This window comes from Neomonachus schauinslandi, chromosome 4, assembly GCF_002201575.2.
Source record: "Neomonachus schauinslandi chromosome 4, ASM220157v2, whole genome shotgun sequence".
Lineage (NCBI taxonomy): Eukaryota > Metazoa > Chordata > Mammalia > Carnivora > Phocidae > Neomonachus > Neomonachus schauinslandi.
In genome coordinates, this window is record NC_058406.1 from 66,631,372 (window position 1) to 66,703,460 (window position 72,089).

Sequence of the window (72,089 nt, forward strand, 5' to 3'; positions counted from 1 at the left end):
TTAAAACTGGGAAGTTTGCATATCTCAGATACCCTTTCCATAATGGAAATTGGAGTAAAGTTAGTATAAGCAAATGACAGATTATACCCATAAAATGTCTGAAAAATCTAGTTCTGTTTTGTTTTAGTAATTATGCCCGAAACCAAATTTAGAGGACAAATTCAGGAGAAAAACAGAAAGCTTCATAGAAGAATAAATATACAATATGCCCTGAATGATATGACAAACTATAATATCCAAATGTTCCTCAATAAAACAGTGTTAGTTCAGCTTAGGCTAAGAAATTGAGTCTAAAGAAGAAAAGCAAGGAATTGAAATGGGGAAAAATATGCTTGAAGAATGAAAATAAGGTTACCTACCTTAGTGGCATTCAGTAATTAGAAACTAGGGAAAAAAGAAAAATCATTAGGGAATTCTCAAGACCAGAAGAATTTAGAGGGGGAAATATAAAGGTCTATAAGAAGAGGTTACTTGAAAAGGCATAATTACCTCAAATAAAAAGCCTGGAGTGTCCATATTGCTCCTGTTTTAAAATTTTAAGTAATTTCAGAAATCTGTTTATGATAAAAGTTTTCTGTCACATATTAAAATGGTATACTTTGAAGTGTATTTGAAATTGAAGCAGAATAAAAACATGAACATCAAAATGTTCCTTTATATGGTCTAAATGGTATTTCCGTGCCTTGCTTTAAATGCAATGTTTTTATTTTTAAAAAGATGTTTCTAGGATGCCTCGAGAGCAATGAACGCAAGTCTCCTAGGGAAATGATAATTTCTTAGACAGCATTCCTGTAGAGTACACACAGGTATCAACAAGTACCAAAGAGTCTTGTGACCTTTCAGCAGTAGAAGGTTGCTGAGAAACACTGCCCTTGCCTCCATGATGAATACACAAACATTTAGGAAATAGAGAATCAGATCCACTCAAGTAAACATTGATTAGCAGTCCAGCCTGATTCACCTATCAATGAATCATGTATAAATGATGAATCAAGTGAGCGACTGAAGATCAAAGACCATCAGCACATAAAAGTAAAGACTCAGAGTTAACCTCCACGTGAGATTAGACATCTACTGAGCCAGCACCTCTGCCGTCCGTACAACACCCTCCTCATGCTACGTGTGCATGTGCAGCCTCAATAGTTTTCTAATGCCTTCTATATTTAAACCACTGTGCTAACTTTCTTAGGAAAACATGCCAAAATCTTTCCTTTGAACATCCTCAATGGGAGGAGACTGTAATTTCTGAGAGGACTTTGGTTTCGAAAACAGATAAGAGTTACTTATACCCTTGTTCAGTGAATCAGATGAAAAAACAAACCAAATGATTCATGTGTAACCAAAACCCATATGTGCACATCCTTGTCTTGAACTTCACTGTACTTTATTGGCGTCATCTGTTTATAACGCTGATCTTCACTCTAGACCATGAGCTTCTCAAGGTCAGGAATCAAGCTATTGCAATCACTCTGTATCAATTTCTAGCACATGGCTCATTGGTTGAAAAGAACTGATCTGGGGCATCTGCTTGGCTCAGTGGGTTAAGCGCCTGCCGTCAGCTCAGGTCATGATCCTAGAGTCCTAGGATCTGGAACCACATCAGGCTCCCTGCTCAGTGGAGTCTACTTCTCCTTCTGCCCTTCACCCTGCTTGTGCTCGCACTCTCTCTCAAATAAATAAAATCTTAAAAAAAAAAAAAAAGAACTGATCTTTTTGTATGGTTCAAAAATTGCCTCTGAAGGCAATCCAAAAGAGAATAATAAAACATGAACATCTTTGTAATAAGTATTAACTATTTGGATGAAAAAAAAAACTATACATGTTTTGAAATTTTAAAAGTGAAATCCAGTTATTTATAGTATTTATAGATCAATGCAGAATATCTACTTCAAATTGATAAAACTTCAATAAAGTGTATAGTGCTGATGCAAATTATTTAAAATGCTATCAAGTTATATATCATTATTTCTTTTTTTTCCCCAAGTGCCATGTATAACTCTGAATTCATTTCTCACTTCCAGAGTTGTAGAAATCTTCCTTCATTGCCTTTTGTTCCTTTAGACAGCACAGAGATATGTTTCTCATGCTTTGCCTGAGTTAGAAAACCTACCTCATGTTTGGCAGATTTACAAATGATAAATTTCTAATTTCATTTCTAATTCTCATTTAATTTTTAATTCTAGTTTGTGATTATTGATTCAACAGGGGGAAAGTAACTTCGTCAAAATGTACACCTGTTTGAAAGTATCTTAAGACTTTTGGGGCACCTGAGTGGCTCAGTTGGTTAAGCATCCAACTCTTGATTTTGGTTGAGCTCATGATCTCAGGGTGGTGAGATGGAACCCCACATGGAGCTCTGTGCCCAGCCTGGAGTCTGCATGGGTCTTTCTCTCTCCCCCTCTCCCTTTACCCCTTTCCTGCTCTCTCTCAAATAAATAAATAAATCTTAAAAAAAAAAATAGTGTCTTAAGACTTTAGAAAGGAGGGGTGCCTGGGTGACATAGTCAGTTAAACGTCGGACTCTTGCTTTTAGCTCAGGTCCTGATCTCAGGGTTATGAGATCAATCCCCTGGAGGGGTTCCACGCTGAGCCCGAAGTCTGCTCAAGTTTCTACATTTCCCTCTGCCCCTTGCCCCCACCCACTCGTGTGCACTCTCTCTCTCTAAAATAAATAAAGAAATCTTAAAAAAAAAAAAAAGACTTTAGAAAGGAAGCAGGATGTGATAAGTTTACCAGATAGAAGTAACGGGGAGGGCTAACAGTTATATCAATTTAAACCTGAATAAATAAATAAATGCAAAATAAAAGGGGCTTAATCACATCTGAAGTTCTAGCAATATAAGTCCATTTAAAGATATATTAGAAAATAGGGAATATTGCTGAGGTAAAAAGGAGCTGAAGTTGTATATTCCATAACACTGTCAATTCCTATGATCATTTAGGGTTATACTCCAGAGTTGAGGCAGAGGTTTTCTGAATAAACATTTACTTGAAAAATGGACAGGCTGTAAGAGATACAGAAAAATGTACACAAGTGTCAGTCTAAAGTATATTTCCCTCACAAATACTTAGAAATTCTGGGGTTTTTTTAGCTACACATGGTAATATCTTTTATTCAATTCAGTGAAATATTTCGGTAAAGAGTCCATGCGTTCTGTTTGTTTCCAGGATATAAAACCTCCAATCTCCAGTGGTATTCCTTCCATCTTTTCCAATAATATTTTATTATCTTTACCTAATAGGTTGAAAACTCTCATGACTTTGCATAGGTGGTTTGAACTAATTAAAAAAAAAGGGAAGAAAAAGATAAATGTGGAACATACATAAAAGGCACTTTTACATAAATGTCATTGTAAAATGACCAAAGTGAAGAACAGTTTAAATTCTACTCACTTTTTCTTATCAATTTTCAAGTAGATTTGTGTATCTTTCATAAGTTCAAAACTCAGTTAAATGTAAAGAACTTTATTCTGATAATGACAGTCTATTGACCGAGAGCACATGGGAATGAGAAATGTAATACAACCTAGAAATACTTAGATTGTTGCTAGAGAAAAATGGGCTGTAAATGAGGGCTTCTTGGGCCCAGACGTGCTATAGTATGAATGTGTTTCTAATCATTGAAAATCATCACTGTGCGATATTCAGACTAAGAATGCTTCGTTTCTAAACTTGGAAAAACTGATTTCATGTGAATAAAATCGTCCTCAAAATTGGATATAATGTTCAATAATCTGAGTTCAGAAAGACATTTTAAACAGCAAGGCATTTAATATTGCCATCCAGATACTGTTCTGATGTGCTGAGTGCAGTGGATAGAGTGCGCTGCTGACGTAGTTCCGAAATTTGCTGATGTAGGAACTGATGAATAGACTTCCTTTCTGAATTTCTTCCTCATCCAGAAACAGAACAGGAAGGTCATTTGGGGGGGGGGGGAGGCACAAGAGAAGAGTATGTGAATAGTATAAAATGACTTATTTGGATTATGATCTCTTCTGACATTGAATATGTAATGCATATTTTTTAATCTAGAAAGAAATATAAAATATATGTAAGTGATAAAACCTGCAAAAAAGAAATAAAAATTCATTTTAAACAATAGATCTATATATATAAGCCTAGTGCTAGTGAGAAATACCAACATCTAAATGTTATATGCTCTAATCATTACAAGAGGCAAAATCATCAACATCAAGGAGATCTATAAACTATATTTCAGGAGCAAGCAAACAAACAAAATCCTAAAAAAGTAAATGCAATAGATTGAGAGCTAAGCAGATGCAATATCAGGTTGCCCAGCATGTCACAATTACAAGACAGTATATCACAGTAACCAAAAGCTAAACTACTAGCGAAAGAATATTTGCTGTCCATCAAGCATAGGCTGAGAAATAAATATTTCTCTCCATATATCACTGGCTACCTGCCTATCTTTAATTTCAGGCCTTTGAAATTTTATCTCATGAAATATTAAGATATGCTTGTGCTCTCCTATTTTTAGTCCTGTTTCTCCAAAGCGTTCTATTTGTATAATACATCAAAAAACAGAAGACAGTGGCTGTATGTTTCTTCCCTTTGTTGGGATATGTGGAAGGAAGGGAGTGGAGGTTATTTTGGGTGTGAGTTTGTCTCTGGTCAGCTGAAACACATCAGTGAAGTAATTTCTATTTAAGTCTTGGCTTTGCCACTCAGTTTATAACACGCCAGAACTATCCCACAGAAATCAGGACACAAATCAGTAATGGTTGCCAGAGAAAACATACAGAATCAGAAGAATTACATTTATAAGGTGGAGGAAGTGGTCAGTGGTCATTCACAGCACAAGCCAGCAGGCTCATCAGAAGTGAGGGTCAGTAGATGCTACATACTTGTTAAAAAATCTCATAACTGTGTAAAAGACAGGGGAAGCTGGGTTGTTCTCCATCTCATTCTTGATGGGGAGAAAATAAGAGGAATTATTGGGTGAGAAGGACAAGACTGAGGTGCTTTCTGAAACAATTTTACATTAATAGCTCTCTTCACTTTTAAATGAGCTGAATACCAAGAGAGTGTCAACATTCCCAAACTCACGTCTCCTTCATGTTTTGACAATGTTCACTGACCTAATAGCATCAAGTTTTGCAAACTCTCTTGCCTAAATGGCAATTCTGCATATTAAGTTAGCTCTGTTTTGCTAGGGGTGTCAGAATCTTGCTGATTTTCACTCACTGAAGTGGAAGACTTGCTTCTATCAATCAGCAACATCCTTAGCAATTTATCCATTCCATGTAAACTGAAGCAAGATACGGTGTCCCATTTTTAAAATTTCATCCATACTCATCAGAGAGGGGCTCCTCTTCTGAAGGTGGATGATTTATTTGGAAATGGCTTTTCCCTGGGCAAGATCACATGCCCATGGGAAAACCAAATCCATAAAGTAACTTTCCCATCATCTGCAGTGTGTTTCATGGGAATAAATAATATGGTCACACAATTTTACTGGTGGAGGAAACCTTAAATATCACCTATGACATTCATTTCATGTCACTGCAGAGGAAACAGAGGCCCAGAGAAATTAAGTAACTTTCCTAAGAGAGAGTAAATCACACTTTGGTGGCGGGGTATGAGCGGGCACAGAAGTCTTCATTCTTAATCTGGAATTCTAGTCTGAATTCCTATAAATGTTACCCTAAAAAGTGTACATCATGACTTCTTTTTTTTACAAATTTGCTCTCTTCTTGCTCTCTCTCACTTTCTCTCCAGTTCTTCAGTTTTACTTTTTCTTCACCTCAAGAAATTTAGAATCAACAATTCTTTTCCTGGAATACTTTGTTTTAATACAAAGTATTAAAGTTACTTTTTTTTTTCAATGCCTGAGCTCAAGGCCATTAATAACAAAAGTGTTCAGAACTACACATCCCATATAATGAAGGTGCTAACCTGCATTACCATTTTTTACTTAACAAAATTAATCTGCCCATGTAAACCCTGGGTAGGCAAGTTTGCACTCAGAACACATCAGAGAAACACATTTGTGACATAGATAACTATTAACTCCTTTTAAGCTTTCAAATGCCTCCGAATGTCGGAGCAAAGGATCTAAAAACTGCAGATCGTATTCAAATGAATCAGGATAGAGCAGATGGTTGAAGAAGGCACACAAGCAAGAAGGAAATCTCCTGTTCTCCCTTTCTGATTGCTTTGCCCACAGAGGAATAAGGATTCAAAGAAAATCAGGAATCATGGCGGATGTTATTAGCATATTCCCAATAAGGGAGCTTACATAAAAATTCCCAGAGAAAAGGAATGACTGCTTGAAGATCAATGTGCAGAGAGCACATTTCCAGCTGCCTGCCTTCTTCCAAAATGTGAACTATTTAAGACTTTTAAAAATTAAAGTTTGTAAAAGGTATGGGCAAATACTGAAGGTTGTTTAAATTAATAATGATGATGATTATAAGCAAAATAAAGCAAGTATATTTGCAAGTTGGTCAATGCAATGATTAGAATGCTTTAGTACCTTATCCTTCACATTTCTTGATTAAATTCCATTTGGGCTGCAGCAAAGTCCAAAGACTTATTAAAATATTGAATATCCCTTTTCTTCTCACCCCTGTGTAATGGAGGATTAAACGAACTACAGTGAAGCACCTTCATTGCTTTATCGTGAATCCATGTGGTAAAATGTGTTTTTCCCCCTCTTGATTGATGAGCAGAAATCATTAAAACAACACATCTATTCTAAATAAAAACTTGCATGAAACAATTTTAAAAGGGGAAAAATTCTAATTCAGGTAACTATGGATCTAATGTGTCAATATTCAGAAAAAAAAACCTTTTGGGAGATGTGCTTTTAATGAAATGCTAAGGAAGAAAACAATAGGTGCTTATTTAGAGTTCTATGCTACACACCTGATCAGAGTTTGTCATTGGTATACATCCCTTGTTGCGTTCTTGTACCGTCCATAGATTTTTAGTTACTGAAGGGATACAAACAGCCATTTTTTGTCAAGCTGAATATTTAACCCTCAAACATGAGACTAAAGTTTTTCCCCTTTATAGGAGGAACAGTGGTCACACAATATATAAACACCTTAATCAATAATAAATCTCCTCGTAAATTAACCATGAGACACCATATTGGCAGGTCTTCTTGTTAACTAGAGTAATGTTATCATTGATTGGACCAGTAGGAGGCAGATGGTTAAATAACACAATAGGAAATGTCACAATAGTTTTAATTTTATTATTGAAACTCAAACTTTCAATGGCGGTAGACAGATTGCCTTCATTTTTCATCCATAAAACAGCCATCTTGAACATTTCATCAAAAAGAACTTTTCTTACACTGGCATTGCAACCAATAAAACCTTTTATGCATGGCAAGTTGGCAGAAACTATTAATAAAATGTCTGTCAACTGCACATCTCTCTTTTTTCTCTTGAGCAAAAAAGGGGGGAAATCATTAATTACAGTTTCTGTCACACACAAAAGACGCAATGATTGTTCTGGTTTCTTAACAGCCTGAATTCACCTAGTGACCACCTCTTCTGTTGCATTTGAAGGGGGTTAGGTCCTTATCCATCTAAACAAAAAGCTACAGAGCCATCGTAACACATTGCCTGTGTCTGCCTGGGCAACAAATGTGGTATTTTAGGTTGACTCTGAAAGAAGATTATGAATATGGATAGAATGCAAATACTTCATCTATCTTAATCAGAATACAGGAATTCAAGCTGTTGAGGGAAAAAAAAGACCTTAGAATTCCCATACAAGGAAAGAAATTTTATAGTGCTTATTGAATTTAGAAGACAGAGATTAGAAATGAACTTAATGAATCCGTTCATCAGAAGGCAAGCAACAGACTTAGCAACAAGTGTAGCTCAATTACCCTGATGACAAATAAATATAATGAACTTTCAGAGAGGGAAACAACTGTTTAGCACAATTAAAAAAGAAAACGATTTTTTTCCCGCTTTGGCGAATTTGCTCTGTCCTGCCTTTCTACCTGACACAAAGTTTTTTTTCTTCTATTCACTATTTTTAAAACCCTCTCCATCCTCCTAAAATGATCTTTTCTCACACAAGTTTTGCAGCATGTCGGTAGAAAAGAGAAAGCACAACTATGCAATTTCTGTAACAAATATAGAGAACAAAAGGGCCAGGAATGACTTGCATAGGTTCTTCCTGAATTTGCAACAAGGTTTTAGTAATAACACGGTGTAGAAAGCTGCCAGTTTTCTTTATTATTTCAATTTATCTGCTCCAAGTAAGTCAACAAAAAGGTCTAGGTAACCAGGTTCAACCTGTCTGGGTTCCCCATTTCCTTCACATTTAGTGGATACATTTGCTCCAGGCACTGGAGTATTGAAATGCAAGAGCTTTTTCTTTTTCTTTCTTTCTTTTTTTTTTTTTATTTAAAGAAACTTTTCGGTTTAGTGCTCTTCTTAATATGAACAATAATAATTATCGGTCCACAATGCTATAGGTTTTTAAAATATACACTATAATTATTTTATGAATTATGAATCAGTCTAAAGTTTGATGACAACTTTATGTTGTAACAGATCTGTATTCAATTTCCAGCTCGATTTGTTATTAGCTGTGCAACTTTAAGCAAGTTGTTTAACCTTTCTGGGCCTCAGTCTCCTCATCTGAAAAGGAGGAAAATACCAGTCCATTTTCATTTGATCCAAAGCCAACAATGAAAAGATGTGAACTAAGTTTAACAATAACAAGATTAGTGCATACACTGAATCTTTTCTCATTTTTGACTACTGACGGAATAGGTATGGTAAAAATTCAATAAGAATTTTACAGAATAAAAGTAGGGACTACGTAACTTGAAGGGGATATTGTGAGCAGCTATTACACTGGGAGACTGAAGACCACAGAGGATGATGATATTGGTAATGTTCAAGGATGTGTTGTTTCATTTCTATTAGAAAAAAAAAACAGCTGCAAAAACCTGTCCAGTATCAGAAATGATATTATCTTGTTTATAAAATTTGAATCCAAGGTAGGAGGTGACCATGCTGTTTCTTACTCTATGTAACATATGCGTAGGTACATATGATATATATTTATACACACACACACACACACACACACACGCAGTGTATGTCATCCCTATAATCTTTTTTCAAAAACCTCTGTTGAATAGAACTTTTTTACCACTGGTTAAAAATGTCATATCACAAGAATCTGGCAAACATTCAGAACCATTTAATCTTTCATCAAGGTTTAATCAGAAGAGGTTTATATCTCTTTTGTGCATTGTCAAGTGCCCACCACAATTTGTCTCCCCCATACTGGACTGACAGACTGAGCGAATAAGCAAAGAGCCGGAACATTCGAATATAATTGCAGTGTCAGCACTGTTAACTGTATTTATGAGAAGAGAGTTAACACTATGACATTAATAATTTCATCAGATTACACATGTTTGCTTGACAAACAAGCAAGCTATTCTCTTTAAATTATCTGTGACTAGTGCCATTTTCAGCTGGAGAACAGCCATGAATTCCAGCTTAAAAAGAAAAATAAACTCACCAAAACACCATTCAGCTTATTTTGTTATGTTTTGGGAGAGGGAAAAAAATTAAGTCTTTAAATATTTGCATTGAGCCAGACTTCATAAATCCTGGTTTCCTGTCAATAAGAATGAAAAAAATGGCTAGGAGCGTACAATAAAAAGGAAGGGCCAGGAAGTATAATAATTGTGTCTAGCTCTACTGTAGTTCAAAAATAGCTTCAGGCAGAGACACGAAGTCTTTTAGTTTGCCTTGACTTTTTAAACCACTAGATGCTCACCTGCAGTGGTTTCTGTGATTTGTGGCAGCTTACCAAAGGCACAGGATAATAAAGACAGTTTGTTACCCTCTAGTTTTGGAGGGGTATAACCCATGAAGCTTGTACAGCAATCTCTTACCTACATATTTCACTCCATAAGGGGAAACAATAAGAGAGAACATGACATGTATTAGAGAAGTAAATTACAATGTTATACTCTTTGGTCCAATAAACCATTGTGGGCTGTCATGCTCCTGACTACTGAAGTGTTGTTTTATGCTACAGCTTAATCAGCTGGGTCTAGGCTGTGCTTTCATATGCCAGCGACTTAGGCAGCATAAATGCTATGATTCACACACATGATCACAGGAGCCTATGTGGTGAGGTCCGCATGACCTGCCATGAAATTATTGGCCTGGTGATGAATTTCCTTGCACTTCGTTTAGAAGAGGGAATGGACTTGAACCCAATTGTTAAAATTATCACAAAACGTCAAGCTACCTGTTTGTCTTATTTAATAGGAGCATCTTGCTGGTGTTGGTTCTAACAAAGGTAATGTTTCATCATTGGAGCCTAGAATCTATGCCCTTGTGAGAACCTCGCAGGCAGAAAGCATCCGTATTTATGAAGGTTGTGTGAGGCAGCGTAATGTTGACCCGAATGCAAAAAGTTAAAAAGAGGGATATTGATTGCATCACTAGTGAGCCCCCAAACAAAACCCACCGTTTCTACAAATACACACAAAATCAAGCGTCGAAAGAAAGTGTTTGGACTACCTTTTTTATAATTACGATAGTAGTTTTATATTCACTTTCATTATTCTTATGCCAGTAAGTATTGATAACATACCAAAAACAAGTAACATGATAGTAATCAATTACACACACATACACATAATCCCTGGTACAACACATAGAGTATTACTATGCTGTCTTGAACAAAACTAATAGATCTGGTGAGAAAGATGGAATAATATATTTTTGGACTGAAAAATAATCTCAATTCAGTATCGGCAACTTAGAAATCATATCTAGAGTTTTATACAAAATGAAGAAAAATATTTATGAAACATAAAGGCGAAGCAAGGTTTCCCACTAAAATGGCCATTATCAAACAACAACAACTGAAAACAAGTGGTGGCGAAGATGTGGAGAAATTGAATCCCTATACATTGTTGAAGGGAATGCACAATGGCGTAGCCACTGCAGAAATAGTATGGTGGTCCTCAAAAAACTAAACACAGAACTACTATATGATCTAGCAATTCCACGTCTCAGTATATATGCAAGAGAATTGAGAGCAGGAACTTGGAGAGGTATTTGTACACCAATGTTCATTGTAGCATTATTCACCATAACCCAAAGATGGAAACAAATGTCCATCTACAGAGAAATGGACAAACAAAATGTGGCATATACATAAAATGAAGTATTATTCAGCCTTCCAAAAGAATAAAATTCTGACACAAGCTACAACATGGACAAACCTTGAAGACTTTCTGCAAAGTGAAGTAAGCCAGACACAAAAGGACAAATATTGTATGATCCCACGTATATGAGATAACTAGAATAATCAATTCATAAAGACAGAAAGTAGAATAGTGGTTATCAGGGGCTGGGAAGGTGGGAAGGGGGATGAATGAGGAATTATAGTTTAATGAGTACAGAGTTTCAGTTTGGGTTGATGAAAAAAATTCTGGAGACAGGTTGGTGGCGATAGCCGGCAAAACAATGAATGTACTTAATTTCACTGTACACTTAAAAATGGCTAGAGTGGGGCGCCTGGGTGGCTCAGTTGGTTAAGCGACTGCCTTCGGCTCAGGTCATGATCCTGGAGTCCCAGGATCGAGTCCCGCATCGGGCTCCCTGCTCGGCAGGGAGTCTGCTTCTCCCTCTGACCCTCCCCCCTCTCATGTGCTCTCTGTCTCTCTCATTCTCTCTGTCTCAAATAAATAAATAAAAATCTTTAAAAAAAAAATTGAAAAAAAAAATGGCTAGAGTGGTAAATTTCATGTTACACATATATATTTCACCAAAATAAAAAAGTAAGTTTCTTAAAAAAAATAGAGCCCCTACCCCCCAAAACTAGTTCATATTCAGAACTAATAATTTAACTCTATCAGAAGGGAACTAATATAAACGTACTAACTTCAATTATAGTAAAATCTCAAAGTGGTGGATCTTCAACTGATGGTAATATGTTCAAGCTAGATCAAAAATTCCTAGGTATTGGAGTCATACCCTTTGTCCTAGAAACTAGAGATGCTCATTAGTACCCGCAGGATTAGTCTCTGAGGCAAAGTTCACTGCTGCTTCAATGTTAATTGTTCAAGGGTAGATTTGATGCCCATATTAGAGAAATGCCAATATGAAAGTATATGTATTTATAAAATTTATTCAGTTCACTTCTTTACACAAATGCAGCATTTTAGCCCTCAAATTATGAGTAAATTTCTATGGGTTTTACCAAAGACATCTGATGATTTGTCTACAAGTCCCTCCTAATAACTTATTTGTATACTTTTCTGCAATATTTCTGCTATATTATTTTTATTAACTGTCTGGTTCAGCTCCTGTGTGTGTTGAGAGTGCAATGTAAGTTATTTCTGCTGCTATAACTTGACATCTGGCTTCAGTAATAGTTACGCTCTGTTCTGAGAGTGTATTGTATGCCTTATCGTGTTTGTATTTGGGTTCACTCATCTAGGTACAGAGCGTGTCTCTGTTTCAACATGAACATCAATTACAACAATGGGATCCTGAAGCCTGGGATTGAGAAACCCTGACTTCTCATTTTATTTTATTTCTACTTTCTTACATCTATCTCAGTTTCTGTTCATTAATATGGGATCAATATCATTATGCCATTTTCATTAAAATCATTTAGAAAGCACAATATTATGCACAAGATGGGCCTTAATATTGTGCTAAAGATCATTACAGGTAGAATGGGTCCTTTCCTTCTGCCTGGGGGAATTTCTGTTCCTATTCTGAGAGATGCAGACTGATGAGCATGCAGAATTATAGGAAATGCAGAAAACAGTAGGTCCCAGTAACCAAGACTGTGGCATTTGTATCAAATACAGTTTAAGAGTAAACTTCTTTTAGTGTGAAATGCAAGAATATAATGAGTCTGGAAAGAGCAAGACCCCAGTGGCAGCATCTTTCTAATCAGCCCAAGAAAGGCTGCTTCATAAAATATTAAGAACTTGAAGGGAAGAGGTAGATTTACTCTGGTAAAATGTTCATTTAAAATTCTGTGAGGTCAATAAATTACCACTTAAGATGACATTTCCCAAAATGTGTTCAAAAGAATACTTGTTCTAAGTGGGGAAAAAAAGAGTCCTAGGGTCCAATTGACTTGTACTTTCTATCTCTGTTAGAGATTGACAATGAACATTGAGCTATCAAAGGCCTATTAAGTCCTGCAATAAAGAAGATGGTTGTGTTTTGTTTAATCTAGTGTTTCCCAAACTTCTTTGACCTTCAACCATTCCTTCTCTTCTCCCGTCCCCTATTCATCAAAGATAAAATAATTTAGAAAGCTGAAAAGTTTACCTTATGGACTTGGGGATACATCCCATTTCCCATTTCCCTGTTAGAAATATTTCCTAGTTCATAGAGGGCCTACGCCAGTCAGGCAGTGTTCTAGGCTCTGGGGATACAGCAGTGAACAAAAAACAAAGACTTTGCTTTGGCCAATTATATTATTAGGAGAAGACAGACACTGAACAAAACAAGTACTATATATAATGTGTCAGAAAGAGTTAAGTGCAATTGAAAAAAAAATTCAGATAGCAAGGGGAAAGGGTTGCTTTTTTAGAGAAAGTGGTCAAGGTTGAGATGACAGGAGGCACAGGTGAGAGGTGCTGATTTGATCAGTTGCTGGGGGACCAATGGCAGAAGCCGAGGAATATGAGAACTAAATACTCCCCTCAAGAGGGAGCCCCTCCATACTTTCTCTTCAACAGAAAGAGGCTTAATATTGATAGGAAAGTTCTACACGGACACACTAGCATTAAGCAATTCTATTAAGGGACCGATTTTACCAACGTGGTTGGGTAAATGGCTTATCTTCTAGTGGGTAAATTAACTATTTGGGGCTTCTAGGGCATTGTTCAGTGGCTAATTAATTTACAAATTGTTTGTTCCTTGGCTTCTAATTAGTAACATTCTCCTCAGTGACTGCGTGTTCTGGAAGTGTGCTTCTTTCAAGTCCTCCCTTTCACATTGTACAATGGCCATTCATCTTGCTCCTCACCAAGGAGGTAGCACATCGGAGCAACTGGTCATACATTATTTGTCATAACCAGAAAGGCAGCTATCAAGTTGCTGAGCTGTGTTGAGTAGAACAATGACAGGGTACTGACATGTTTGCTGCCTGAGTTGATTCTTGAGACCAAAAGAAGGGGTTCCATTTACTGTTGTTGTGATCAAGATTGAATGACTCCTTCAAAGATAAAAATAATTTAGAAAGCTGGAAAGTTTACCTTATGGTACTTGGGGACACATCCCATTTTCCATTTCCCTGGTAGAAATATTTCCTAGTTTCAGAGACAGCTACATAGTTTGTGGAGTTCTGTGCAAAATTAAAATGTGGGCATATTGTTCAAAAAGCAGGGGAAAGTGGTATTAAAGGTCCTAAAATACATAGATTTCTTTTCCTTTCCTCCATAGCCTCATTCTTGTGACTTACGTTCGTGTTTATTTGCTATTTCACGCCATTCTAAGTAAATTTTAAATTAGCATGAATTTTACCATTCAATTTTATATTGCACAATGCCCATTTTAAATGCAAATATAAGAGCATTTAAGTCACATGGAAACACTGAAATCACAATTCCTATTTTGTAACTTAGATATGTATATGCATTTTATTCTTACCAGAACAGTGGAAGCTAACTCAATTGTTTTCATTTCACTCCTGGATACATGCACACTCTATAGTCACTCTGTATCTTACTGAAGAGTAGGAAGAGTTGAATAGGAAAAGAACTATGTGTTGCCCTATATTTTAGTTCTGTTCTCTGTCGTCATCATCACCACCACCTCATGTGACCCCTTACCTTGTGCTCACTTTGAAACTCACTGAACTCCCACACATTATGGGTGCACTGGAATTCAGTGCCCACTGGGGCACCACAAATGCTCTACATGCATGGGAGATCAGGAACACCATACACATGTACTGCATACATCTCCTCTGGTTTTGTCCATGCTCCGTCATTGTGGTGGAGTTCACTTCACACAACACAAGTTCAAAGATAAAATTATTAAGACTTTCATACATCAAACTAAAAAGTTTCTGCACAGCTAAAGAAACAATTCACAGAATGAAGAGGCAGTGGGAGAAAATGTTTGTAAACCATATGTCAGTAAGGGTTTAATATCCAAAATATATAAGGAACTCATGCAACTCAATAACCATTCTCATCATCATCATCTGAGTGAAAGATATGCAACTTGACTAGACATTTTTCCAAAGAAGACACAAATGCCAAGAGCACATGAAAAGATGTTCAACATCACCAATGATCAGGGAAATGTAAATCAAAACTGAGATTTTGATTGAGATATCACCTCACACCTGTTAGAATTCTAGGCAGTTATCAAAAACAAGACATAACAAGTGTTCACGAAGTTGTAAGAAAAGGGAACCCCGGTGCACTGTCCGTAGGAATCTGAATTTGTATGTATATTATGTAACACAGTATGGAGTTTCCTCAAAAAAGTAAAAATAGAGCTGCCATATGAGCCAGCAATTCTACTTCTGGGCATATATCTGAAGAAAATGAAATCACTATCACAAAAAAAAAAATCTGCACCCCTATGTCCATGGCAACATTATTCATAAGAGCCAAGACATGGAAACAACCTAAATGACCATGGAAAAAGAAAATGCGGTATCTGTATATATGACAGATAGATATCATATCTATATACGTATATAGATATATATGGAATACGTATTGGAATCTTACTCACCGGCCATAAAAAAGAAGACAATCCTGACATTGGCAACAACATGGATGGACCTTGAAGGCATGATGCTAAGGGAAATAAGTCAGGCAGAGAAGGACAAATACTGTATGTTATCACATATATAGGGAATCCAAAAAAAAAAAATAGCCAAGCTCATAGAAACAGAAAATAAAATGGGCTGAATGGTCTGGGGGTGTGGAGAAAATGGGTGGATTTTGGACAAGGGTACAAACTCCCCCTGAGAAGATGAATGAGCTCCAGGGATCTAATACTCAGTGTGGTGACTATAGTTAAGAATCCTCTATTATGTACTTGAAAGTTTAAGAGGGTAGGTCTTAAATGTTCTTACCACACACTAATAAAACACAATTATGCGAGGTGATGGATGTATTAACTAACCTTATTGTGATAAACATTCCACAATAACATATCAGATTATCACATTGTACATCTTAAACTTACACAATGTTCTATGTCAATTATATCTCAGGAAAAATGGAGTGGGGAATGAAGTTTACAGAAAGAGACTAAAAAGAAAGCCTAATTAATGGGAAATATGTCCTGATAAATCAAATTGATTCCAATCTTAATAATCAATTTAAATAATGGAATTGGTTAATAGCATCAAATTTGGGTTAAAGAAAGGGAGAAGAAACAAGTTGTTTCAGTACAAGACATTCACTGGCTGATGCCATATTGTATCATCTGATTATACCATTCATAATAAAGCATAGTCCACAATTATAAGAAAAAATTAGGAATTTCAAGACTGCGACAGCAGAGCATTAAATGCTGAGGACATGTGTCCAGGTCCTATACCCTGGAAGCAGGCCCTGCCAAGTTTATCCAGCGCAAAGTGGGGACCACAGATGAGGGTACAGACATCTCACAAAAATGTTACAAACTCTGTTCCTTCATTTATTTTCCAGATCTACCTCTGACATAACCTTTAGAAGGTGAAACATTCACCAAGAATATATATTAAATATTAGTTTGAAAATAGCTTCAGGACTTAGTTTGAACAACTAAGCTCAAAATGCTCCCAGCCCATGTGCCCTTTTTCTGGAGGCTCAGTTCAAGAAGTTTTTGATCCACTAATGGAACGATTCTTCCACCTTTTAATGTATGCAGTATCATAGCTCCTCTTTCCCTCTTCTCCAGCTAAAATCACATTGTGATTAAAGTCGCCCTTTGCTTCCTCCTTTCTTTCAACCACTGCCACATTCCTTGGGTATCAAATCCCTGTCTTTCAGAATGATTAAAATCTAGAGTAATGGAGGCCCGCAAGTGCCAAAATGAATCGGAGATCGATGCGCAAAAACACACAAAGCCAACAAGCCTGCTCGTAATTCTGACACCCCATTAACTGCATCTTAAGGTCTGGCGGCCTATGCTTCTCTTGGGGACAACATAGCCCTCGTTCAGCTCAAGGTGTATTGTCTTCCTTTCGTGGGAAATCACTTAGAAAAAAATACATCAGTGACATGGCAGGAAAAAAAAAAAAAAAGATGCCGCCTCTCTTAGGAACAAACAAAAAGCTGCTTCCCGGCTCCTTCTTCCCCACTCCCATCTGCCGTCCGACACTGTATTGACCTTCTGCCCCATTCACATACATGCTTTGTCACCAAAGAAGAAGAGACAGCATTTTGACAGTTTCCTACACATTTACTGTAAACGTAGGGCCTGCCTGCATTGTGGTAGAAATCATATTACCAGATTCCCAACAAGAAGCCTTACGAGGTTAAAAACTGTTTAAAAAAAAAAAAAAAAAAAAGAATGAAAGAGGATTCCTTTGCACGGAGCCCGAGGACCGAGTTCACGTAACAAAGCCCTATTTTCCATCTTTTATGTAAAGCAAATGGATTAAGAACAGGCACGAAGCTGAACTGCCGCCCCGACTCACTGTACCAGGCAGGCTCTCTATGGGATTGTTTGCACCAGCCATTTCTTGTGTGCAAACAGGAGGAACTTGTCCAGGCAGCAGCCACTCTGAACGGTAAGCGAGCAGTTAGCGAAATACGTGCCCGGGACCGCTTTCTTAATCCTCGCGAGTCGGCCCGAGCGAGGCAGTGCCAGGGTGACTGCAGATGAGTGAGACCCCGAGTCTTTCTTGGCACAGACGCTCAAGTCCAGAAAAGAAAGTTCGTGGAGCTTTGTGAGATATTCAGCTTCTGTTCACTCAACAACCACCACCGTGAGGAGCAAACGTGTAACGGCTGATGGTAATAAACAGGCTGGTACTACCCACTGATGAGAGTGTCGTGAGGCCTCTTTGGAAATCAAAGGCGTTATCCTGCTAATGAGCTAAATTAGACTGAACTAGCATTCATGTTAATAATTATTACTTACAGAGCTAGCTGTGTTCGGCGTGATAACAATAATGTGAAGGCTGAATGTAATACTATTTCTCAGGTGCATATCCTCCGGTTGAAAGCAGATTCGACAAGGACCCGCGCCGCCCGGGTTTGCAGACTGGAGGGAATTTGTTTTCAGAGTATGGACGGTAGTTTAGGTCCCAGGTGAGCAACGAAAAGAGGGCTGAAAAACAGAATTCCTTATTAAAACCAGAAGTGTTAACCTGACAAACACACTCATTCAAACTCTTTAATACTATATACGAAATACATATGGTACTCATTTTCCGTTAAAATGAGCCATAATAAAAAACAATTTTATATTCTCAAGGCTAGAACCAGAGAAGATATGCATTGGTGATAATATTGATTTTTTTTTTAAGTTCTACTGAAAGGCTATTACTAGACATAGGTTATAGTTACAGTGAAAACCAAGAGCTGCTTTTAATCCGCTGGGGGTGGGGGGGAAGTTATGTTGGCTCCTTTTTGTCACTGTCAAGGTGTAGAAAGAATGAAAAATACTTTGGTGGGTTTCATTATTAGTACACATGAACAGTTTGAACTCTCCATTATTGGATTGTCTTTTTTCATAGTCAGTGCCTTTTTCAGGCTCCTTTTAAAAAAACTGTTTGACAAGGAAAAAATAGCTTTCTGGGTTTGATATGTGAGTACATACAAGTTTTCACAAGAAAGTAAATGAAGAGCATGCCCTGCGAGCTTAATCATTTTAACTCGGAACACAATAAAAGCTTCACATCTTAACCAAATCTCAGTGCTTCATGTGAGTAGTAAACAAAGACTGGATGGAGCTATTTCCTGATCTTGGACAAAACAAAACAAAAAATTAATAAATAAAATAGATCCCTACCCTTCAAAGTAAACATTCTATTAAATCTAAAATAACATGAAATTCTCAGGTAGCTGCAGCCAAAATAAATGGTCATTGGCAAGCAAAATGCTACCGGTACCCTTTTGACTAACGGCACAACTGAAGAAGACCACAGACTTTTCAACACACAGATGACTAGGGACTTCACCTCTCAGTCCTCTAAAAGCATTGCTGTTGGGCGCCTGGGTGGCTCAGATGGTTGGGCGTCTGCCTTTGGCTCGGGTCGTGATCCCGGGGTCCTGGGATCGAGTCCCGCATCGGGCTCTCCGCTCAGCGGGGAGCCTGCTTCTCCCTCTGACCCTCTCCCCTCTCATGCTGTTTCTCTCTCGCTTACTCTCTAAAAAATAAATAAAATCTTAAAAAAAAAAACTTAAAAGCATTGCTGTTATTAAGTATAGGTACCCTGCACCTTTCACTGGCTTTGCGTAGGGAAAAGGGATTTTTTTTAAATTATTAATTCTTGATATTTCCATCAGAGTTTAATTGTTTGATACAATTGTACTTTCCACATGTTTCTTCTGTGCTGCTTTGCCTTTTAAGGCAGGCAAGGTGAAGCAAAAAGAAAAACATATTTCATGTGAATACTTAACTTTGACACTATTTGGACCAAATTATAGAGAAAACAATGTTCTGGAAATGATTACTTTTTGTTACACTTATGAAGTGTCAGGATAAGCCTTAGTGAATCAAGCAAGCACATTTTTCAAGTTATTTCAGTAAAGGATGGGGAGCTGTAAAAACAACTTCTTAAATCTCAACACTTTGGGATAGCTTTGTCCATGTTTGTTGTAGAGGAATGCTATCTCTTTAATATGGAGGTGTTTGTCCATGATGCACGTCTGTGTGAACTTAGCATGGGTTTTACCTCATCGTGCTAAATGAGCAAACCAAGTGATTTTAAACACGTGAGCCTCCTACGTTTTAATAAGTGAGTCTCCAGCCTGCTGTGGGTAGTCAACAGTTTATAGTGTGATGTTTCACATCAGTTTTAAAAAGATTAGAGAATGGGTTACTTGAAGAGTTTGTTTCCTTGTAATCAACTGTAAAGAGACCAAGGTCATGTAACAGATTTCTTCTTCTTTCTGTCTTAGCCAGGAAGACTATGTGAATGCAAATTGCTTTATTGGTGAAGGGAATTAAGATTATGAAAAGCCAGGCTTAAAGAAGTGCAAAATCAGGGCTGTGTCGGAGCAGGGACAACATAATTGTGGTATGGTTTCCCATATGGGACTAAATTATCTAGATTTTAGTAATGTCAGCAGTTCTGTGGAGTTGCTGGAGTGCGGCCAATGTGCCATATTTGCTTCATTTTTTAAGATGGTTCTGATTCTATACAATTTTAAATATGCACAAAGCTAAAATTGTTTGGGTATTTTGGTGGCACTTCTCAGATACATGTCTATGCCTGTCAGGAATTTTATTTGATTATGAAACAGGAAGTGACACTAACGTGGCTTTATTTTTCTAAACAAAATGCCATTTATTATCATTTCTATCTAGGCTATAAAATCTTCCCAGTAGAGGAAAAAAAATACCCACTTCTGTGAGTACACATCAAGGTTGTCTTCCTTTACAGTGTACCATTCAGTGATACTGTTTTGTAGCAACTCAATAAAGCTGATAGTTTTTCTGGGTAATTACCCACAGCCCCCTGCAGGACAAATTAGCATTCATGACCTGAATAATGCTTACTAGAAAGAGTTCAATGGAATTTACTTAATCAGAATCATTGCTTTCCCTTGGCTATTTTTTTTTTTACCTTGTCCCCAGTGCCTGGTAACAGCAAATATCTCTCAAGCCAGTGTTTGATACCCGATAGAGGAAAAAGAAAAAGCATGAATCTTTAAGTTTGACATGTAATTGTGGTCTTGGAAAAAAAATGTATATTTTTATGTGAAAAATTAAAATATCTACCTTCCTTAAAATTTTCTATTTTCTCTTTTTAATGCTTACTGGTTTTGGAAAGAGGGAGGAGGTTTTTCATTTTCTAATTATTCCTCAACAATTTCTCCATTTGTTGAGGACAAACCTACACAATTGGTCATGATTCTGAAGTGGATGCTTATAATAGCTCTGTATTCCTGGACATCAAAAATCAGACAATTTCCCAACAGACTATGGGTGTTGTTTTTGATGATTTAATTTTTGCTCATTTTTGATTATTCCATTTTTGAAATCCCAGACAATATGGTTATTAGAATATTCAAAGAAATGAGAAGGAAGAAGTCACACTCACTGAGCTTCTACTATGTACAAAACACTGCCAGGTAAACTGTTCATTCTATTTCTTATTCTTGAAACAGTGCCGTGAAGGAAACACTAGTAGGTCCATATTTAAAAGAAGGAAAATGAGCTTCATAATTTAAGGTACTTCTTCCAGTTTTTACATAGAGTTACCAAAATGTGATCCAAAAGCTTCCTGAATCAAAAGCTTCCACTTTTTTTGTTTTGTTTTTGTGTTTATGTGTAACGATTTTGCATTTTTAGAAAGGCAAGCAAAAGGCAGCCTTAAACCAATTCCATGTACTGAATCTCTAACTTGGAGAAGATTTCTAACCTGAAGAATGAGATTTCTAAAATGCAGTTGCACGTCAGTGTCTTTGAAGGACAACCACAGTCCAATAAGGGTAGAGTGGTCCATAGCAGTGGAACCGTCCTGCAAAGGTTATGTTAACCTACTTCTTCTCGCTGTTACCTTTTGTGAATCCCCTGTCCCAGCAGAGTCACAGAAAGGTGTGAACACCTGGAACACAGTTCCTCCATGGAACTTCACTGAGGGTTGGAAAGCAATGCAGTTAAATCAAGCGAAAGGTTTCGGGTCGGAGATAAGATCCCAAATAACAAAGCAAAATCAGGGTGGTCGTCAGTGTTTCTCTGTACTTAACGTGGTGGAGACACAAGAATTTCTGTAGGATTGGGGAAACTTGTCAGGAGGCTCAGTTTGTGTAACAACCTTGAAGTTTTTACTTACGTGGTATGGTTGTTTGGGTTTGCATATTATGTTTGTTTATTGTTTATTTATTGTATGTTTATTGGAGGTGACTTGAGGGGAAGCTGATGGAGATGATATGAGTTAGTTAGAGTTCCAGAAAGAAACTTCTTGGCTCCACCACTGATTAGGTTCCATACTTCCAGGCTACTAAAGCCGTTCACAAGAACTGCAAAGGGAGGGTTCACTCATTCAGGCCCCTGTGCCACACAGTGCTGAACTGAATTTGGTACCTAATTAAGTTTCCTGGGGTGCAAAATGGTTATCCCATTTCTACATCTAAATAAATCAAAATGTTTTTTCAACTTTGGGGGTTTCAGAAAACCCGCAACACATTTCTGCACAGATTTTCCTTCCAAACACTAGAATATCACAAGGAAAATTCAATCCATATGTTTCAGATTCACTTAGAGTTGTATCAAAATCTTGTGTTGCAATTGACATTTGATGTTCATGAAGCTTTCTGAATGCTTTTTATTTGCCTTTAACTCAAGAACAGAAAGTTGATTTGTCAAGCTCATATGTACCAAAACCCCAAAATATTAGATTTGGGTGGACGACAACAAACTTTTAAAATTCGGCACCGGGCATAAAATTTAATAAAGCATTTGTCTTGCCATGTCTCCAGTGTTGGGGACTAGCAGACACACCTATCCCTGGCCATATGCAGTCTATAGATATACTTTTGATATTGACCTGGTGAAATGAAGTGGGACAAGGAAAAGAAACAAGGTCAAATATATCTTTTTTTTATTTTGGTATTCCTTCCTGATTTAAATATTAACAGTATATTATCTGTAATGGGAGGCAAACGATATATGCAGTGACAGCCTTTTCCTAATTTTCTTCTGTCCTTCCAACAATCTCCCCTCAGTCTCTGATTGGCACTCGAGCTCTTCATCTCTGGCCCAGATGTGGGAGATGCTAGAGTTTCTGGTCAGTGGTGTTCCTCCCTTCACCAGACAGATAAAAATGGGAGGAAGACAGGGGCGCCTGGGTGGTTCAGTTGGTTAAGCGACTGCCTTCAGCTCAGGTCATGATCCTGGAGTCCCGGGATCGAGTCCCACATCGGGCTCCCTGCTCAGCAAGGAATCTGACCCTCCCCCCTTTCATGTGCGCTCTCTCTCTCTCTCTCATTCTCGCTCTCTCAAATAAATAAATAAATAAAATCTTAAAAAAAATGGGAGGAAGACAGGCAGGAGTAAAAATAAATAATTTAAACTGCAGCATTAGTGTCTTAGGGAAGGTAGTATAAAAGAATCTGCATTTGTGGCTGATAGTGCTATTTTAAGGGCTTCTAAAATGATTGCTTCCCTTTATTCATGGCTCATAATGTGGTTCTGCCTCTGCTTAGAACATGACAATGGTGCCTTCCAACCAGAAGCCATTCGGAAAGAGGCATTCTGTTTCTAAGGAGCCAAGCACCTCAGGAAAAGAAAAAAAAAAAAAGTTTTCTGTTAGCAGAAAATGAATCACCATCTTCTGGCGTTTGTTTATGGCCGTGTCTACAGACAGTGTAGGAGTGGGCCATTCGCTTTGCTATGTGATCTGCATGTGCGCCATCTTTCATAGTTTTCACTATTTTTACTTATAAAGTGTCCTCTCTTAGAACAAAACTGATATGGAGAAAAATAATTTTTCAGTGTAGAAAAATAAAATGTATGCAGCCAAAGAAAATAAAAAATTCCCGAAACCTCTCTTCCCCAAATAACTGTTGTTTACATTTGCCATATATATGTCCTATCGTATTTTCTATACACAAACATGCATGCATTCTGTTTTTTACAGAAATGATATCATATAGCGCATACCGCCTTATTCACTGGCTGTACAGGGTAATAGATGATTATGCTATATTTTAAATGTCTCCCTGGTATTCCACTGTTGGAATGAACTATTTAATCATCCAACTATCCAAATATAATTATTCAAATTTAATGATTCAAAATATTAGTTTTCAGGTTGTTCCAATATATTGGCTACTGGTCACATAAATAGCACAACAAATATCATCTTTACTTAAAATCTTTGCTCGTGTCAATAATTATTTCCTTAGGATAAATGTCCAGAATTGAAATGATTATTCAAAATGTTAAGGCTTATGAAGCATATTTACAAAAATAGCATGCACTTTTAATTTTTTTTCTTTCAAAATGACAATGGATGTAGGGGCCTGTCTCCATGACTTCATCTGCTCCTTGTCAGGATCAATCACCCACCTTTGCAAGATGGCCAAGAGGTTGGAAGGTAGGAGGTGGTGGGTGGCCATGAAAGTCCAAAGGGGCTAACACAGTGTTGTTCCGACACTCCTTGTTGATATTCAGATTCCTGTATTTCCTTTCTTCATCTTCCTGCATTATTACTTTCCTTTACCTTACTCAAGACCATTATCACTCCTTCTAAGTATTACCTGACCTTTAGGGTCTATTTTAAGCCTCCCCATGAGCCCCATGTGTTGTCCATGAATACAGACCATTTTTATAGTGAACCTTGATGGTTCGATAAAATAATAGTTAATTGTAAGGAATGTTTTCAGTGTTCATAAAAATTCCTTTTTTTAATTTTTTAAAATTTTTTAAATGATTTTATATATTTGAGATAGAGAGAAAGAGAGCATGAGGGCAGGGAGGGGCAGAGGGAGAGGCAGAGGGAGACGCAGAGGGAGAAACAGATTCCCCACTTAGCAGGAAGCCCCATGCGGGGCTCGATCCCAGGACCCTGAGATCATGACCTGAGCATGACCTGAGCCGAAGTCAGACGCTTAAGTGACTGAGCCACCCAGGCGCCCTCATAAAAATTCTTTTAAGTCCAGCATTGACCAGCTCCATGTAGGGCGTAATCCTCTGTGACATCACTGTGGAGTGAATAGGAATGAAGTGATCAGCGAATGCGATCACTCTATCCCTGCCTAGGAGACGGGACAGGAGAGCCAGTGGAGACATATATATACCTTTCAGAAAAAGACCCAGGGTTTACACTGTGTGACTTTAAGCAAAAGGCGCAAGCTGTCTGAGCTTCAGCATCCTCTGTCAGAAGCTAATAATACAATCTTCATATCATTATGTAAGAAGTCCGTGGTGCTAGCAAAACACCTTGTGTGCAGTGAGTGCTTAATCAATAGTAGAGCCTTTAGATATATTTAGACAGGCAAGGTGCAAGGTAGTCATCGAAGGCCATTTTAAATGCCTTTAGCCCATTTCAGCCAGAGGTCATATTGATTAAGAATTGTGCTCTGCCACAAGGAATAGAAAAAGAGTAACTTAAATAAATAAGGGACTTATTCTTTCCCATATAATCCCATACTTGGAGGTAGGCCTTGTTGGTGTTGATTAGTGGCTTAAGGATGTCAGAACCAAGCTGTTTGGGATTAATTTAGCCTTTTCCCTCAGCCATAACATATGGTTGCTGCTGCCGCTTTAATCCCACGTCCTCGTTTCTGAAAAGGAGAAGGAAGAAGTGACCAGGAGGGAGGTGAAGAATCCACATGAGAAATCCAGGGCAGACTGTGACTATCTCATGGGCCACTGCCACTCCTCACTGCAAGGGAGGCTTGGAGAACTGCCATTTGCTTTCCTAAAGAAAACCAGAGTAACTGTCTGCCTGCCAGAGATGTCTCTTCCCCTCCCCCCACCCCATCGGTTTTGGGGGGGGGGCTTTTTTGTTTTGTTTTGTTTTGTTTTTACCATATCTCTTTCTTTTACTTGCTTCCTGTCTGAGACAGTGTAGGCTCAGTTGCATGAGTTGAAAGGTATTGCAAATCCCACCCAGTAATCTTTCCTCACCCACCAGTTTCTGTTAATGCCCTAACTTTTATCATCTGTGAATTAAACTATCACCCCTGTATGTTCAAATGCATTTGTCAGCACATTGCTTTATTTCTGTTATTAATACCTTACATAGTCAATAAGTTCATTGATGAGACCCCTTCAAAGAGGAAACTAATAGAAACTGGGTTTTTAGCTAGAAGAATGGAAAGCTTACTTCTGAGCAACAAGCATGAGCCAGGCAGGCGCAGAGCAGGGAAGAGAGCAGGACGGGAGATGTGAAGACACAGAGGGAATGGAGCTGCTATAAAACATTAGATAAGCTCATCAAAGACAAGCGCCACCTTCTCCACAATTGGTCCTAAGGATAGATTGATTGTTCTTTTCTCTTTAGTCCTCAACACCTGCGAATACGTGTGATCACACACAAAAGAAAAGCAGCCCAGCCTACATCAGGTATCCCCTGAGCCCCCGCTTCAAGTTCATGTGGCTGCACTCAGAACTCTCTGTCCAGGGGAAGGGGAAGTGTGGGCTACGCAGGTGGCTACTTAGGTCAAAGTCTTCTGATTTGATGTTAAGGTATTAGGAAAGAGGCATTCATCTCAGCATTTTTTAAAAACACACAGAAACAGTGTAGCATTGTGGTTCAGCCTAGGCTTTCTGGAATCAAACTGCCTGGGTTCAAATTTATAGCAACTGTGGGAAAGGTATTTAACATTTTTGCACCTCAGTTTCTTCATCAAAATGGTCATAATAATGGTATTTATCGCCTCAGGGTACTTTGAGGATTAAATGAGGTAATAGCATTGAAGTCCTGAGAACTATGTCTGGAAGGCAGAAGTATGTGCTTTATTAAGTTGAAAGCATTCTTCTTTCTTTTTAAATCTCTGACTTTTTCCACAGATACTAATAGTCATCTCTATATCTAGATTCCTTTACAATTTCTGAAGTGTTGCCTTATATATTTAGTCCTTGATGTGTAGGTAGGCTGTTTCTATCATCCCCATTTTACAGGTGAGTGAAAGGAGTCACAGAGATTATGCTCATGGCCAAGCTCACACAGATGGTGAATAGGCAGAAATCTCAACCCAGAAATGTGAAGACAAGTTTAATGAACTTTCTGTTATGCCACACTGATTTCTATTTGGGAAGAAGAAAAAAAAAAGGTTTGAAACCATGGCAAAATGAACACATCTCAGGATTGATTCTGTTTGAAGGTATTAATGATTCCCAGAAGTTGAATCTTCCTATATGTGTAGCCCAGTATTCTTGCCAAGAAAGTATAAGGAGTATTTGACTTCCTGATTTCTATGTAATTTTTGTGGTATTCCAGAAGGGCCATAATTTATTCCACTAATATTGAATGACCCAGTAATTACACTTCTAGTAGTATACCCAAGAAAAGAATGCTAAATGGGGGGAGGGGTAGTTGTACAAAGGATGTTAATTTTTATTTTTTTATTTTTATTTTTTAAAGATTTTATTTATTTATTTGACAGAGAGAGACACAGTGAGAGCCGGAACACAAGCAGGGGGAGTGGGAGAGGGAGAAGCAGGCTTCCCGCTGAGCAGGGAGCCTGACATGAGGCTCGATCCCAGGACTCTGGGATCATGACCTGAGCCGAAGGCAGACACTTAATGACTGAGCCACCCAGGCGCCCCAAAGGATGTTAATTTTTAGAGTTACATATAATAACCAAAAAAGCAAAAACTAACCCTAAATATCCTTGGCATAGGATCAGATACATCAACTCAAGGAAATAATAATAGTCACGATAACTAGCATATATTAAGCATCCAGTATGAGCAAAGCATTCTACTAGCTCCTTTCAAATAGCATCTCTTTTGATTTCCTAGGAGTTGGGCATCATTGTCACCCCATTGCATAGATAATGCTACAAAGTCAAGGTCATATTTCAAGTGTGACAGATGAAGCTAATGACTCATCCTTCAACCATTCTGTATCTTTATTGCTGATGGAGGTCTGATTTTGTTTGAGAAGAAAGGTAAATAGCCCCAACAGATGAATCGAGAATAATCTAAACTGATTAGAGTAGTCCCAACCTCCTAACCTCCTTTGCAAGTAGTTAAGTCTAGGGTGGGCATATGATATAATTCTGGTCAATGAGATTTAAGAATTTGCTGGGGGCTTCTTGAAAATAGCTTCCTACAACCTTTTTTTACCCCTCTTTTCTGCTTCTTTTCTTCTTGCCTTTATACATTTTTATGTAAGTAGATGATGCTAGAGTCTGAAACAACCATTTGGGGATCATGAAGGGATTAGAGGAAAAAAATGAGAATAACGAAGTAAACAAGGAAAATAATCTAGGTTCTTGCCAATTGCAGTGAGCTGCCAAGCCACACTGGTATTGCCTGCCTTTGAGGAATTTTGTTGGTTTTGTTTTCTTTTGTTGTTATGGGAACAATACACATCCTTTTGGTATAAACCACTCTTCATCTATTATTTGGCACTGAAAGAATTTATCAGTTAGATTTAGATAAAGCTGTGAGTGACTTAGAACTTGTCCAACTTAACTGGGACTTAAACATGTATAAAAGTCTCTATCAGAAAAACCCATGGTGGTAGGCAGTCTGGGGTAAATATGGCATTCCGCAAAGTCCTCAGAAACCCAAGCTTTTCTAGCTTTGCTCTTGCCACTGGGGTCAAGATGGCTGCTTGAGCTCCAGCCTTCATACATGCATTCCAGCTAGCAGAAAAGAGGAAGGGGCAAGAAAGAGCATGCTCATCCTTGCTTTTAAGACAAAGTCTTACTTTTAAGATAAAGCCAGGAAATTTCATACACCATTTCACTTACATCGTATTGGATAGAACCGCTAGCTATAAGAAGGCAAGAACATATCATCTTCATCCTGGGAGGTCATATACTCAGCTAAAAATCAGCAATTCAATCAGTAGGGATAAGGTGAAGAACATATAGAGGAAGACACATATGGCTGATGAACCCACATCTGTCTAACTCCTAAACCATGCTATATATTACTGTCTCCCGTAGCTGATTAGACTATATAATGATGGGAGAAGTCTGTTATTTTATATGCTTTCCTTTTAAACTATTTTACCATTCAAATGTACTATAAAAAGGAAAATGCAGGATATGTTAATACGTTATGCAGGATAAAGTTTTATGTAGAATATATATGCGTAAAACTATTCTATCAAAATACTTGAAAGAGAGGTTGTGTTGGAATTTAGGAACATGAATGAATCAGGGATTTGTTCCTATACTTCTCTATTTTTAAGGCTTCTTTAATAAGCAAGTAATTATTTCATAATAAAAAGATCTTAACTCATGTATATATATACCATATTAAAATCATATGAACCACACAGAGAACGTTTTTATATATAGCCACTAAGCAGAGTGTATAAGTGATGAATTTTATGAAGAAGAAAAATGATAAATAGCATGTCATTTGATGCTTCATAATTTTTGGTTTGTAACTTTCTGGGTCACTGATTTCTCAAAGAGTTTTCATTCTTTCCGCACATTAGTTAGGTGATTGAGGAAGGTGTCAGGCTACTGAGACATGGGAAAAGATGATGTGGAAGAATTAAATTCTTCTTTTCTTTTGGCTGAGTATACAAAATGTGCAGTGTGATTTAGTAGTCCTTCCCCTGTGTGGGTTCACCTCTGTCTGCTGTAGGCAGTGTTGAGAAGACATTGTCATCGGCATCTAAATGAGATACATCCTTTTTTTTTTTTTTAATAGACTATGTGCTGATTTAATAAAATCAACACTAAGGTTTGGTGGAATGGTAAGGACCAAGAAACTTGAGAAAAGGTTAGAAAAAATTGCTGGTTCATTGTGATTAAGGAGTACGTTGAAATAGGGGAAGGAAGAAACATTATTGGAGGAGCCCTGGGACTATGATAAGTCAGCTCACGAGATCTTCATCTCCATTCAGTTCGTGCACGTGCGGTGTTGCCTAAGTGGTAGCAGGGGTGGCCAGCAGGCCATATCAAGAAGGAAGAGAATCCCCAGACTGACCTGTAATAAAAGTGATACGCACCTTTAAAATGATAGGTATGTGTAGTTTAAGCAGTGCTTTTCTTGTCTTCTGTGTTTGCTTGCTTGCTGACTTTTTGAGGAAAAAAGGCACAAAATCATAACATTTAAAATGATTAAATCAGTGAGTTAACATGTAATTATAAGATATAATCGATATTTTGCCTTGTAAGTTGTAAGAATGATAAAGCTAATTCATGCGTGGTTTGTATCCATTTTCCAGTCCAAAAAACTGAGTATAGAAACCTGACTCTTATCCAACGAGAAGTCTATGGCTCATTTCTAGTCATTTATTTACAATCAAAGGCTCAATAGAAATTTCATCTCAATATGTTCTGGGGAAGATGTCCTACTTTTCAATTTTCCAACTATGTCATTCAAAACCTGTAAATTGTAGTACAATAAAAGTTTGGCTTCTCAATAGCAATAGAAAAAAAATCCAAAATATCTGGGAAAAAATTTAACCAAAAAAATGAGCAAACATCGCATGATGAAACTTTAAAAGCTACAGAAGAACAGAAATGACTTGAGTAGATAGAGAAGCATACAATCTGATGTTCTTTGATAAGACACACATCATGAAGATGTCCATTATCCTAAGTTTACCTATAAATATTGATCCTAATATAAAATATCAATCCATGTATCTTTGAAACAAGATAAGCAGATGCCAGAGTTCATGTGAAAAAATACACAAATAGAGCCATGAGAAGTCTTTTCTAAAAAATATTTATGTATATATCTATGTATGTAAGCTCTACACCCAACGTGGGGCTTGAACTCACCAACTCAGGGCTCTACCGACTGAGCCACATGAAAAGTCTTAAAAAGAAAAGTCATGAGAGGGAACTCCATGAACTCCAGTTATTAAAAGGCCTTGTAATGCTTTAATAACTAAAGCAGTATAATATTGGCATGCACATGTATACACACACAAATACATGAACATATGCAAACATAAATAGAACAGTTTTAAAAGTCCAGAAAGATACAAAAGTATAGAAGAATTTAATATGTAAAGATGGCATATCAGACCAGTGGAAAAAAGAGTGATTATTTAGTAAAGGATATTGAAAAAGTAGGATGGTTGTATGAAAAAATAATAATTTGGATACATAACTTATCTTCACCATATATCAAGATTTAAGGGGCGCATAGGTCGCTCAGGCAGTTAAGCATCCAACTCTTGACTTCAGCTCAGGTCATGATCTCAGGATTGTGAGATCAAACCCTGCATCAGACTCCACACCCAGTTTAGGATTCTCTCTCTCCCTCTCTCTCTGCCCCTCCCCCCACCTCAGTGTTCTCTCTCTCTCTAAAAAAAAAAAGAAAAGAAAAAAAAAGATTTAAAAATTGTCCAATAACTCATGGGTAAAGGAAATGTACTGAAACTTCATAGAAAAGCAAGCACTTTTAAATAAAATGAAAGATGATCAGTATCACTCATAACCTGGGAAATAAAAATCAAAGTCATCTTGAGATTTTTTTTCCACATATAACATTAGCAAAGATCCAAAAGTTTGATAATACTGAAACTGAAATTACACATCTAGGAATTAATTTGAGAACGTATTTTAGACTATATATATACATGTGCAAAACCACACATATAAAATGTCATAATGGGAACTTTGGGCGTGTGTAAAAGCAAAAAATAGGAAATAACCTAAATAGACCCACATCAATAGGAGACAGCCATGCAATTTAATACTTACGCAATTATAAAAAGAATAAGGAAGGTGTTATCAAACTCAACACCCAAAGAACAAATGATCCAGTCAAGAAATGGGCAGAAGACATGAACAGACATTCTTCTAAAGAAGACATCCAAATGGCCAACAGACACATGAAAAAGTGCTCAACATTGCTCGGCATCAGGGAAATCCAAATCAAAACCTCAATGAGATACCACCTCACACCAGTCAGAATGGCTAAAATTAACAAGTCAGGAAACGACAGATGTTGGCGGGGATGCGGAGAAAGGGGAACCCTCCTACACTGTTGGTGGGAATTCAGGCTGGTGCAGCCACTCTGGAAAACAGTATGGAGGTTCCTCAAAAAGTTGAAAATAGAGCTACCATATGACCCAGCAATTGCACTACTGGGTATTTACCCCAAAGATACAAAAGTAGGGACCCAAAGGGGTACGTGCACCCCAGTGTTTATAGCAGCAATGTCCACAATAGCCAAACTATGGAAAGAGCCAAGATGTCCATCTACAGATGAATGGATAAAGAAGATGTGGTATATATACACAATAGAATATTCTCAGCCATCAAAAGGAATGAAATCTTGCCATTTGCAACGACATGGTTGGAACTGGAAGGTATTATGCTGAGCGAAATAAGTCAATCAGAGAAAGATACGTATCATATGATCTCACTGATATGAGGCGTTCTTAATCTCAGGAAACAAACTGAGGGTTGCTGGAGTGGTGGGGGGTGGGAGGGATGGGGTGGCTGGGTAATCAATATTGGGGAGGGTATGTGCTATGGTGAGTGCTGTGAATTGTGTAAGACATTAGAGGTACACAGACCTGTACCTCTAAAACAAATAATACAGTATATGTTAAAAAAAAAAGAAGAAGATATTAGGAAGGCAAAAATGAAGGGGGGGGAATCAGAGGGGGAGACGAACCATGAGAGACTATGGACCCTGAGAGACAAACTGAGGGTTCTAGAGGGGAGGGGGTGGGGGGATGGGTTAGCCTGGTGATGGGTATTAAAGAGGGCACGTACTTCATGGAGCACTGGGTGTTATATGCAAACAACGAATCATGAAACACTACATCAAAAACTAATGATGTAATGTATGGTGATTAGCATAAATAATAAAATTTTAAAAATGTAAAAAAAAAGAATAAGGAAGGTCTTCATATATAAATGTAAAACATTTATCAATATGTATTAACAACAACAAAAGGTGAAAAACAGTATGTATAGTGTGTTACCATTTATGTTTTGAAAATGAAGGGATGGGCTGTATACACTTGCATAGAATATTTTTGTGTAGATACACAACACAGATACAGAAACTGACAACATTGTTCATCTCCAGGGAAGGAAACTCGGTGGCTAGGACACAGAGGTGATAGACTTCTCACAACTTTTGTATCTTTTGAGTCAGAATCTTTTGAGTGTATTAATATTCAAAAAATATATTGTAATATAATAAACTTTAAACACCTTAGCCTGTGACTAACAGTTATACCCCATAACACAGGGTGACTGGTTGCAAGCACATATTTTCTAATTAAAGGGAGAATGGCTCAGCGGTGTGTTGGAGCCAGCTCCCTTCAAATAGGTATGCTTGAAATCTACATACCAATTAGAGAGGCAGGGTTTAAAAAGCACCCAGAAAGAACCTAATACTCTACGCCTGGAAAAATGCCAAAATGGACATCCTAAGTATACTTTCTGACATAATTTATAAAATGTCTTCCCAACTCAGTGTTTCAGTGGCATGGTGTTGGTAGCTTAAAATCGGCTCTGATGGAAGCATTTACCCCAAGGAAATCAGCAAACACTAGAAATCAGGGCGTTATGAGCACCGGGGACAGGGAGAACCAGTGGTTAGACACTTCCCAGCACAGCTTCGACTCAAATGTTCTAACTCTTGCCATGATTTTCTTTGAGACTTTCTAATCACTTGACATTCTTTCCTGATAACTGGGTTGATATTTACTTGATGATGAAGCTGATAAGGAAATATAAGCATGGAGTGCTAATAATTAGAAGTAAATCCTCACCTTGATGCACATGCAGGGGCACTCACTGAGAAGAATGAAAGCATGGAGATACTATTCGTTGTGCCTTCCCAGTTTAAATGTACAGAGAATTTTCTATGTCTCATTTTTAAACAAGTATATAAAAACTAAAAAGATAAAATTAAGCAGATTTGCAAGCTTATTTTGTTTCTTTCTATCATATAGTTCATCTCATTTAATATTTGCTTGTTTTATCAATAATTGAAAGCAACTTTACAACACATAGGCATGCAGAATAACTTTTGACCCTATGGGAATTAATGTCTAGTGACAGTGGTCCAGAAATGATACAAGTTACGATAATAAAAACCCTGCTCAGCTATTTTGCACTTTATGTACTGTAGATATTTTCCCCCACAAGAATGCCCCCCTTCATATGGAATTTGTACAACTAATTTATCTAGATGTAACAGCTTGATAAGTAGCAAACTACTTGTAAATAGATAGATGGCCATAAAATAAAATTAACCCTTTTAAAATAAATGTGATGAAAGAGAAAGCAAAATGTCATATGCGTCTTCAAAGGAAAATTACCTTGATGTGTAAAAAAAAGGAAATGTAATGTTTAACATCATTCTGTGTTAAACTTTTATAAGCTCCAATTAGGACTCCCTTCTACTGAGGTTTTTCTCTGAAGTAAATATATGTTCAAGAGGGAAAAAGATTTTGTTTGGGGCGAATGTTTATATTTTTCTTGCTTCAAAAACAGCTCCTGCTGATGTAAATATGCCTACCTTGACATTACCTGCATCAGCACTGCCCAAAGGGCAGTTTATTTCAAATATACAAACTCTCCATATTTGAGAAATAAAAATTAAATCGGACCTTTTTTCTATTTGTTTGTTACTAAAATTCTGCAATAAGTTCGCCTAAGGACAAAGCTAATACAAGTCCACCTATTTATACAGCTTAATGCACATATTTACCTTATTTGAAAGAGTCGTATTGACCACTTTGAGACACCTCTGACAGACATTTCTCTGGCTATCGGGTTAAAGGATATGTTTGGGGGTATAAATAATCAAAAGCCAATGGTCTTTCAATCACTTCCAGCTGTAAAAGTTGCAAAAGCAAAACCAAAAACCCATATACAAAAATCAAAATGTTTTTAGGCAAGAAATTCAAATTGAGCACTTAACCTGTCAGGTACTGTGAGCATCACCAAAAACTCAGCTACCAGGGATCTATCTGCCCTTTAGGAACATTAGAAGACAAAGTAGGTCATTTATCAGCTGCATGAAGCTGAGTAAGTCATATGGCCTCCTAAACCTCAGTTTCCTCGTCTCAAAGTGGTGTTAATGGGATAAAATAAGCAACGTGTGTTTTGTACCAAAATTAGTGATGCTGTGAGTACTGTGGGGCTTAGAAAGGGGACAACTGAGATTCGTTAGAAAAGAAACAGAGCCTTGTTGTTCCCAGTAGTCGAAGCCCTCGGCATAGTGCCTGGCATATAGTGAGCGCTCAGACCACTATCGCAGGATCCAAGCCATCAGCCATTCATTGTTGGTTGATGTAGAAAGAAAATCTATGGGGGCACCTGGGTGGCTCAGTTGTTAAGCGTCTGCCTTCGGCTCAGGTCGTGATCCCAGGACCCTGGGATCGAGCCCCACATCGGGCTCCCGGCTCCGCGGGAAGCCTGCTTCTCCCTCTCCCACCCCCCCTGCTTGTGTTCCCTCTCTTGCTGTGTCTCTCTCTGTCAAATAAATAAATAAAATCTTTTTAAAAAATAAAAATAAAGAAAATCTATGGATAAAATAGAATTTTAACTCCATCTTAAAGGATGGGCAGGATCTGTATTGATGAGAATAGGAATGGATATCGTAAATGGGGAAAATAGCAGAAGCCAAATTCAGGAGAGAAAATGAGGAGAGTGTGTTACAAGGACAATGAGTAAGATTTCCAGACTAGAATAAAGAGCATGTGGAGCTAAATGTAAACGTTGTTAGGAAAGGTGAAAAGAGATTTATGAAGAGCGTTAAAAACCAAGCAGAGGAGTGTGGGCTTTATTGGGTAAGTAAATGAGCAGTGGGGGAAAGACGAGATGAAAACTGCTGTTTTAGGGAGTTAACCTAGCAGTGGGGGGGGGGAAGGGGGGGAGGAATCCAGGAAGGAAGTTGGAGCTGCTGGCCCACCAGGGGAGGTTGGAGCAGCAAAACAGCTGGTGTGGAGGTGAAGGGCAGTGGAAATGACAAGGGAGGAAGAGATCTGGAAGAGATGCTAAAGTAAGAATCCAGAACATCTAGTGACTTGTAATATGAAGCATGAGGATGAGAGGCCAGGAAGACAGGATGCAACTGGTGCTACTAATGGACCATAGCAAGAACAGACAGCCTGTCTCAGATGGGTCCTGTGGCACTCCTCGGAGAATAACTGCATTATTTGTTACAATGAATCATCCAATATATATATTGGGCACAATTATGTATTTATTGGATGATTACTCTTTGTCCAGCCTGTACGAGGTGCTATGGGGAATATCAAGGAAGTAAGTCAATGACATGGATGTCCTCAAGATACTCATAAAGATGAATAGTAAGAATATTAAGAGCTGTGTGTATTGAGCACATAGTATGGACTAGCTACATTAAACAGATATTTATTTATTTATTTATTTATTTATTTATTTATTTATTTGACAGAGAGACACAGCAAGAGAGGGAACACAAGCAGGGGGAGTGGGAGAGGGAGAAGCAGGCTCCCCGCTGAGCAGGGAGCCCGATGCGGGGCTCGATCCCAGGACCCTGAGATCATGACCTGAGCCGAAGGCAGACACTTAACGACTGAGCCACCCAGGCGCCACCAGACTGTCTTATTTAATCCTCACAACCACTTTAAGAGGAGGTACTACAATTTACCCTCAATATACTTACACAAGGGAGCACCTGACTGGCTTTGTCAGTAGAGCATAAGACTCTTGATTTCAGGGTTGTGAGTTGAGCCCCATGTTGGGTGTAGAAAGTACTTAAAGAAAAAAAAAAAAATATATATATATATATACACTTACACAGAAACTGTCTTACAGTGGTGGGTTAACTTGCCCAATGTAACAAAGCTGGAAGGTAAGAGAGTCAGGAATAAAATCCCATCAGTGTGACCCCAAAGCTCACAATCTCATTGTGTATAGAAGTCGGTAATGGATGACAAAAGACTGGATATGACTGAGGAACACCTGAATCATGAATTTTGTTTCAGGGCAAGAAGGAGAGAGACAGGGCTTACAAGAGAAGTTATGTAAGCGACCGCACAGAAAGGAATGAAAAGTGGAAAGATTGGCCTGACTGTTGCATGAGAGTGAGTAATGAAGGGGAGACCTGGAAGGTGTAAATTGGGGCCACAGGACGGTTGCAGGGCTAACTGCCTGGAGCAGAGCTGTGGCTCAGTACACCCTGGAATCCACCAACTCATAACTACTCACTGATCACCAGTCATCTTTCCAATAGAGGCAGGCCCAGGAGTTCAGGACGAACAGGGCTCTCCTCTCCCATTTCCTGGGCTTCCGCTTTTCCTGCACATCAGTGCGGGCTCAAGATGCAGTCCATCCTTATTTCAGATCAATCCAAGCTGCTCCTTTCTCTGGATGGCACCAACCCAAAAACATCCCTGCGACTTTCTTCCTCACACTCAACCTCATTGCATTCAGCCTTATTACACTGGGACAAAACCTCCAGAGGAGAGGTGTTTTCAGTATATGGAATGGATGGGAGAGGAAAAAGAAGCGAGTGGCATAAGTGCCTAGCACTCTATCTGAGGCATACCTGGTATGCGATAAATATTTGTGGAAATAAGAAGAAAACTGAGGGGCGCCTGAGTGGCTCAGTCGGTTAAGCGTCTGCCTTCGGCTCAGGTCATGATCCCAGGGTCCCGGGATCAAGTCCCACATCAGGCTCCCTGCTCGGCAGGAAGCCCGCTTCTCCCTCTCCCACTCCCCCTGCTTGTGTTCCTGCTCTCGCTATCTCTCTGTCAAATAAATAAATAAAATCTTAAAAAAAAAAAAAAAAGAAAACTGAAAGAAAGGTTTTCTGATAATCAGAGTTTGAGGAGACAAGGACTTGTGCTAGCAGAAAAGGGGAATTAGGATTGAATCAAAAGACATTTCAGAGGGAAAATTCAACACAAGAGACTAGATGTGTAAAGGAAAGAAAAAGGTCATGGCTGGTAGGAAGGTTTTGAACTTGTGTATTTGAGAGGAGGTGATGTAACAAACAGAAATTTCAAGAATTAAAAGTTTCTTTAGGGTAGGTTTATCTCTGTGGTTCTGTGTTGTAATCTAGAACTGGCAGCATACTTAATACATACTGGACAGGCAATAAATAATTAGGGCATTGAATAAATAATACACAATACTAGTTTTTAGAAGAAAATTACTCTCATATTCTGATGCTGTGAGTCTCACTTCAGAGCAATGACATTTACTGCCAGGAATCTATGTCTTAATGAACCACTGTTATGGAAGGGACTTTTTATATCCTTTCATAAGTTAGAGCAGAAAAAAGCAAAATAATAATAAGAATCATTGTTATTAAAAAGTATAAATTATTATTATTATTATTATTATTATTATTATTATTATTATTATTCAAGTACCACTGCCCTAAGGTCTAGCACAAATGCTTAGTGATATTGTTGATTTAAGGTTAGGATGAGAATCCTAACTCGAATGAAGGGCCTGGGTTAGGTGTTGTCTGTATTCCTGAAACCAGCTAACTCCAAGATAGATTTGTCAGGAAGGTCAATGGACCCCTCACTTGCATGAGCTCCTATATCTAATTTTTTTAGTTTCTTAAATTTTTATAGGCTACAGATCCCACCATACCTGGACCCATCTTTGAACCACAGCCCCATATTAGGTTCAGCTGGTGCAAGAAACTATTTGAATATCTCTGTTGCCATTTCATCATCCGAGATAACTGAAGTTTACACCGTAGACTTTGGGTTGACTTAGAACTGAGTTTGAATTCCAGTTATGCCATTTATGAGCTCCATGGCTTTGGTCCACTATTTCTAATTTCCTCATCTGCAAATGGGAATACTAATAACTACCCTTCAGGGTTATTATAAAGCTTAAATGTGCATAAGAGTTCAATAAATTGCAGTTCTATTATTATTACTAATTAGTCCAGTGATTCTTATCCTCATTTTTCCCATTTCCCATTTAAAATTTTATACATAATTGACATTTTGTTATAAATCCTTAGAAGCCCATTAAATAAGATTACCATAACTTTTCCTTTACTTTTCAAGTTCTCCTACTAGGAAAGTTTCTGGATATGTTGACTTGCAAGCGTTATGTATCTAATTCAGAATGCATATTTCCTTTTCTTAAATTTTTGCAATCTCAACATCCATTGAGCCTAAATCTAAGCTTAAGCACTAAACTTTTATGAATAATAATTTGGCCTGCAGATTTTACCCTCTCATCAAGTTATTCCAAGGAATTTTCAGGCTGAACAAAAACTAAAATCACAAAATAATTTAGTGGTCATTCTTACCATCTGGAAACCCAAAAAAGCCATGTGAAATCTATGAATAAAAGAGTATAATTTGTATCACAATAATCACCAACTGAAGAGTGATTAGAATTATTTGCATAATCATCTTTTAAAGAAATGTGGACTACTCACACACTTTTTTAAAAAGATTTATTTATTTGAGAGAGAAAAAAAGTGTGAGCGGGCATGCATGAGTGTGCAGAGGGGCGGAGGGAGAGAGAATCTTCAGATAAGAGAAGTGAAGTTTAGAGATTAAATAGCTCGTCCAAGTTAGACTGAATTAGTGTCTGAGGCCGATACCTAGGGAGGTCTTCTGATTCTTGAACTCATGAGTTTCTGGCTACACCCCACTGACCCCACTTCTTTAAATCTAGGATTCTAAGTCATGTCCCATCTTAGAAATACTATACATGGTTTATGCCTGAGAATATTTGGTGTCTGGTAAGAACAGAAAAATGCCACTGTTCTTTAAAGTTTTTTCAAAGGTTACAGAATCAAATGCAAGTTATTTTTAAAGATTCTTTATTATTTCTTATATTGGGTGAAAGCTGTGATTTTTTAAAAATTTCATGACAAGAGTATACATTTGAGAAGCTTTTCCCTTTTTTCTCTTAACCCACAATCAGGACTTGCTGGTTCTAAGCTTTTTGGCATCTCTGGATGAATCTTAGTGATTTGAAATCGCCACTACTGAGCTGTTGCTTAGTACTTGAGTTCAAGTCTGCTCTAAGTGTGTAGAGCATAGAAAGAGTTATTTTCTGAGGACTGGGACTCTAAGCTTCGAGAATTGTTGAAGGGTTTTGTTTTCCCAGAGCTGTCAAGTTTCTTTGAAAGAACTGAAAAGAAGCAACAAAGGAAAATGTGAGAGTGATTTTAAAATATTTTAAATATCTCTTTGGTTTTCCAATCTTTTTCAAATTAAAGATCTGTTATTAACCATTCCGTAGCTAAATGTCTCTATCTTTGGAATATTGCTCTGTAATAATGTACCCTTCTTTACTGTACATGTGTGTGAGTGTAAGAGAGTGTGTGTTCTGTCCTGTCCTGTCCTTTCCTCTCTTTTTTTTCTTTCAGCCTTTTCTCTGAATGGTAAAGTTTTATCAGAGACCAAAAATTTATCTTTTCAAAGAATTGAATTTGTAGTAAAAATGGTTTGATCCAGACACAAAGATGGAGATGCCATGAAAATATATGTAACATTGGAAGAAGAAGAAGAAGAAACAGACAGCAGACCAAAATGGTACAGCAGACCATGTTTAAGTGATTTACTTGGGGTTATGTGTTTTTAAAAGCAATATATAAATGCATACCAGGGTTTTGGCAGATGAAATTGTGCTGTGTTTACTTCAAGGCACTCGACGATGATAAACAGTTATTTAGTACAAGTAGTATGCCTATGGTGCAAAGAACACTGAATTAGATACAGTTCCTGCAAAGTAGGTTAAAATCTAGAAACAAATTGGAGAGGCAGAGTATAAAATACCCAGAAAAAGCCTAACATTCTACACATGTAAAAACATCATCAGGGGCATTCTAAGTGTACTTTCAGACCTAATTTGTTAAATCCCTTAACTGTACATACAGACATTGTAAATAGAGTCATATTTACACAGATCCGATACGTGCACAGATGTAAGCACATGGATCTCAGATGTGCAACTTAAGGATGATAACGTTTAGCTGTTAACTACAGGCATCCACCTGATAATTGCTCTTTCCTGCTCATCTACCTTACATTTTTAATTCTTTCTAAATTCTTTTTTAAATTACAAGTTTGCATTAACATGCAAACATTTGTTGTTTCTGAATAATGTATGTCAAGCAGATATTTGAGTGAAATTTCCTCTAAATAATTTTAAAATTTTGTATTTCATCCCTGTAGTTGCTGTTTTCTTACATTATGAAAATGGTCTACTTTTTTTTAATTGGCAAAATGGAAAATTGAAGAGCTGTTGAGAAAAAAAAAAACAAATTCTCCATGTGAACAATCGTTTCACATTGATGTCTTGAAACAAGAAAGATTTCTGCTATTTATTTACCAGAGATGAGTACAGATAATTTCATTGTACATCGATTTTCTCTACGGAGGGAGGAAGTGTGGTCAGCTAAAACAAAGCACTGAAATGGGGAATCGGCAACCACGACTTCTATTCTCATCTCTATCTTTGGAATTTGCTCTCTTAGAAACTCACTTGATTACCAAGATGCCAGTTTTTTTCGTTTCTTTCTTTGTTTCCTTTGGTTGTTGTCTGCGTGTGTGTTTTTAATGGACAAGATCAGACTTATAAATAGAATTCTTTGAGTTCTTTTGTTGGAATATTTTAGTTGGTCTGTTCTATAATCAATATAATGATAAAATGGGAGCCAATACAACTGTACATCATTCAGGAATATAATCATTCAACATTCATGTAACCAAACATTTAGTGAGTGCCTACTGAATGCAAGGCACTGAGCTAGGCACTGCATAAACATATTTGGTCCTTAAATCACAACATAATTATGAAACTGTCATTATGTGAAAATATAAACTTCCCAGTAGGCCAATACCATATGAATTAAGGATAATTACACCCAAAAAAGATCACTGTTCACTTTAAATACAAAGGAAATTTATTTGTAAAAAATACTTGTTAAACACATAAAAAATTTCAAGTCCCTTAACCTGCTTTTATTCTGTTTTCAAATTACTGTTTTTAAATTTGTGAGATTTATCTATTGTATACATTTGGAAACCTGGCATGGTATTGTATCTATTTGGGGATTTTGGATGCTTATTTATGTATTTACATATGTATATAAATAGAATAAAAACATCATGCTTATGCCTGAAACACATGTCTGTACCTTTTTAAATTATGAATTATAACTCACAGGAACACTATCTCTAATTAAGATTATTTTATCCTTATAAGAAGTGAGCCTGTTCTTTTACCTATTCTCAACTTTTTTATGCCAGTTCCGTATTCTTGGTTACAGTAAAATAAAACATAAATTAATTAATTAAACATCATTTTCCAAGTTGTTGGTATTATATTTATGCTGGCTTTTAATTTATCATTGAAAGTGTTTCTGGGATTGGATATTTAACAAGAAATTCCGGGGCTTGTGCTACATTTTACTTACATTTTGCTCTTCATGTCTATATTAGATGAAAATCTACTTAAGCTGTTACAACAACAAAAAAACCAAAACACAGAGCCTCAAACAATATAAAAGTTTGTTCTCTCTCACAGAACAGTTTAGATAGGCAGCAAATGGCCGCTCTGTATCACAATTTCCGGGGACACAGCCTCTCTCTAATTGCTCTGTCATCCTCAACTGTGACTTCTGTCTCCTGACCCAATATGGCTACTGCTGCCCCAGCTCTCATGTCTGCCTTCAGCCAGCAGGAAAAGAGAAAAGGGTAGAGGAATTCATGCTTTCCTTGGAGGACATGATCTGAAATTTTCACACATAACTTCTGAAATGATTCATAGCAGATGTTCAGGCACAAGCACTAGAAGACACTAAGAAGTAGTGAGATGTTTGAACCTGTACATACAATGTCTGTGAATACAGTAGCCAGAAATGCAGCCTCACGACATGATACTGAGTTATGTAGAGGCAGCATTCCAGTGGGTGATTTTCTAAGACGGTGTGCAATTCTTAGTAAAGTTTGCAATAAGATAACACAAAAGCTCTCCTCAATTTACCATGTCTTTGCTTTTCTGAAAAAAATTATAAGGGATGTAGATCAGTTCTTCCTGTATGGGGCTTTCCTCTGCGTTGCAGGACGTCTACCATCCCTGAGGCCCTGACCTCAGAATTCCCTCCTCTATTTATTGTAACCACCCAAAAGAGCTCCACAAATTTCTAAAATGTCTCCAACAGACAGTACAACTCATATACACAGCTCTAAAACTACAAGCTGTGTTGGCACCTGGTCTAACTTCCCACATACCACAGATAAAAATTTTAGCACATATTTTGCAATGGTCTAATGAAGGGTCATCAAATTTCTAACCATTATTATCATTGCCACCCCTCACCCAATGTTGCACAATCAAGAATTTTTTTTAGGACAGCATGCCACTTATAGGTACCAAATCATGTACTTGTTATAGAGAGGAGCCCTAAACTGGACAGATGTTTATTTCCCTCTCACGGACAAGTTTTCCCAGGTATTCCAGGACTAATAAGGTGGATTGATAATTTGGAGATCCAGGATGCCGCTCTGTTTTTGCTCTGCCATTCTCAACATATATGATTTTCATTTCATGGATCCAATGTGGCTGCTTTAGCTCTAGCCATTACATTTGTATTCCAACAGTGAAAAGGGAAAGGATAAAGGAAAAAAGCATAATCCTTCTCTTCAAAGGCAAATCCCCAAAGCCACACAGACAACTTCTGCTTTCTCCAAAACTCAGTATTTTTATTTTTGAGATTCTAAAATTATAGGTTGTTGGTAACTCTAAGCATCTAATAGATACTGTTCTACCAGACAGGTGGCCTGGTGAAATGAACCCCAAATTAGATACTCTAATTCTGGCCGTTCTGCCATCAGCTTTGAGGTCCCAGGCAGATCATTTCACTTCTGTGATTCTGTTTCTCTAACTGCAAAATGAGAAAAGGGGAGTTGAATAGGTTATTTTCAAATTTCCAAAATCCAGAGTATACTATAATGCTTAGGACATCTTATAACTAAACTCAATCTTAAAATTCCACCCCCCCCCCCAAATTTTCCAGTCCATTCATTGTAGGTTATTGATTTGTATTTTCAAAAGCCATGCCAGTTTTACAAAGTACGTTCGGAAACTAGAAGTTTTGTTTTTTTTTAAATGGCCACAGCCCAAGTCCATTTTGATTGGTCAGTGGTGTGCTGGAGCAGCTACTAAATATACTTTAATGTCATCTCAGCTTTGTACCAGATTGTTGCCATTCATCTCCAATAGGGGGCTGTTTTGTTTTTTTAAACCTGTTCCCAAACTCAATCTCTTCTCTCCTCAACTATAATCCTAGTTGGAATGGCCACTGTCTCTTTTCTGTATTACTGCATTAATCTCTTATTCGATTTCCCGCTCCTACTCTTGGATCTTCTTAATTCACACTGCACAAAGTGACCAAATAAACCCATTTTTCCCACCTCTCACCCTGCCTCTGGCAACTACGAATCCATTCTAGTTATCTATTGGCTTGTTTCGTCCCTGCTGTGGTTTTGTTGAAGTATACTGGACACACAATGCTACATTAGTTTCACGTGTACAGCATAGTGATTCCGCAAACTTATTTCTTATCCTCACCACAACTGTAGCTACCATCTGTCACCATGCAATGCTATTATAATATTATTGACAATATTCCCTATGCTGTAATTTTTATCTCAGTGACTTATTCGTTCCATAACTGGAAGCCTGTATCTCCCACTTCCCTTTGCCCATTTTGCCCATTCCCCCACATATATTCTTTTTTTTAGATTCCACATATGAGAGAGAGCATACAGTATTTGTCTTTCCCTGTCTGACTTATTTCACTTAGCATAATAACCTTGAGGTTCATCCACATTGTCACAAATGGCAAGATTGCATTCTTTTTTTATGGCTGAGTAATATTCCGTTGTGTGTGCGTATCATATCTTCTTTATCCATTCATCCATCAACAGATGTTTAGGTTTTTCTATATCTTGGCTATTGTAAATACTACTGCAATGAACATGGGGGTGCATATATCTTTTTGAGTTCGTGTTTTCATTTTCTTTGGATAAATACCCAGAAGTGGAATTGCTAGATTATATGGTAATTTGGATTTTTAATTTTGGGGGGAACCTCCATACTATTTTCTCTGGTGGCAGCACCAATTCATATTCCCACCAAAAAGTGTTCCCTTTTCTCCATATCCTCATCAACGCTCGTATTTCTCGTCTTTTTGATAATAGCCATTCTAGCCATCCTAACAGGTATGAGGCGATTTATATCACTGTGGTTTTGATTTGCATTTCCTGATGATTAATGATGTTAAGCATCTTTTCATGGCCCTGTTAGCCATCTGTATGTCTTGTTTGGAAAAACGTCTATTCAGATCTGCCCATTTTTAAATTGGATTGCATGGTTTCTTGCTTTTGAGTTTATGAGTTCTTTATATATTTCAGCTATTAACCCTTATTAGATATATGTTTGGAAGATATTTTCTCCCACTTAGTAGGTTGGCTTTTCATTGTGTTGATAGTTGCCTTTGTTATGCAGTAGCTTTTCAGTTTAATGAAGTCCCCCTTGTTTATTTTTGCTTTTGTTCTTTTTGTTTTTGGTATCAAATTCAAAAAATCATTGCCAAGACCTATATCAAGGAGCTTATCACCTATGTTTTCTTCTAGGAGTTTTGTGATTTCAGAACTTATATTCAAGTCTTAATCCACATTGAGTCCATTTTTGTTCAGGGTGTAAGATAAAGCCTACTTTCATTCTTTTGCATGTTGCTGTCCCATTTTCCCAACACCATTTATTGAAGAGACTGTCCTTTCCCCACTGTATATTCTGCCTCCCTTGTAGTAAATTAACTGACCATGTATGTATGGGTTTATTTCTGGGAGTAAGACAGAATTTAATGAAAAAAAAAACTTACTCTGTCTTTGTTGTACTTCCTTTAAACAAGTATGTATTGACCACTTACCATATGCCAGACACTGAATTACACACTGGAGATATAATGGTAAGCAAGATTGGCACAATCTCTTCCCTTACACAGATAAATAGACAGAAAACAATTGTAGTTGGGCGCCTGGGTGGCTCAGTTGGTTAAGCGACTGCCTTCGGCTCAGGTCATGATCCTGGAGTCCTGGGATCGAGTCCCGCATCGGGCTCCCTGCTCAGCGGGGGGTCTGCTTCTCCTGCTTCTCCCTCTGACCCTCCCCCATCTCATGCGCTCTCTCTCTCTCTCTCTTTCTCTCTCCCCCTCTCATTCTCTCTCTCAAATAAATAAATAAATAAAATCTTAAAAAAAAAAAAGAAAACAATTGTAGTTTATAGCAAGTACAATGAAAGAAATGGTTAAATGTCTAAACATGAGACTAACAGAGGTGACCAACTTTACATAGGGCAATCACAAAAGACCAAACAGAGAACTTAGATGAGAATGAGCTGGCTATGCAAATCATGGGGTTAAGGAGAGCATTCCAGGCAAAGAGAACAACCTTTGCTAAGGTCGCAAGACCTGGGAGGAGGGAGTGGGGCTGTGGAAAGAAGGACCAGTGGGGCCAGAGACTAATGAGGGGAGAGGGAGAGGGCAAGTGACCGAAGAATGGAAAAATAAATAGGGACCAGATCATACCGACACTGATAGGCCCTAGTAAGAAATTTGGATGTATTCCAGTTTACTTCCAAGGAAAAGTTAAGACATTGAAGGGGTTCAAACAAGGGAATTATATGAATCAATTTCCTTTTCTTTTCTTTTTTTAAAGATTTAATTTATTTATTTGACAGAGAGTGAGAGCACAAGCAGGGGGAGTGGCAGGAAGAGGGAGCCTGATGCGGGACCAGATCCCAGGACCCTGGGATCATGACCTGAGCCGAAGGCAGTCCCTTAACCAACTGTGCCACCCAGGCACCCCTCAACTGTCAATTTAACATCACTTTGCTTTTGGTGGAACAGAAACAAAAGAGAAAGCAGAGAAATCAGTAATCCAGGGAGAAACGGTAGCAATTAAGACAGAGAGGTGGCAATAAGAGAGGAAAAAAAAACCTTTAGAAAGTTTAATTTAAATGTTTAATTATACCTAATACTACATGCAATCAACCAAAAAATAATCACATTTTGAGGACCCACCATATGTCTAGCATGGAAGTGTAAAGATATACGATGTATTGTTCCTGCCCTCTGAGAACTTATAATTTATTAGGGGGGAAATTAACATATTAAAAAACCTCTATCTGACACCTTATAAAAGGTTATTTCTTTAGATTAACAGGGCAAATGTGTAGAAATCTGAAGATAATGTTTTGTGTTCGGTCATTGCTATTGCTTGTAGTATTTGTAGCCTGAATTTCCTGTGCCAGTAACCAGAATGCGAGCAATGTCCAAGGAGGCTATTTTGCTATTTCCACTTACCGTATTTTTCCTCATTTAGGCCAGGTTCTGGACATGGGGTAGGCCCCAGATTGCAGCAGGTGGTGGAAAGATTAAAAGAACATTCAATTTAGACTTTACCAGGATATGCCAAGCTCTCCCTCACCCCTGCCTATGGAGATCCTGAACTCCGGCTTCTTCGCAAGATCCACTTTTTGCAAACACTTCTGCCTAAATAGGAGACTGATGGCCAACATAAACTATTTGCTTTCTAGAAATTATACAAAACTGTTTTAATTGAAATAAGCTAAGATGATCAAATGTAGCAAATGATCTCATTTAAAATAATCAGTGAGCGGTGTTAGGCATATCTTTCAGAGCAATACCTTGAAATAAACCAAGTAATTTGCCTCAGACTTAAAGGTCCTAGACGGAAAGGACTATACTTTTGCTGCTTGAATTACTCTTTAAGGCAAATTTTCAAAAATGACTGACACTGGAGAAATTCTTGTGATAGCCTCACGCCAGCGGTGTGGGAAACTACCCGACTTTTGCATTCCTCACGGTAATCCCAGTTCTCATCCTCTGAGTCTGTCAGGAACTGGAATAAGAGAAAGAAAAAGAAGCCAGAGGTCTAACACTTGTGACCATTATCATTCCCAGAGTGCCTTTTGCAGGAGTAGGGAATGGTAATTCTGATATCCTGGAAACATTTGAAACTGAGTAATAACACTTTGCCTACTTAAATGCCCCCTGTAGTTTCAATTAGCTGGGCATGCTTCTGAACATTCTTTTGCTGTTAGGTGAGGCATGGTTATGGCCAGCATGTATTGCTTCAGCAGTGAATAAAAGGGTGTTCTCATCTAGAACCAACTTCTCAAACCTATGCAAGGGCAAGAATATAATTTAAACATTTAGGTCCTCATTTGCAAGATATTTTCAGAATAGTAGGGTCAATAATACTTGTATAACGTTTCTACTCCTGGAAGAGGTATAAAATCCAAGAATATAGTGGCCTATTATTTTGACTATCAATTCAGTAAGTGGAATCACGGCATTATTGCTATTGAATGCCTAGTTAATAACCACATGGTAATACTCCAAAGCTCAAAAAGAAATATGAAAGATATTCATATCAATGGATTAGTCAGATTTTAGAGTAGATATCTCTCAGAAAATAATACCAGTTATAGAAATCATATTTTTCTAGCTCAACATTTCTCTCACAGAAAATTGGTATCCTTAGGGATCTTCGTAGATGTCCATCACAACAGTTAATGTTACCTAACAAGTTTGAGATGTGCTGGGTTAAATCAAGTTAAAAACGCTTTATTTTGTTTCACAATGCTTTAATAATGTGTTAAGGCTTATTTTGACCTCCAAGAAAAGAGAGAGAGTAGGTAGGACTATCTTTCCGCAGTTCATGTGATTATAGAACCCTGGAACGTATGTTACCATATCTGTTATGTATTTGCACTACTTATTCTCTCTGCTTGGAAGGGTCTCTCCTTGAGGACCACTGCGTTTGCTCTCTCATTTTCTTCCAGTCATATCCTCAAAGGCTACCTTCTCAACGGGACCGAGTCTCACTCACCTATTTAAAATACCAACATCTGCCCGCACCCACTTAGGCATCCTGATTCCCCTTATCCTGCTTTACCTTTTACCCATTGTACTTATCATCTACATAAGTAAGTAATTTATTATGTTTATTTTCTGACTCCTTCCATTAGACAGGAATTTTTACTTTTATTTTTACTTTTATTTTACTATTTATTTTTATTTTTACTTTTATTTTTCTAGAACAGGGACTCGCATATACTAGGTTCTCAGTAAATATTTGCTGAATGAAGGAAAAAAAAAAGAATGTTTTCCATATGTTTTTAAAATCAAGATGTGTCATATAAATGATATGTTTTCTTTTTTTCCTGTTAGAGAGTTTATGATGTATGTGACAGTTATGTCTTAGAATCTAGGAAATATGTATCAGGGGACCCTTGCATTGTTCTGAACTCATTGCTGCCGGAGTTAATTTAATATCTGGTAAGAAAGAAACAGCTTAATGTCATACATGACTTTTCTTTCTCTAATTTTATCACTTGCCTTCCTCCACCTGAAATTAATTTTTGCCAAGTTGCAAAGGCCCTCCAAATCTATTTCAGTAATAACTTCCTCATTAATTTCTGTCCCTCCTTCCCTAATTTCCGTCCCTCCTTCCCTACTAGGAAAGGCACATGGAGGGGGTAGATGGCAACAATCCCGAAGAGGAGGCCAGAACCTTAACATAGGTGGTCTTCGAGGCAATTAGACCTTCTGTGGGAAGTGATAGAGAGCCACTATCTGGAAAATTTTTAGAAACATCAGAATTTGTAGAAAGATATCTCTGACAGTGATGTATCAAATGGCCTGGAGGTCAGCATGATTCTCATTTCTAATTCCATACTAACTCTTGGTTTCCCTTCTCGTGATGCTCTTTCCATCAGTTTTGCATCTGCCTTCTCTGAGGCTACCTAATCCCATCCCAGACCCATTAGTTCTCCAAGAATGTCTGGATATGCAACGAAGACACAGGCTCAAAGACATCGTTATTGTGTCTCTTCTGAAATCTTCTGGACTTCTTAACCACACCAACTGGAAGACACAGGTCAAGGGAAGAAGGCGGAAAGTGATGAGCTTGACATGTATTTCTTATCATAATCTCTAAATACTCTCACATACTGTGAGTTAGTCCCACTTTACAAAGAAGGGGGATTTAGTTAAAAAAAAAAAAAAAACTTAAATATTTTAAGGAATTTCATGTAGGTAGTCAGGTTCGAGCCTAAAGTTGCACCAAAGGATAAACGAGTAAGATTGGCTGATGAACCCATTCTCAGTTCCAGATAGTGTGATGCATGCTTCACATGAATTGTCACATTTCACTTCCAACAGCCTCATGAGAAGTTTCAGTTCTTTCCCCCATTTCACAGGAGGCACAAGTTAGGAAGATTCCACAATTTGTCTAAGGTCACACAGCTAGAAGATAGTGTTTCTAAGCACTACAGCCCATTTTATCTTGCCTCCAGTGGTATGAAAAGCAAGGACACATGCTGGCCTGGCCCTGACCTGCACGATGGTCTGTCGGCCTTGGGTGTTGGTGAGCCCTCTGCTCTCCCTGCTTGTCAACATGTCTGGACGGCGGGGGATCCTGCGGGTGGGGGGGGGGGGGGGGGGTGGGGGGATAAGAATAACTCTGGACAGATCAGTGCCCTGAACAGAAAAGGTCTTTTATACTGTCTCTTTTCCTGTTTCATGTTAACAGTTTATATCCCCTACACCTCCACCACCATCCCTCCCCTACAACTGTGGGGAAGAGACTAAACTCTAAAGGTTAAGACACAAAAATTAGAGTTGAATTTCAATTGACTATCAAAGCAGAAAGGTCCTCTGCAAACTTAAAAAATTTACCATTATTTTCCTGTCCATCACTGTGGATTACACTGGGGCCGGGCAGCATTTTATATGGAAACTCAGAGACTAGCTTCCTCCCTTTTTTCCTTCTTTAATATTCATTTGGTGTTGGTTCTGTAGTTTCAGTTTGGGGTAGAGACATCTAAATTAGTTGTTAATTTGTATCAAAGAAGCTGTTATTCAAAATACTCCATGACACAGAGACTGGAGCAAATAAAGACTTAGAAAAAGTCAATTCCCATAGATATAATGATATAATGCAATAATAATGATACATCAGAAAAATCTGAAACGTATTTTCACTATGCTCAGATGTGCAGAGAAATGAGGATTCTTTACTTCTTTTTAAATGATTGGGTTTTCTCCACAATCCTACACCCACAAAGTAGTTTAGAAAAGTTGTTTTAGTTAAATTGTCAATTCAGTCTTACTTGGTAATTCAACCCATCTCTTTATGTAACCCAGTTTCTGCTTAGATGAGTCAGGGAAACGCTTGTCAGAGTTTTGCCCTCTCCACCTGGATACCTGTAGGATGACTGAGGTGTACATAATCTTAGGGGAAGAGGAGTCCTGGAGTGCATGAGGTATCCTCCCAGTTCTCCTGGTTTGGCCTACTCCCACAGCTGAGAATATCTCAGGAGTGACTTGTCCATACCCTGGGCATTCTGATGCGCCCACTGCTAAAAACTGCTTTGCGCCATAATCGGTCATATTTTGTTCACTCAACTCTGACAATGCTATGGGGCACCATTTCCTCTTGGAGATTGGGTCCTGTCTCCACTTTCACTGACAGCGTGTACCCCTGACACAGGACCTTGACTCCCAGTTGGGCCTTGGTCCGTGGTGGATGGCTTCCTTCCCCTTAGGCAACCTCCTTTGGCAAAGCTGCCAGGCAGGTCTTTCAATTAAGTTCAGCTAGATCCTTCTAGTTCATTCCACAGGATGCTCAGGAACTTCTGGATAGCTTCACACCATACAGGAGCTGAAGGAGACTCTAAGAGGCTTAAACTTAGACCTTTCTGTACAAAACCATGTTAAGCCACTGAATTTAATTTGATGTAACAGCCCCCCAAGTTTAAGCAGAAGCCTATGGGCAATAGCTTCCAGTAGCCTCTTGGAGGGCAGCAGCCACTCTCTCCTCATCATTCCCCTCAACTTCTCTAGAACATCTCTATACTTCTCCTCTCCCACTGAACCCTCACCTCCTGGAATTTGTAAAGAGAAGAAAAACTGAAGCCATGCTTTCCTACCTCTCTGCCTTCTACCCAGACTCCTGTAGTACCTGAGAAGCCAGCATGTCCCACTTCTTCCTAACTTACCCTGTCCCCCTCTCAGTTAAGACTCTCTACTGTTGTTTGTCTGGCCAGCTTCTCAATATGTTAAAGAAGAGACAAAGCAATTTAGAAAATCCTTTTCTTTCTTATAACCCAAATATCATGACTGTTGTTTCAGAAGAGTCAGTTTATGAGATCTAAAACTGATCAATGGCTTCTTTGTTCTAACTTGGGAGAACCCAGCTTCTTTCCTGGGGCTATATGCTCAGTAGGTAGAAGTTTGTAAGGGATCTTGATGTAAGGGAGAAGAGCAAGTACTTTGATTTATTATTTCAAATGATTCAAATATGATTTCAAATGTAAATCCTACTAAAATAACAACGATAATTGTTTTTCACTATGTCAGATACTGTGCACCAACATTATTTTGTTTTCCAGTTAACTCTTACAACAACCCTGTTCTGTCAGTCTTATTACACATATTTTCAGAGAAGAAAACCAAGGCACAGAATGATACACACAGCTGGTAAGGAGCTCTTGCCCTTACCCACCACAGTGTAGAATAGTGCTTCTCAGTTTGACTACAACTCCAGTAAGAAATACAGTTTATGTCACAATCAAAATACATAACCAAAGCAGAGTTTCACATAATGATACTTAACCACTCTTTTCCTATATTCCATGCAACTGTATTTCTCTATCTCTCTCTTTCTTTCTCACTTTCTGTCCTTCTTTTCTTTTTAATGCTGGGCACAACCAAAGAAATTGATTTTACAACCTGCTAACAAGTTGGAATTGACACTTGAAAAATGCTGCTCCAGCACCTGCAGTATCAATATTACTGAATTCTAATAGAAATTACATCAAACTATTTAGTCATTTAGAAATAGGCTAAAGTAATTTTTTGTGTACATGTTGTAATTGGGAGAGCTTGAGTAGGAAAGATTTAAAGCAAGTAAAATAGTGAGTAAAATGTCAATTAAATACTGTTAAGTAGCTTTAAAACTACTTAGTAAGAGGAAATCCAGAAGCTGAACAAACATAGATTTGTGGTTTAAACATTTAACATTTTCACAAAGTCTTCTTCAATTTGGCCTTCAGAACTTATATCTAGATATCTTCACCCTTCACTTTGATCTACAGGACTTAATTATTATGCCCCAGAATTTTAATTTTTCTTCCAAGGATTTAGATTAAAACATAGCATTCGTTCCTTCGATATTGTATTCAAAATCTCAAAATAGCTTCAAAAGAGAAAGGCTTTCCTGAGTTCCAAATTCTTCGATGATAAATAATTCGAATCAATGGACATTCTTTACTTAGAATAAGCAAGACAAACATGGACTGAGGATGCCAATGAATAATGTGGGGATGAATGAGTGATATTTCAGGGAAACAGAAGGTTCAGAAAATGTTCAAGAATTTTAAGATCATAAAACCTAGAAAGAGTCAATAGATTTCTGCCTTTTTCAGCAGGAAGATCATTAAAAGGTTGTGTCCTGGAGTACTTTGCTTTAGGCAACTTCCAAGTAAATCAAGAAATGAGCCTTCCCCCATGTTTATTGCACTTTAGTTCTCACTAAATTATACCTTTGACCTCTGAGACATTTGCAATAGCACCAGGATGTGGTTACAAATTGGATTAGTATTGCCAAGCAGATCCTTTCGGCAAGCTGGAAGCTCTAATCCATCGATTATCTACTGAAGCCCATGGATGACATTAGTAGCTCTCAGGGTTAGGTTTTTGAGATATAAACAGATACTTTTGAAAATAGGGAAAAGAAGCTATTCAAAACAGAGTAAAGGGTACTTGAATAAACCCTGGAAGACCTGAGTTTTAGCCCTGCAACCACTGCAGGTTAGTTTTGGAAGCCCTACAGAGTTACTTGGCCTTTTAAACTTCAGATTTCCTACCTGTAAATGTCCCCCATGGCTTATCTCCTGTCAATGGTCTCATAGCGACCAATGCGAGGCCAAATATTCAGGATCCATTATTACCCTCACATGGCACATGAGATCGAAATCACCACTGCTGAGTCGTTTTTCTGAATATTTCAGAGAATACTAGAAATAACCATCCTCCTGGATTCCAGCAAATGGAGAAAAACCTAGCACTAGTCTGTTTCTGGAGAGGGTTTAAAAAACCAAAAAGTATAAACAAGATTGTGGGAGGAGAAACTCATATAACCTGCAGGGGGCACTAAGGTACTTTTAGAGAAAGAATCATGAATGGGCATGAGAGGTACCTGTTACCCCAAGTGTAAGGAGGCATATGAGAAGAACGGAACAGAGAGATATCTCATTTATCATTCTTCATATGATTCTGTTACTCCCTGCCTTCTATCTCGAGTAGACTGCCTAGACACAATCTGTGATTATAAAAGATAAACTGCTAACTGATAGGAGAAGGAAAAAATTCCAAAAATAGAAACTTCTTTCTAAGGGTTTGATAAATGAGCCTTTGCTACCTAATAACTTCAGGATTTACCATTTAATCAGGATTAGGAAATCCAAGGAGAAAATGTTCAGCGCTCATGACATATGATTATTGGCTGAGATGTGGTAAATTACAGAGAGAACTCTCGGAGTCTTGATTCTTCCTTTATAGGGTAGGGTCAAAAAGATATCACAGATGGAAGACTCAAGTCAAGGCCTTTATATTGCAAGATTGCTTCTCAGGAAGGAATGAATCAGCTTAGGAATGATGCCCAGAAATGCCCTTAACGTTTGTATAATACTTAACGATATGTAAAGCCCTTTTATGTAGAAATTATCTCACTTGATCCTCATGATGACCATTTTATATTTGAAGGTTTAGGGAGGTTAAGTGGCTTGCCCAAAGTCACACAGTAAATTTCAGAGAGGAGTCTTTAATGGAAATATTGATTTCTGGTGATTTTTAACGGATCATTGGGCTGCTCTGCCAACCAAGTGTGTTTCGGGGGATTTAGTCACAATGGGAAAATTCTGTTACAAACCCGAAGAAATGTCAGTTTATGTTTTAGAGTGAAAATCAAATGGTAGATAGTCACAAAGCAAAATAAGGAAAATTTCTCATCACATGTTTTGTAGTTCCAAGAAGCTAACAGGAGTTTTCACAACATCGTGAAGCCAACACAAATGGCTAATCTTAACAGTACGCTAAATTGGCAGTCATGTCGTCTGCGTGATCAACAATATGCCATGCTGCTTTAAATTTATCCTGTTACAAGTCCTGTGGGTAAAGGTATCAATTCCAAAGGTCCCTGTCAGAAACGAAATAGAATTCTAGTAATAGAAGTTAATAGAAGTAGAACCATGTATGCCTTCCATTTCCCACCCTCCCTGCAACACCCCACCAAAAAAATTCATTACTGTCTATATGCCAAAGTGCCACAGCCCCAAAGCCAAAGGGAATCAGGAGTCAAAACAGGAAGAACAAGTTTGGGTGTGAACTGCACCTGGAAGTCTCAGGTCTCAGGATGAGACATAATGATGTCATGAGCTTAAGGAGGGGCTTTGAAGTCAGACCTGGGTTTGAAATCTAGCTCTGCCCCTTGGAAGTAGTTACACTTAATGAGCCTCATTTTCATATATGTGAAATGGAAATAAAATACTGATCCTGTAAATTCATGTAAGGATCAGAAACAACACACGTAAATGTATGGCACATAACAAATCCTCCATGAGTGGTAATTAGAATCTTGGGATGCCCGATGCTTGGTGGGAAAGGTGGCAGAGAGCAATGTTGAAAGGCCTGAAGACAAGTTTGACCGCCTCCCGAGCCTACCTAAAGCTAGCCCTGACATCAGGTCTTGGGTGGGTCTGCATATTCTCCAGGCCAAGGACTCTGTCAGTGTCATTTTACATTCCCAAGTGTAAGGATTTATTGTACTTTGATTTGTACTAGTGTTCCAAGATCAAAGATGGATTCTGAATGTTAGTTGTCAAATGAACGAACGATTGTGGAAATATAAAAGCAAAACAATTCATGTTGCCTTAGGAATAGCTCATTTGCAATATCTAATATGCTATTACATTGACATAGTTCCTCATTTCATCTATTAAATCTTCCCTTTTAGTAAAACTAGTTTGTCACAACCAAATGCTACACTTATGGACACATTGTATGTCTGTAGTCTGCTTAGAGTGTCTAACAAATGCTGGGATTTGGGGGGGGAAAAAAGGAAATGAAGATCCAAAGATGAATAACAATCTCTGCTTCTCAAATATCTTTGAGTGTGGCTACATTTTTAAAAAGTGCTTCCAAAATTTATAGCTTTCTAAAATTTTAGTTCTAGCACATCAATCCACTAAACTAGAAATTGTTCTTAAAAAAAAAAAGTCCAGCTGAAAAAGCTAGGAAGGTAGACATCATGAATTGAAATGCCTCAGGTTAAAATGCAGTTTTTAAATGGCCACTCCTGTGGGATATGGTCCTGGAGAGAGGGACTCACTTTCGTGTTCCGTGAGCTTTTGCTCTAATCCTCCACCCAGGACTTGGCCTATTTTATTTGAATTTACTTGCGTATGGCCTGGGAAAAATGTTTATGTCAAGACTGACCTCTCTCCAGGTCTCTCAGCAGCTTGTTTGTGGTATGGAGGAGGGTGCTCCTTCAAGCTCCTCTGTTCACTGTTGACTAAGACCTTGAAGTGTTCTTCAGGCCCCACTAGGCCCGAGAAGAGTTTATTGAGACTTTCAGCCTTTTTCTTACTGCCAAGTTACTTTTTTTATTAGGCTGATAATCTCCTGAATTGTTGAAAAGCAGCAGTTCAAAAAAGGATTTCACTTATTCTCATGGGGTTTCTGGATGTGGGGATAGATAGATTTGTGACTGGGATCCACTGGTCCCCAGCACAGTTAGACATGCACAACCTCTCTTTCTGACTCTAACAAGGTTTCTGGAATGTAATGGAAACACAGCACCACTTTTCAGAGAAAGCCATAGCCACTCAATCAAATTTTTTTCTGTGTCCCATCTCATGCTATTTCTGTATAAATGTGAGTCTTTAAAATTAGGATTTCAGTAATTTGATGTTCACCGGGTGAATGCTAACCAGATAGGGTAAATGCAGCTTTGCTAAGAGAAAGAAAGGAAAAGAGAAGGAAAGAGAAGAGAGAAGACCAGGGGAAGGGTGCGGAAGGGAGGACGAGGGAGGGGCAGGAAAGGCAAAGGAGTTAAGGGAGAAAAGGCAGGGAGGGGAGGGCAAGGGAGGGCAAGGGAGGGTCAGGAGGGGAGGAGAGGGAAGGGAAGACAGGAAGGGGAGGGCAGGGAAGGGAGGAGTAGGGAGGGAAAAAACAAGACAGAAAGCTCAGCCACAATAGCATGAGTCCTGACTAAGGCTAAGTCTGGTCAGATGCCTGAAAGGGTTTAAACTGTTAATTTTCACATATTGCTCAAGTAAGCAAAACTAAAAGCATTTAATTTTTCTAATAATCTCAGACATGGTTTCCTCCTAATGTACTACACATTCTGTATTGATTACTCGGTCGGTGAGATACGCATTTAATAAACATGTATTCCAAAGTGAAGCGTAAAATCAAAGTTTAAATTATTCTTTTTGAAAGCCACTTTTTTCCCCCAGTGTGTCAAAACAAAATGTAGACTGGGGGGGTGGGAGAGACTTACATTTCAATTGTTTCTTGAGAAACTAACTCATAACAGACATTAAGATGAACAGGGTGAAAACAGGCAGCAGAGAACCATAGGAATACATTTCGTACTTTTTCAAAACAAGTTGGATGTAGGGGTGTCATCCATGAAATCTTTTGAGGACAAAAAAGAGGTTAGCTGGAAGTTATAAAGGAAGAATAAACTTCTATGCTTCTGAAAAACAAATAGAATTTTCCAGTATTATTTTAAAATTGTTGAATTGATAAAGGCATTTAAATATTGATCCACTCAATATTCCATTTATATGCATGTAATAAAGATGAGATTATAAGCTTTTAGCATTATTTACAAAGGGCAGTATTTACATATAAGAGCAACTACTTTGTCAAATTTAAGCAACCAGTTTCTGAACTTTTAGTATCTCCCAAAGCAATATACGCAGCTATGCAAAATTTTACACATTTTTAATGCTCTTCGGAAAGGTTCTATAGGAAAGGAAATTGTAAATGTGCAAAATGGTACATAGAATGGGTGATTAAAAGGAAAAGCAAATATATAGTTGTAATAGTGGAGGGTACTGTTGTTTTTGATTTGTTATATGCTTTAATCTGGTACGCTATTTCACCCTTCATGACACACATCAATACCTTCTTTATATCTGGCTATTACCACTCATTTAAAAATCTATTTCACATGATTATTTCAGCCAAAAATGGACCATCATGACACAGAATACAGCATGTGCTTCATAAATTCTGTAAGAATCAACACTTTGGCTGGAAATTTGTCAGTCTCTCAAAGCTATGCATCATTAAACTTTACTGTTATTACAGTAGACTCTTCTTCAAAGTTCAGTACCTAGCTCATATTGGAGAGATGCTTTCAGAGCCAGGAAAGGTTGAGAGAAGCAAAAGCTATTCGTGGGATAGATACCCTGAGATGATGCTTAATTTGCAAAATGCAAATAGAACAATAGCTATTTTGTTTCTGTATGGATAGGGAGTTTATAAGATTCAGGTTACGTTCATCTAAAGGTCACAGAGATGATATCCAAACAAGTTTGGAGACTCTGAAGAATATTCATCTACTGAGCAGATTCCACCTCTCTTCTAATACTCTGACAATTTTAGCATACAGGTGAAGAAAGAGATGGCACCTGGACTCTTCCCCCATTTTACCCCGCTCTCTGACTCAACCAGTTATGAGAACATCTTTTGTTTTGTCCTCTGTGAGAGGCCCTTGGTGTTTGTCATGATGACTGGCCTGTGTAGACACCTGCTTTTTAGGCACACCTATAGGCATTCCAGCTGTAATCTTGTCACCTACCAACAGCCTCAGGAGCATCAGAAACAAATATTGGTGGAGTTCCCTTCATGAGCTGTCTCCTGCTTGCCACTCCACTCACATCAGGCAAGGTCTCACCATTCTAATGAGAATGAGATATTGAAAGTTCCCAGAACAGACCGAGCTCTTGCTGGTGGGTTCAAGGCCTCGGCTCCTGTAGTAAATTTCACCTGTCCTGCCCTTTCCCATCTTAACTGTTACTTTCTTTATGATTTAGAATATTTCTCTGGGAAGTTCTCCCTGATCAACTTAGATTGAGTTCGGTACCCCTCTATTCTGGTGAGCCCCCCCCTATATTGCCTTAGACTATATGTGTACCTAATGAAATATATTTATTTATTGTCTGGCTTCTCTATAACTGTGACAACTTCGGCAAAAACTGTACTTATTTACCATTGTACTCCCTCACCCGGTCCACTGCCTGACACATAGTAGGTGCTCAAAAAAATCGTCAGTTAGTAAATGAATGAAGTCTTCCATGTGCCAAGTGAAAGGGTAAACACTAAAAATCTCAAAGAGGTACAAAACTTAGCTCCTGTTCTTGAGGGGCTTACAACAGGGTAAGGAAAACAGCACAGACCCAGACTTTTTTTTACAAGAAGAAGAAAAGAAACTAAGAAAAAATTATAAAAATGATTTTTATCAGCTTCGAGAAAGTCTTACTTTCTTTGTAATAGCCCCAAAAGATTATTTCTCAAACTAGTCATTTAGAGACTACATGAATAAGTAAAAAATAAATGGCCACTTGAATGAAGGAATTATATGAAGCCATAACAGCTTTCGTAAGCATGTTTTCGCTTATTCCCGCGGCTGAAATGTCTCATCCACTGGTTTGTTGACAATGCCTTCGGGGCCACTTTGCTGCATGGGAGACTTGGAGGTACAACAATTCTTCTATATTTATTCCTTTACCCAAACTTGCAGCTCCAGCTCTATTTCCAAGTTGGGTCTAAGCTCTTAACATTTGTTCTTAGGAAAACCCCAAAAAACAAAACAAAACAAAACAAAACAAAACCCCCAAAACCTGATTCTCACTTCTTCAATGCGAATATAACAAAGTGCTCAGGATAGCATCTGGCACCTGGTTAACTTGCAATATGTGTTTGTTTCTCTCTTTTCATACTCCTTGATACCTTCAAATTACCCTTTCAGAAGCACAGTATCTAAGCTTAGAAGCAATACACATGGAAGAGGAAAGGGATCTAACGAACCTTGAAGCCAATTCTGGGACTATTTTGCGCATTTGAAATTAGGAATTCAGAGCTTAGTCATTTGAATTGGCTGCTAAACAATAGGAGTTGTGCCTGGTCTGGGTAGGCGTAAGCAAGCTGGAGTCTGGCACAGGTCGGATCCTCACTAGTCCATCATTCTGGCTGTGTGTCCTCTTACTTCCATAATCTTCAGCTCTGATTTTTCTATCAGCCTGCAAGGGGCCTGGGGGTAGGCCAACCTCCCACCATCCGCTGAGCGGGCAGCCTGGCACGGTGGGCTTGGGAGTCAGAAATTCCTGACTCAAACTGGCCCTACTCTTTAGCCTCCTCAAACCTTTTTTATGATTTGTGAAAACGCAATTAATAAGCAGTGATGCTTTAAAATCTTTTGAGGATAAGTGCTAATTAATAGAAAAGTAATGGCATAAGTATGCTCTGATCTTGAGAGAAAATTCTCTTCTAAGTAGGTAACTGATGAATGTCAGTTGTGATGGATATAAATACCATAAAAAGTTGGTATCATGTACAGTTCAATAGTGTTCTCATGCATTACAGTAAATGGTCTGTGCCCAACAGACTATGGTCTCTACTTTTAAAAATATGCCTACCTGGGTGCCTGGGTGGCTCAGTTGGTTAAGCGTCTGCCTTCGGCTCAGGTCACAATCCCAGGGTCCTGGGATCGAGTCCCGCATCGGGCTCCCTGCTCAGCGGGGAGTCTGCTTCCCCCTCTCCTTCTGCCCCTCTCCCCTGTTCTTGGGCACTCTCTCTCTTTCTCTGTCTCTCTCTCTCAAATAAATAAATAAAATCTTGAAAAAAATACGCCTACCACACAATTTTGCACTTGTTCTGAATTCAACACGTGTTTTTTAACTGAATAGAATTGATAAGAGATGATCCTAAAAGAATGACAAGAATACACTCCCTAAAGCTTTAGTGTCTTACTACCATTCAAATAATAATTTTCAACATTGCTGAGTTATTTGAGTTCATATGGAAGATTTTGAAAGAGTCCACCAATAAAGCCCCAAAAGGTCTTGTAGAAAAGAAATGAGTTTTTTGACCTACTATGAGTGTTGTATTTTTCAGCTCCAGGGAGCAATGTTTTATTTTCTTTTATTTGGCTCATATGGCGGTGTCATGTACACAGCCATGGACTTCACCAGGGCATCACATCGAAGGGATAATATTTACATTACAAACACTTTTAATATCTTGGCTTTCATATATATTCTACCTTTGCACCTGTGAATACATTTTTGTATTTATTATGACCATTTTCCAGCAATGGCAGTTAGATATCTTGCTCTTCAAAGATCAGAATATTACAGTAATTTCCTGCCAGAAGAAAGTAAAGTATCTTCAGGAATAGACACGTTTTTTCTAATTCACACAAAGATACCATAGAGGCCCGCAGCTACTCTGTCTCCTCAATGCCTAACAGCACTGAGAAGACAGTAGATTGGTAATAAATACTTGGTGAATGAACAAGTGGATAAAGAAAACATTTCAAAGAGTATGCGTACTGTAAAGGATTGTAACAATAGAAGGCAGTATTTTGAATGGTCAAGATCCCAAACCGTGGAGTCAAAAACACCTGAGAACTTTTAGTTCTGAGGAGTTTTAGTTCTTCTATAGCTCGCTGCCTGCATACCTTGGATGGGTTATTTAATCTTCCTGGGCTTCATTTTTCTCATCTTTAAAATGAAAAAAATAATAGCATCCATTTTATCGGTTGCTGGGAGGACTGAGTGAGTTAACGCATATAGAATGCTTAGTATTATGTCGTGTTCAGTAGTGGTCCAGAGGACCATATTCTATAGTCAGAGTCGATAGACTAGAGTCTCTGTTTTTTAAATGTGCCTGAAACACAGTTTTTCACACATCAGGAATCCAACACATATTTTTGGATTGAATAGAAATGATGAGAAGAATAAAACTGTGAAAATACACTCCTAGAACTTTAGAATCTTATTATTGTTCAAATCAAGACAAGTGTTCAGTAAATAAATGCCTTGACAATGAAGGCGACCTTGGTGAAGGAGGAGGAGGCAGAGGAAAAAGAGGCAAGGACGAAAAATTGGTCAATCAGGAGTCAGTCCAAGTCAGTCTTCACAACGGCTTAGGAGTCCCTCAAGATCTCTGCCATCACCCCATCCCCCAAACACATTACCCACCAGCCTATCTCCCTTTCCCTCCTCTTTCCCGCCTCCGTTTCAGCCACATTCACCTTCTCGCTGTTCCTTGAATGTATCACACATACTCCTGCCTTAGGGCTTTCACTGAAGTTATTCTCTCTGCTTCAGATGCATTTTCTTCAGCTATTTGTTGGAACAATTTCCTTCTTTCTTCACGTCTTTGCTCAAATGTCACTTTTTCAGTCTCCTATTAAATACCAGCTGGGTCACCCCTACCCTCATCTTGCCTCCACACACACTTCCGTTCCCTGGCTCTACTTTTTCTTTTATCTTTGGCACATATCACCTTCTAACACATTATATAGTTTATTTGTTATGTTTGGTATTTACTGTCTCTCTCCCTTCACCAAGTGCCCCTCCCCCATGGGAATGTAAGCCTAAGGAAGGTGGAGTTTTTGTTGATTTTATTCACTGAATAATCCAAGGACCTGACACAGTACCTGACTCATAATAGGTGTTAAATAAATATTAGTTACAAGATTTCTCATTTTTTTTAAGATTTCTCATTTTTTTTAAAACCCTTTTTCCTCTTGCCAATGTTTTTTCTTTCTGTTTAAATCCAACAAGAATTTTCATTTTGCACTGATATTACTTTGGTTATAGGATTTCCATGACACAATTAACATTCTGTATCCTGGCCTAGTTCTAATATGAGCAAAGACCATACAGAGCTTAGAAGAGCAAGATTTTGCTTTGCTTTGTTTTGTTACGTTCAGCCAAACTTCACGCCTTTCTGGGCAAGTCACAAAATACAAAAGTTTGCATCACCTACATAAAAACACTCCTGATTCAAATCTTTCTTGAAGAAGCTAAAATATTTTTAAAAATAGATAGTTTTCCAGGTACAAGAACAAGTGCATAAATGGCTTTCCAAGGAACCTAATCAACATTCGCAATCATCAATATGTATTTCTGGTTGTAAAGAAAAGTACAATTTAATAAATAATGAATAGAAGATAGGACAAATATGAGTAGATTGGGGAACTTTTAGGAGGGGGTAGTTAGATAAAATATACAGTAATTTAAAACTCTTGAGACTTTTAGGTAGGTAAGCAAAGCAATTCAATTAGAAATACCAGTAACTTTGTTCTGTATATACATTCTCAAGTGTGTGTATATATATCCACTCCATCCACACATATTTTCATTAAAAGACTAGGAAATAATTACACCCAGACTGTGTACATTTGGTGTACTAAATAACTAACAGACAAAGATTGAGAAATTAACCCTTTTTTCCTAATGTGAACGTTTCTCTATACCTACACTTAAATTTTTCTCATGCTCAATAAACGTAAGTAAATTTTATTTGTTTCCACTTAACCCCAAATATTAAATTATACACTGTCAGCTGGAAAATATAATTTACATAGAGACTTTGTTAATTTGCTACTATTTCCTAGTAGATATTTCTATTTAAGAGTTTAGCAAATTTCATCTTTAATTTTTTGTAAACTGTGTGAGTTTTTCAGGTTTTTTTGGTTTGTTTTTTAAATATTTATTTACTTATTTTAGAGAGAACGAGAGCACAAGCAGGAGGGGCAGAGGGAGAGGGAAAGAGAATCTCAGGCAGACTCCCCCCTGAGCATGGAGCCCAAATTGGGGCTCAATCTCACGACCCTGAGATCACAACCTGAGCCGAAACCAAGGGTTAGAGGCTTAACTGACTGTGCCACCCAGGTGCCCCTGTTTGTTTGCTTTTTAAATTCTATTTTTAATCTCTACACCCAATGTGGGGTTTGAACACACAATCCCAAGATCAAGAGTAGCACGCTCCACCCACTGAGCCAGCCAGGCGTCCCAAGTTTTTCAGTTTTCAAAAAAATATTTGGTACCATAATTCTGTGAATCCTAGGAAATGTTTTTTTATATTTACTGCTGGTCTAGTAGATTGTTTAGAGAATTGTTTTTCTTATTCTGGGTTAATTGTTGTTTAATTTCTAAGTCCAAGGAGTTAATGCCTAGAAACTCAAGTATTATGGAAGAAAAATGAATTTTTTCGTTAATATTATTTCTATAATATTTCATACAAACCTATCATTCTGGAAAGCATTTCATTCACTAGTCATTCATTCACCCATTCAACAAATATTTCTATATTCCTTTTTACCAAAGCAAAGCTTGGCTTTTTGACTTTGATTTGTGGAAGTTCATTGTTAGGTAGATGCCACACTGTGCAGGATGCTGTGATATGTTGTATTTAGCTGTCAATATCTATAAACATTTCTCAATATGACCTGTGAATGTTAAGCTGTTTACAGTATTTCCTGCAATTATCTCTTCAGAAATGTGACAGAGGAAATGGGTTCATGTCACCCATAGGATTTGAGAAGCATCTAATGAAAATCATTGTCGCTTGGCTTCTATTTTAAGACATTACATGCCAGTTATTATCATGCACGTACATTATTTTTGTGTCTTGCCAAATATTTTAGAATGGCTTTATTGTTATTCCTTGACATCCTCCTGGTGTTTAGGACATTATTATTTACATTTTTAGTGGGAGTTTTTTGATTACCTAGGTTCTTCCTATGCAAAGGAATGGCTTATATGTGTTCATTGACATTTACAAAATGCTAGTGATTGATCCTTTCCATAGGAATAAGAATGTTAGGAGTGTAAGACCAAATGGGTAGATGTAGTTAATATCGTTAAATTCAAGTTAAGGGGTAATTATTACAAAAATAGCTAATAGTTTCTGGGTGCCTACTAGAAGCTAAACATTTTTGTTTTGTTTTCATGATCTAGCTTTAACAAGCACCTATGAAGCAGTATAGATAGATAGTTTTATGAACGAGGAAAGGGAGGATCAGAGATATGGAATAACTTCTCCAGTGTCTTAGAGTAGTAAATGGCAAATCCAGACACAGCCCAGATGTTTTTAATCCCAAAGCAATGATTTTATCCACTATGCAGTTTTCATTGTTACTGGCATCAAATCTGATTCCAAAATTAATTCTGGATAGTGGGATGGGCATTGTGTGCATAAAGGGTAGGTAAAGGAATTCTATTAGTGTATTTGTTATATATTGCTGTGTAACCAATTACTTCCACAACCGAGAGGCAACAAATACTTCATCTCACAGTTTCTGTGGGCCAGTGATTGGGGCACAGCTTAACCGGATGCTCTGGATCAGGTCCTCACAAGCCCCAAATCAAAGCCATCCCCAGAGCTGCAGTCGCCTCAAGGTTAGATTAGAGGCTCACTCAGATGGTTGGTGACAGGATTCAGTTCCTCATGTGTTGTTGGACTAGAGGCCTCAGTACCTCACGAGCCATTGGCTGGAGCCCCCCTCAGTTCCTTGCCACAGGGCAGCCTGGAGAATGGCAGCTGGCTTCCATCAGGATGAGCAAGCAGAAAAAGAGGGCAGGTAAGACAGAAGTCAGTCTTTTAGTAAACTCATCTCAGAAGGGACACACCATCTCACCTACCATATTTTATTCATCAGAAGCAAGTCCCTAGGACCCTCCTCATACTCCAGAGGAGGAAATTTTACATGAGTACTAGGAGGAGGGCATCACTAGGGGCCATCTTAGAAGTAGCCCACCCTCGTTAAGGGCGCCTGGGTGGCTCAGTTGGTTAAGCGACTGCCTTCGGCTCAGGTCATGATCCTGGAGTCCCTGAATCGAGTCCCGCATCGGGCTCCCTGCTCGGCAGGGAGTCTGCTTCTCCCTCTGACCCTCCCCCCTCTCATGTGCTCTCTCTCTCAAATAAATAAATAAAATCTTTGAAAAAAAAAAAAAAAAAAGAAGTAGCCCACCCTCGTTAAGAAAGTGTTCGCAGAGGATGCGGAAGACCAAAGTCTCGGTTGACTCTTGGTCTACGTCTAGCTGTAGCAAGACTCCTGAAGCGAATGTCCTTCAGTAGCCTCCATCCTAATTCACCCAGAGTTTCACGTTATGCAGATTACGGCAATATAGGCCTCCAGCATAGCCTGAGAAACAGTATAGGTCTGCCTAGGGGGTCACATAGACCAAAATTCCTTTATTTTTCCAGAACATTTAAAACATCAGAAAAATAAAATGGTAAGTGTAAGTAACCTTTTTTTTGTATATTATAATGAAAAGAAGGCCTCTTCTGGACTCTTCTGTCCATGTTTAAAGATACATCTCTAATATGCCGGCTGTTTGAACACAGGCAACTCCCTTACCCATCAGAGCTTCAGCTTCCGGACTGTGGTTCAAGGACATACTAACTCTCACAGTGCTACTACGAAGATTCAATAAGATGATCTGTACGAGATCATTTTGTTAACTGGAAAGTACAACATATAAATACAAATTTTGTCTCCCCTTAGCGACAGAACAGGGCAGATTGTTAAGAACGGCGGCTTAGCATATTATTTAACTGTCTTATTAGAGCAATAAAAATCTTTGGAATATGGATAATAAATGGACTGTGTTTTTACCGTATTCAAAGTATCATTAGTAGCCACATTTGTTGTTGAATTACTAAAGAGAAAAAAAAAGATTTTCAGGTGGTTTTTGCTTCAGAGGCACTTGTGTTTCCAGAACTCGCTTGGCTGACCACACTGCAGAGATTTCAAGGCAATGCCTCAACTTTCTACAGTGTCAAAACAATCTGGCAGCGTGCACTTCCTTCAGCCGTTTTCCTTCATTCTACGCTGCTCCCCCGCTGAAATGTTCTCATCGTGTGTGTGGGTCTTTGCCTTGAGAGAAAACATTTTCCCCATTTCATGTAAGAACTACATGGAGTTTAAGCCCCTGATGGACCAGAAGAGTACATTAGCCTTTCTTCTTTAGTGGCCCCGATTGAAATCTCATCTAATGTTTTCCCATTAGAAATGAGATGGCTAGATATTTTCTGGGAAGTGATTTAGGTATACTAAAACAATCTATAAAGATCTATTGATTAGAAGTAGACTTGACTCAAACTTGATTTGTGTGCAGGGAAGTACCCTGGAGGTGATGTGATTGACAGTGCAGAATAGATTTGGGCCTGGAATAGTTAAGATACTGCAGCTCTTTATGGGGTACATGGACAGGGCTTATCTGTAGAAAACAAAAACTGGGAAAGAAAAATAAGGAATTCAGAGTACTGAAATACTGCATACTCTGTGGATTTGGTTGCATATATCAATTCAAACAAAGAAATGAAAAAGGATTTGCATACAGAGAGTTGTAAGAGAAAGGAAATTCGAGGGTATTTCAATGAACTTAAAAAACATTCCTATTCCCACAAATATGTATTGGTTGCCATTAGGTTATTCCTAACTGGCTTTGGTCAATCACATAGTTTTAAAATAACTTTACCAGCAGATAATAATGGCATTACCCATTTAACTGGAATCAAACAAACAAAAGACCTTAAACTAAATGTCCTGCTCATAATCTTGTAAGACAACATTGTAGAAACTAAAAACAGATGAAATGATGATTTAAGAATTTCACAACTAGAGTAAAAGGATAAGAAGTATATTAACATAATAAGTCAAACCCCAGCCAATTATAAAAATGCAGGAGTCTTGCAAATTTTGTTCTTTCCTTTCACTCCACAAATTTACTTGAACTCAAGTCATCATGTAAGCAACATTTAAATAATATGATATTAGGTATTTCCAGGCATATTTTGCCTAAGACAAAGCTGAAACTAATATTTTACTTTTTCGTGTAAGTAGGAAATTAAGATCTGATAGCATTTTATTTATTCTGAAGATAATTCTTATAACTTGTTTGAAGAAATTTTAAACTAATCATGGCCTTGAACAAGACAGAAACCCAGTTATATGAATAAATAATAAATTTGAAACAATTAAATGTAAATTTAATTTTATCTGAGCAGCTCAACTTTTTTTTTCCTCTTTTTTTTTTCTTTTTTTTTTATTCTTACGTTAATCCCCATACATTACATCATTAGTTTTAGATGAAGTGTTCCATGATTCATTGTTTGTGCATAACACCCAGTGCTCCATGCAGAACGTGCCCTCCTCAATACCCATCACCAGGCTAACCCATCCTCCCACCCCCCTCCCCTCTAGAACCCTGTTTGTTTTTCAGAGTCCATCGTCTCTCATGGTTCGTCTACCCCTCCGATTTCCCCCGCTTCATTCTTCCCCTCCCGCTACCTTCTTCTTCTTCTTCTTTTTTTTCTTAACATATATTGCATTATTTGTTTCAGAGGTACAGATCTGAGATTCAACAGTCTTTCACAATTCACAGCGCTTACCAGAGCACATACCTTCCCCAGTGTCTATCACCCAGCCACCCCATCCCTCCCACCCCACCCCACCACCCACTCCAGCAACCCTCAGTTTGTTTCCTGAGATTAAGAATTCCTCATATCAGTGAGATCATATGATACATGTCTTTCTCTGTTTGACTTATTTCGCTCAACATAATACCCTCCAGTTCCATCCACGTCGTTGCAAATGGCAAGATCTCATTCCTTTTGATGGCAGCTCAACTTTTTATAGAAAGCAGTTAAGTACATCTTGTAGTGTCTGTATATGCAAAATACCTCAAAGAACAGACATTCCCTAGCAAATTTAAACCTGTAGTATTTAAAAACAACCCCCCCCAAAATAAAAAATTTAAAAAAAATACATAAATACAACACAAAGGTTGATCTCTTTAGACATTATCTATGTAGGAATAAGAATGGCTGGAGCTACCAGTGAAGACAATTGCTGTGCAAATGGCTGTTCTTTTTGGAAATCTGGTCATAAACTCACTGTTCCACATGGTAGCCACTAGCAACATGGGGCTATTTAAACTGAAACAAATTAGTGTAAGTAAAACTAAAAATCTAGTACCTCCCTTGTACTAAGCACACTTTAAGTGGGCAATCGCCACATGCGGCAGCTGCAGTTTGGGCCAGCACGGGGATAGTGCATTCTCACCACTGCAGGGTATGCAATCGGACAGCACTGAAGTCTACTTCCCATTCGCCATGGCCCTATGTATGGTCTGTGTCATGGGTAGAATCAGAAAACTATGAAGAGCACTTGATATTCTGGCCCAAGTGCTGATAATTAGATAGCATATGTCTTCCTTTTTAAAAGTTAATGAACACAAAATACTTCATGGCCCAAGGTGTTCCATTAAACTACGAAATTTATAACAAAACGAGTGTTGGAAATACATATCGGGTTCAATGAAGCACTAAAATATGCTTATCAAGTCTCCATTTGTCCTCTGTGTTTGGAAAGCAGTTAATGGAAAAGAGCGTATTTGTTAAAATACATTTTACGCTAATGAAACAATATTATCAAAGAAAGTTCTTAATGTGTATAAAGATTAGAATGTCACTGAAACAAAATACCTGAGACCGTAGAATCGGGTTCGCTTTACTGGGGGGAAAAAAGAAAAAAAAGCTTTTTTCCTCCTCATATTCCAATATTTTGTTCTTGCAAGACTTAAACTGAATGTTTTTAAAGGTTCAAAGTCATCAGTAATAAGATAAGCCATAGTATTTTTTTGTATCTGAGCAGTAGCTATCCGAGGATCTCTAAGTAATACATCGCCTTGCTGTAAAACATTAAAAAAGAAAAAAGTCAGCGTGCCCAATTTTTTCCCTAGGCTTCGCTGCTGGTTGTGGTGTTAAGTGAAATACAATGGTTTCACAAAGAAAATCAAGAATTCTGAAACCTCAACTTTAACCATTAATATGATGACTTAAATAGAAGGCAGATTTTTGTCTAAAAAAATATAGTGGTGTTTTTCACTGTTAAAAAAAAGAACAGCTGAAGCAATGGCTTTTCTTTGTGTAGTGTATTTCTAGAAACAGGATCATTGTCTCTGAACTTTCCTGACCTTAGCCTGTTCTTTTTTGCTAAAGTCATTAAAATGATTAGAACCTCAAGGAGGGTTACAGTGTTCTATTCTTTCTTTTTAACTTACTCTGAACTGAATCAACCAGCTTTAAATCCTGCCTACACCCTATTAATCCCACCTAGCTCTTCTGTCTGTCTGGATGAGTTTCTTCAACAGATTCCTTAAATATGCGTTAAAAAGCATAAATCACTGGATTAAACTTGTAGAGAATGATGAAAGCTAAATTCGTGTATATACATGTGGTGGGACAAATGGACCCTTTTATTATTTAACCTGAATGAAAGCAATAAATTTGAAACAGGTTTAACTGATGATATTGGTAATCCACAACAGATTTCATAAGTGTTTTTGAATGAACATCGGTTTTGTTCAATAATCCCCTGGATTAAAGAAGGGTTAGATAACTCAAACAACCTGCAAAGCATCATATTATTTTGCTATTTATCTTTTATTTTTACCAAAAAAAACATTATGTGTGGTTTAGGCTTTAGCAAATTAGACCAAAAATTACATTTGTCATTGTGTTTTTTAAAATTTGTGCTCGGGGTTAGACTATATAATTTCACCTGTTTTCTCGGATAGCAGCCTATTCTTCTTCATCCTCTATTGTTTTTATAGGTAATATTATGCAGAACTAATATATATCTTGTTTTCCAATATAATGACAATGGCCTTTTCTCTCTTTTTTTTTTAAAGATTTTATTTATTTATTTGAGACAGAGAGAATGAGAGAGAGAGAGCACATGAGAGGGGGGAGGGTCAGAGGGAGAAGCAGGCTCCCCGCCGAGCAGGGAGCCCGATGCGGGACTCGATGCGGGACTCGATGTGGGACTCGATCCAGGGACTCCAGGATCATGACCTGAGCCGAAGGCAGTCGCTTAACCAACTGAGCCACCCAGGCGCCCGGCCTTTTCTCTTAATTACTTGCTTTACTGACCCTTCCCCCATATCTAGTTGAGGTGTTCTAAGTTGTATAAACTCTAGGATGTGGGATAAAAGTCCTTTAAAATTCTACTATGGATTCACTCAGTTGTTAAAAAACAAAAAGGTTTGAAAGAATTCTTGCGTGGATACTTGGAGTCCATTCTAATGATAATTAAAAGCAAATAATTGCTAACATTTATGTAACAATTACTACCTCCTAGGAAGTCTTTTCACTCATTACCTCATTGAATTCCTCACAACAATTCTATGACATAAAGGTAAATTATACACCCATCTTTCTAAATGAGAAAACTAAGTAATAGAGCTAATAATCTGCCCAAGGTCATGCATCTAGCAAGTGGTAGACCCAGGGTTCAAACACAAGTTGTGTGACATCAGAGCCCACATTCTCATACACCATGTTAGTTATCTTTTTTTTTTAAGATTTATTTATTGTAGAGAGAGGGAGAGAGCACGCCCACACATAAGCACACATGTGCAAGCAGGGGGAGGGGCAGAGGGAGAGGGAGAGAATCTCAAGCAGACTCCCCACTGAGTGCAGAGTCCGATGTGGGGTTCGATCCCAGGACCCTGAGATCATGACCTGAGCGGAAACCAAGAGTAGGATGCTTAACTGATTGAGCCACCCAGGCACCCCTACCATGTTAGTTATCTATTGCTGCGCAATGAATTACCCCAAAATTTGTGGCTTTAAAATAGTACACAATTATTATCTCAGAGTTCTGAGGGTCAGGAATTCAGGACTGACTTAGCTGGATGGTTCTGCCTCCGGGTCTCTTAGGAGGTTGTGGTGGAGATGTCAGCAGGAGATGCCATCATCAAAGGCTCAACTGGGACTTGAGGGTATACTTCTAAGGTGGCTCACTCACTGGACATTAGTGGATTGCCTCGGTTTCCTCATCAGCTGTTGGCAGATGGCTCAGTTCCTTGTCACATGGACCTTTCCAGGGAGCTGCTTGAGCATCCTCCAGACATAATAGCTGGTTCTTTCAGAACAAGACAGAAATCACAATGCCTTTTATGATCTAGACTCAGAAGTCACACTCCATAATTTCCACAATGTCCTATTGATTACACAAGTCAGCCCTATTCTGTGTAGGATGGGACTACACAAGAAAGTGGATATCAGGAAATAGATCACCTTGGAGCCTGCCTATAATATGTACTAAAGTATACTACCTCCAGAGACAAGCCCTATATTCCCAGCATAGAATAT